This window comes from Equus przewalskii, chromosome 13 (assembly GCF_037783145.1).
Source record: "Equus przewalskii isolate Varuska chromosome 13, EquPr2, whole genome shotgun sequence".
Lineage (NCBI taxonomy): Eukaryota > Metazoa > Chordata > Mammalia > Perissodactyla > Equidae > Equus > Equus przewalskii.
Window position 1 is genome coordinate 51,524,748 of NC_091843.1, and position 71,900 is coordinate 51,596,647.

General features: G+C 36.5%; 1 protein-coding gene, 1 long non-coding RNA gene and 1 pseudogene across 2 annotated transcripts; 1 reads left to right on the top strand and 2 right to left on the bottom strand.

Annotated features, from left to right (window-relative positions):
- Nucleotides 1–31,313: 31,313 nt before the first annotated feature.
- Nucleotides 31,314–44,561, bottom strand: LOC139075118 (protein FAM170A-like). Its single transcript, XM_070569474.1, has 5 exons — nt 44,336–44,561; nt 42,461–42,595; nt 41,168–41,317; nt 36,011–36,127; nt 31,314–34,283 (listed from the first exon to the last, which is right to left on the bottom strand). The coding sequence occupies exons 1-5, from the start codon at nt 44,403–44,405 to the stop codon at nt 33,649–33,651; spliced, it is 1,107 nt and encodes a 368-aa protein (XP_070425575.1). The 5' UTR covers nt 44,406–44,561; the 3' UTR covers nt 31,314–33,648.
- Nucleotides 44,562–44,670: 109 nt separating this feature from the next.
- Nucleotides 44,671–49,900, top strand: LOC139075119 (uncharacterized). Its single transcript, XR_011525178.1, has 2 exons — nt 44,671–44,824; nt 49,721–49,900. It is a non-coding gene; the product is annotated as an uncharacterized lncRNA (long non-coding RNA).
- Nucleotides 49,901–52,429: 2,529 nt separating this feature from the next.
- LOC103568027 (serum response factor-binding protein 1 pseudogene) lies at nt 52,430–53,457 on the bottom strand (annotated as a pseudogene).
- Nucleotides 53,458–71,900: the final 18,443 nt, after the last annotated feature.

Here is a 71,900-nt window from a genome sequence, read left to right on the forward strand (position 1 = left end):
GAAAATTTTTTTAAAAGAAGAAGAAATAAAGAAAAATAATCTTGGAACTTAGAATTCAATTGACACAGCAGTGGGATTCAAAGAACTGTCTTCCCCAGGAGCAGTGGCATGGTGGTTTCCAGACTGTGGGCACCAGTAAGGAAGGGTGTTATTCCCTGCATTCAAGGCATAGGTGGGGAGATGATTGAGGAAGCAGCATAGAAGGGACAAAGGTGTGAGGAAGAAAGTTCAGAATTGAGGAGTATGACACTTCTAGATTTTTAAAGAATGCTATGAGAGATTTTACTTAGCTTTGGTGAGAGCAAATTTGCATTAGATCAATTTCACTGTTTGTTTTGTGAACTAGAATGAAAACTTAAATTTCCATTTTCAGTGTGCTTTGAAAGTGATACCCAGCCCATGGTGAAATCCTTTGGGTCAAGATTTATAATCTTGCTAAAATAGTCATTTTAACCTGATTTGCATGTGTAGAAACATTACGGGAAGAATATCTGTGATACGGCCGCTAATGCCTTAATGCTCACCTCTGGATTCCTTTCAGAGAATCCTGCACAAATTCTACCCAAATTTCCCCCAGCCTAGGATTGTACATTCAATTGCACTTTATTCATCTTATAAATTAGACATTAAACTCTTGATATTACAGATTATACCTTGAATTTTAATCATTATTGCTTACCTGGCACAGTGTCTGGCACACAGAAGGCATATCCAAAAATAATGAAATGTACTATTCATATTTTAAGGGAATATTGGCTTCCAACTATGTACTTGATGCCATTCTAAGAATGAAGGATCTGGGGCCAGCCGGGTGGCGCAGCAGTTAAGTTCGCACGTTCCACTTCGGCGGCCCAGGGTTCGTTGGTTCAGATCCCAGGTGTGGACATGCACTGCTTAGCAAGCCATGCTGTGGCAGCTGTCCCACATATAAAAAGTAGAGGAAGATGGGCGTGAATATTAGCAATCAATAAGCAAATAAACTGAAATCATTGACCTCATAGAGTTTTCATTCTAATGAGTGGACATAATTGATATGTAAATAAATGAAGATTAAAATATGTCTAGTGGCAATAATAAATAGATTTAAATAAAAGAACTTGGAAAGTTTATCACTCATATGCTTCTATACTTTCTTATTTTAAAGCCCATTTTTAAAAATAGTATTTTCGTCTTTCCAGTCTTACAACCTAGAAACTTTAGAATTCTTTCTCTCATCAAATTAATGAAAAAAGAATAAAAAATAAAAAGGGAGTAAAGAATGATTCAGTAGGTCATTGTCTTCTAATTAGAGAAGTTGATTAAACCTTCTTGAGTGAGGTGGTGGGAAGACACCTGTGGAAGTGTGGGAGCAAGTCATAAGAAATCAGGACCAGCACTGCACGTATAGTGAGTAGTCAGAGTAAAGGCTCTGAGGCTGGAGCATGAATAGTGTGTTCCAAGAAAGAAGTGTCCAGTGTGACTAGAGAACTCAAAGCAATAGAGCACTAAGGAGCAAGGAGATAAAGTGAGAGAAAACTGGCTGGGAGCCAGATTATGTAGGACTAAGTCATACTACAGATTTTTACTCTTTTCTGACTGAGATGCATGTTCTAACGATTGGGCTCTCAATCCAGGCTGCACATCATTGTTACCTGAGTAGTTTCAAAAAATATCAGTTGAGTTCAGAGGTATAGAGAGCTGGAAAGAGTATCACTTCTACTCTTATAACAAGAAAACAAGCTGGGAAAACTGAAAATAAATCACTCTTTAACTGATAGGAGAATAGAGGACATAAGGCAAACAACTAAGCTGAAATATGGGGAGACAAAGGAGGCTGAGGAAAGAAACAGGACACAAGCATTTGTGTAACTGGGGCAGTTGCCGCTGGATGGAAATAAGCTATGGAGAAGATTCAGCTAAAAACTTTAACAAATTGCTGAAGGCTGAGTGTAGGCTCACGTGAGAGCATGAAGCCCTGGGGGCCACAGATACAAGGGAGTTTGAATTCTCTTGCAGCCTTGTCCTCCACAAATCCCCTCAGGCACACACAAGGAAGATCAGGGAGAATTTTGAAAAGCTTCCTTTGTGATTACATCCTGGAGAGGGAGATAGCAGCTACTGTCAAAATTCCATCCAGACTCAACTCCCTTTTTTCCCCCAAGGAAAAAGGAAGCCTTATTCTTCAGGGGAAAAACAATGACAGTGGTTATTTGGGGGCACTAGTGGATGCTCATTGTGGCTGGAGGATGGGAATAAGAAAAAGATTTTTACCCTAGGAGAAGAGCAGGAATGCTTACTACACCTATCATTGGAGCTGGATAGGAGGCAGAGACACATAACAGTCACACTCTCAAAACCCAGGTTACCAGTGCTGAGGACTGAGGTTTAATCAGAATGTCAGAGAATGTCCTTTTTATCTCCCCTACCACCATACTAACACACTTTGATTAAGAACAACACTAAAGCATATCTGAGAGACCTGCAGGCAATGGGGTTTTTTCTGGTGAATAGCACAGGGAGAGGATCCAGGTCAAAGAGTGGAGTAAATATTGAGAGGAACCAACTGAAAAACAAGATATGACTAAAGAATTTTATATCTTTGGTGCACTGAGGATAACTATAAAAACAAAAGACTTCAATTGCATCCCAACTCCTAACTAGAATATACAAACATTCACACCAAAATCTTAACAGAGGAAAGATGTGCTCACTTACAATCCTAAAAAAATCTTTACCTCTGTATCCACTGACCTATACAATTTGTCCAGCTTTCAATAAATAACAGGCATAAGACTAGATAGGAGAACACACAGTCTGAAGAGAAAGCACCCATGAAAACTAGACAGATATGACACAAGTGTTGCAACTATCTGACAGGGAATTTAACATGTGCATGACTACTATGTTAAATGTTCTAGTGAAAAAGGTAAACAACATACAAAATCAGATAATTTCAGCAGAGAAATGGAAAGTTCAAGAAATAATCAAATGTGCTAGAAAGAAAAAGTAAAGAATGTCCTTCATGGGCTCACAGTAGACTAGAAATAGCCAAAGAAAAAATAAGTGAATTCAAAGATAGGTCAATAGAAATTACCCCAACTGAAATGCAAAGAATGCAAAGTGTGAAAAACAAGAAAGCAAACAAATGAAGCAGAGAAGACAGCATTAAAAAATGGTGTAAAATATCAGATAATTTAACATATACTTAATAGAATCCCAGAGGGAGAAGAAAAAGAGAATGAAGAAGAAGCAATATTTAATGATATAAGGGCTAAAAAGCTTACCAAATTAATTTCCAAAGTTAATGAGAATATCAAACTACAAATTCTGGAAGCTCAGAGAACATCATGCAAGAGAGAAAAACAAACAAAGAAATAAAAATCTAAGCATAATATAAGCAAAATGTGGAAAACTCTTGAAAGCAACCAGAGAGAGAAAAAGCATATAACCTACAGAGGAACAGGATACAAATTATAACAACTGTCTTGTCAGGAATTGTGTAAATATTAAGACAACAGAATGACAGCTTATTAGTGCTGGAAAAGAGGGAAAAAAACCTGTCAATCCAGAATTCTATGCTCAGTGAAAATATCCTTCACAAATAAGGACAATAGGCATATTGAAATTCTCTGTAGTATCTTAGCAACTCTTCTATGAATCTAAAATTATTCCAGATAAAAATTAATATGAAGAATGAAATACTTTCTCAAGCTAAAATTAAGGAAATGTGCTGCTACCAGACTAATCATGCAAGAAATGTTAAAGGAAATTATTCAGGCACAAAGAATTTTATTTAAGTCAGAATGAGTCTATTAAAGAAATGAACAGAACTGACAATAAAATTTTAAAAAGATAAAATAAATTCCTTTTTTTCCTCATTTGTAATTACTCTAAAAGGCTGTTATTTAAAGCAAAGTAGTAACAATGTATTTTATGCTTATAGAATATGTAAAAATATATGACAACAATAGCACAAAGGATGAGAAGGAGGAATTTGGGATATTTTGTAAGGTCCTTATAAAAATATGAAGTAGTGTAATTTTATTTGAACATAAAGTAGATTGTTTAAATATGTCTTATAAACACTGTGGAAACCACTAAAAGGTGCTTTTTCTAAAGAAGTATATAGAATAGTTCAAAATAGCAGATGAAGTAGAATATAAAACATACAAAATTAAACACATAGAAAACATGCAACATGGAAAAAAGAAATATACAATAAATAGAACAAATAGAAAAGAGCTAGAAGGGAATATTAATTCAACCATATCAACAATCACTTTAAATCCATAACCAAAAGAAAGCTGGAGTAGCTACATTAATTTCAGAAAAGTAGATACCACAACAAGGTACATTATCAGGTATAAAGAAGGAAGTAACATATGGATAGAGGGGTAAAAAAAAAAAACATTAAAACCAAGTGTATATGTACTTAGAATTGCAAAATTATGAGAGGCAAAACTGATATATACATATATTAAAGAGGAAATAGAGAAATCCACAACTGTCGTGGCATACTTGAGCACACTTCTGTCAGCGATCGACAGAATAAGAGGATAGAAATGATTAAGGATATAGATGACCTGAACAACACCATCAACCAACTTTACCTAACTGACATCGTCAACTTAAAAAGCAGATTTACCAGCTATTTTAGCCTCAAAACAAGTTTATTTGAGAACAGTCAAAAGAATTGAAATTTTCAGTGTGCATGATGTGGTGAACCATAGGAAAATCCAGAGAACGGAGGCAGGGAGCTTGCTTCTATAGAGAAAAAGGGGGACTAGGAAGGATCTGTTCTAAACAAGAGTCCACTGGGGGGAAGTGACAGTTCAGGATGGCAGTGGCTTCTCATTGGCTGAGCTGAGGCCCTTCTCATTGGCTGGGCTGTTGCCTAATGGAGAGAGAAATCTTCCTTCAGTAGTAAAGTAGTTCTACTCCCTGTCAAAGATGCAGCCTATTGTCTCTTCCTGTTTGGAGTGGTTGACAACGTATGACAAGGTGTGAGAGCTCTCCCTACAGGCCTTCCAGACTCCAATTTAGTTGAGATTTCTCTCATTCATTTCACATTTACAGACCCACACAAATATAGTCAACTCTTTTTGACAATGATTCAAAGCCATCTTCATGGAGAAATGATAGCCTTTTCGAAACATGGTATTTGAATACTTGGACATCTATATGCTAATAAATTAACCTTGACACATACTTCACACTTTAAACAAATGTTAGCTCAAAACGCACTATATGCCTAAATGTAAAATGTGAAACTATAAAACATGTAGAACAAAAGTGTATGTGACCATATGTCTGATGATGCAGTAAGAGCTGTACAAGGGAATATTTAGGACAATGGATCTGTTCTGTGTTGCCCTGTGTTGGTGGATACATGCACTTGTCAAAGCATATAGAAAGGTATATTACAAAGATAAACTTTTAATGTCTGCCCATTTAAAGATATATCAACAAAGATCTAGGTGAAATCCAAGATGGAGCATTGAGCGCAGCAAATGAATCTATTTGTCTTACAAATGTAGGTAGAATCTCACTGAAGGGGATAAGAAAGAAAGGAGTGGTCATAGGTGGAAATTAGTATATTGATAAGGAGATGTGATCGGTGGTTACCAGGGAAAAGGGGGGGGGGGAGGGCACAGAGGGGGAAGTGGTGTACCCACAACATGACTAACAAAAATGTACAACTGAAATCTCACAAGGTTGTAATCTATCATAACATTAATAAAAAAAAAAAAAAAGAAAGAAAGGAGTGGAGTGAAATAGCTTTGGAGAGAATGTCTTGTCTAGACACTGTAAAGATAAATATGTGAAGAATTATACATAAACACTGTACTCCAGTTTAAATTTGTTTTCCACAAGGGTATGGTTTAACAATCTGGAAACAACTTTACATGCATGATAGGATTGAACAAATAAGCAAATAAATTGTAGATAATGGGAACCAGGTTTCCCACTATCAGAGAAAGAATTTACAAATAATCAAAAGGAAGGCTACAGTGAAGCCTGTGGGGCTGGATTTGAGTCAAGACATAAGTATGGACTCATATTTATTTTAAAGTACTTATTTATAAATAGCTATAGCCATGTACATGTGCATGGCTCAGTACATGTTCACGTATTTCCTCGGCGAGGGCCTAGAAGCAGTGATATCCCAGTAGTAATGAGTTCAGCTAGCTGTTGGTTTATAAAGGAAACTGAGCCCTTGGAGAAATGTCTGATTAAAAGTCTGGGGCAAGAAAAATGTGAAATAAACCTGGACGATCCTGCAGTGCCACAATGCAAGAAAGGACAAAAACAAACAATAGATGGGGCATTTCAAAAGGCTAGGAGACAAACTGAAAGCGGCCCCAATAGCCAAAGATAAAATAATTTAGGGGTAAAAAATTATAACCAAAGAATGAAATAAATATCCATGAATTCATAGATATTTATACTGAAATAAGTAAATTATTGATAAATAAATGGAGAGAATTCCAAATAAAGCATGTAAAAGGAATAGGGAAATTAAAAATCACCAGTAGAACACCATAGTAAAAATTGCTGGTGAGTGCTAAAATTTGTGGGTGAAACTGTAAGGAGAAACAGAATATTTACAGTTTCAGAAAATCTCCCCCAAGATATTTATTAATTACTATGGTGGTTTTAGCTTATGTACACAATTTCTTAAATACTGTTCCCTTTTGGAGGTGGATCTTAATTCCCTATCCTTTAATATGGATAAGACATAAGCACTCCTAACCAATACAGCACAGAAAGGGAAAAACAGTAACTTCACAGAGAAGAAATTCAGCCAGCGTCACCTTAACCAAGTAAGGAAAGTTAGCATCACCAATAATAAGTCATGTTGTTATCACATACCCCATTTTGTGATGCAGTGAGAAGGGCACATCACTTCTGTGATATTCTTTCCAAAAATTTATAATCTCAATCTAATTATGGGAAAACAGACAAACCTAAATTAATGGATATTCACAAATGAATATCCATTCTAACCAGAACTCTCAAAAAAGTGTCTAACGTAGTCAAAAATGAGGAAAGACTGAGAAGCTTCACAGATTAGAGGAGGCCATGGAAACGTGAGGACTAAACGTGATATGATATCCTGGATTGCATCTTGGAAGAGAAAAAGGACATTACTGGAAAAAACCTGTGGAAGCCAAATAAAGTGTCTAGTTTAGTTAATAGTATTGAATCAGGGCTAATTTGTCAGTTTCAACAACTATAGCATAGTAATGAAAGAAGTTATATAAGCACTCGCTAGTATCTTTGCAACTCTTCTGTAAACCTAAAACCATTTCAAAATAAAATTAGCGAACTTCAGAAAAACTCAATTCCTGTCTTTACTACTAGATATTTTAAATTTAATTGATTTAAGATCAGGCCTAAGTAAGAGTGTTTTAATTTTTTAAAAAGTTGATGTTTTTAAAAATGACTATAAGCCAACTTTTAATTAAACAGTAGTAGTCATTACTCTAAATAAAACAAATAATTAGCATCAAATATTTTTGATGAGAGGAAATATTATTCCTCGTTCATGATTGAGTGTTATATCTTGTGTGACTCTCTTGAGTATGCTATTCTTTTAAAAATTGTTTCAGCCCTAGCTGCATGACAGCATATTAAAATTTCTTGAGTAGTTTTAAAAATATACTATCACTGTCTTATTTTAACTTTTAATAATCAATTCCATTGAGGTATAAATGACATAAAATAAAACACAAGCATTTAAAATGTACTGCTGAATGAATTTTGACAAATATATTAATTCATTTAACCACTGTCTTAATCAACATATAGAATATTTCCATCACAGGAGTTCCCCAGGACCTCTCTGCATTGAATTCACAAGCCAACACCCTCCCTTCCCAAACACAGGGAGCTGCTGACATGCTTTCAGTCACTATTGATTAGTTTTGCCTGTGCTAGAATTTTACATAAATGAAATAAAACAAGATGCAACATTTTGTCTCTGGCTTCTTTCACTCAGCATAAGTATATTAATGAGTATATCAGTTGTTCATGCCTTTTTATAGACTTTTAAAGTGTGTGCACTTTGGAGACATGAATAAAGCTGCTATAAATATACTATATAAATCTTTGTGTGGTCATATGTTTTCAGTACTTGTGGATAAATTAGTAGGAATTAAATTACTGGACTATATGATAAATATATGTTAACCTTTATAAGAAACTTGCAAACTCTTTGAAAACAGTTATAAAATTTTACGCTCCCTCTAGTAATTCCTGAGAGTTCAGTTGCTCTGCTTCCTTGCTAACACTTAATATTGTCAACCTTTTAACATTTAATCTTTCCAGGGAGTATGTAGTGGCACCTCATTGTGTTTTAATTTGCATTTTTCATATAACTAGTTATGCTGAGCATGTTTCATGTGTTTGTTTACCTTTCACATCTTCTTTTGTAAAATCTGTGTTTAAATCTTTTCACAATTTCAATGGACTATTTAAATTCTCCTTATTGAATTATCAACATTCTTCATGTTTTCTGGATATAAATATTTTGTCACATATATGTATTAGAAATATTTCCTCCCAGTATATGACTTGCCTTTTTGTTTCTTAACATATTCTTTCAAAAAGCACATTTTTTAATTTTGAAGAAGCCCAATTTATCACTTTTTCTTTCATGATGCTTTTAAGTCCTAAGAAATATTTGCCTAAAGTTTGAAAAAACTTTTTCCATGTTTTCTCCCACATATGTTAATTATTCTGGATACAATATTTTGTTAAATTAAAACTATTTTTCCTATGATAGAGCTACCTGATTAGAAGCACTGCCTTGTTTAAAACAACATCCTTTTGGGATTAGATTAGCGTAAACTAAGACTGCCTGTATCTGATCTACTGTCTCAGAAGTTGCATAAATAATGTATTTAGGTACTGGAAGCTTTGCTGTAAAGGATGACTCAAAATACATCTGTGGACCTCTGGAGGCTGGGCCCTCAATTTATTCATAAACCAGACAATCGTGCTGAAACAGTTATTCAAAGTCCTTGTATTTTTCCTTAAAGATTCAGTTATAACCTTCTAAAAAGGGCAGGTGACATAATTAAGTTTGTTCATAGCTCATAGGGTCCACATCCAATTAACACACAACGAACTCTATCTTCTATTATTTCTAAGTGCTTTATTGTGTTAAATTACTAGTTCTGATGAATTTAGTGTAGGCTGTCTATTTTAATCTTGCATGTTTTCTCCTGGGAAATGTTCAGAGCGTAAATAACTGAAGAGTGAATGAGACTGAAGCCTCTAACCCATGGATCACACTGTTTTCACTGGGGCGTTTGTTTGAACATTCTTCCACATCTGTTTGGGAGTCCTTAGTAAGCGCAGCTGACAGAACAGCAGAACGTTTCTGGGATGCTGTTTATTTGGCAAATAATGGTTGCAGTCAATGTCTCCCCAACCACATGTCAAAAATATTTTCATGGGAAAATGTGGTGCCCTGAATAGGATTCTTGTGAGACCACAGTGTTTCTAGGCAGAGTAATGAGTAAAATCAACTTTGTTAATGCAGTATAGGAATATCAATTATTTTTAGTATCTAACATAAATCTAATTTAAAAGCTCGTCAGATAAATTAACTTTCATTTTTATGCCATGGTTAAGTACTGAATGCTAGCTCTTCTTTATGGCTTATGGCTTATGCTTTAATTTATATGTTTCTTTTCAAGATTATACATATACCTATAGATACTTATATATGTATATTACGTAGATATATGTGTGCACACACACACAGACATGTATATAGAGAGAGAGAGAAAGAGAGAAACTTTTTAAAAAAATAGAATGGTGAATCTAGGAATGTAAACAAGCTGACAGGGTTTTCCTGATGATCACTTCCTTTCTCTATACACCTGTATTACATAGACTCTATACCATATGCGTCATTGCTTACATTGTCTAAGATTATTCACCTGGTGGACTGTTGAATTAAGTTATCTTCTCCAATATACTCTATTTATACTTTAATGGATCACTATAAACTGATCGTGACCACTTTACTCTCCTGCATTAGCCCCCTGTTCTGGGTCTCTTTCCCTCATCCCTCTCTCTGAATGAGAAAGAATGTTTTACGGGATTGTTTATTGCCACAGCTAACCTAGGGAGAACTATGAATTACTTAAAGTAAATTACGTTTCTCACAAAAGAATAGAGAACAGGGCCAGAGAAAAGTACAAGAGGCAGAGAGTTTAGGCTGAAAGAAGCACAACCACGGTCCAACTTCAGCATCAGTCTGGTTAAGAAACTGCCCAGAACAACAGAAGTCTATACTCTTGGAATCTTGAAAAATTTTACTCTTTGTGCGTCACTTCATTGCTCCTCAAAGAGGCGCGGGCCCCAGGAGGGAACATCCTACTATCTAACACTTATCAATGCCTGCATTCCTCTGCTAGGAGATGGTTGGAGAGAAGGGGTATATGGCCTCTCCGGCTTTCATCATGAGAAGAGGAAATTCCCTCCTACTAAGTCACACCAGTGGTGATTCTACCAAATGAGAAATTTCTGGATGATGGACAGGTGTTATATTACTACAGACAACATAGACTCTAAGGTGTTCCAAATATGTACAAACTTGCCCACAGTGCATTGGGCAAACTTTTGGGTCCCTGCATGTCAATGAAAGGTAGTTGAGAAGAATGGGGTACAGCTTAGCAGAACAGTCCATGAACTTCGGAGAGGTGGAGGAGGCAGCCTTCACTGCTCAGGCTTGGAGTTTGTTACAGAAGGGAAAGAACTGGTGATGAGGCACAATCTGAGTCTCCTTCAGATGTAAAGTTTGAGAGGTCAGCATATGCCCTATTTTCCTCCATTTTTACTTAAGCCATGAAATGAATACTATTTCTATATTTCTCTGAGGTCCTGAAAGTGTTTTTGTTTTGCCATAAGTATATATAAAATCTCATTTTAGATATTTTAATAAGAAACTGTATGTGAAACTTGCTAATACTGTACTTAGCACACAGTAGAAATGCATCTTCTAATGTACTCACGATATCTAACACAGTATATTAGTAGCAATTGACATTTATGATCAATCTCCTCCTCAAGACCTGAGTGTCAACACCTAGAATAGTGCCAGGTACATGGTGGGCACTTTATAATGCTCACTGAATGAATGAATATGTTTTCTTTCTCCATTCTTTTCCTTCCTTCGTTCTCTATCTTCCTTTTTATTTCTTAATTTCTTCTTTGTCTTTTCAAGTCACCTCTTATAAGATTGTTCAATAAATAGTAGCAAGACAACATATTTTGAAAGAAAAACAGATGCCAAATTACAAGAATGAACAGAGGAAAATATACTCTTATGGATTATACACACTTGAATATTTCTATCTACTGAGAGAAAAACAGATATCTTCCATTCTATAGATGAGGTAATTCAGATAAAGAATAAAAAGCACAAGTAATTCCTCATTTATTGGTCTCAATATTATCCCTTACTATAATCTTTTATCAGAATTACTAGAATATATTAAAAAACTGATATTAGTTCACTTTGAGCCTTTTATTTTTTTCCCATTCACATGTTAGCAAGATGGTGAACAATTAAAATTGTGACAAAAATTATCCATAAAATTAATCAAACACTAGAATAACCAAAGAGGACTATAATTTATTTTCCTGCCTCCATGTTAAATTTTGAAGAAAATTTATTTTCTAGATTGAATAAAGTTAATATAAAAAAACTCTTTTTAATCTGATGCAGAGATATTGAATCATAAGAGAAACAATCAGAACTTGGGGCATTATTGTTATTTTTGTAGCGGGACAAGTTCTAATGAACGAATTTTAATGAACAAATGACTAAGTTATGTGACCTATGTATGGAACTGTGTGTTGGTGTATATGTGTGTGTTGTAGGAGGGTGGTGTGTTCTTGATTTTCTGGGAAAATAAGGAGGTTGACAATGGAAAGATATGGTGAAGGATTGAATCCACTAGCACATTTTTCGTCTTTTGGTCCTAGGCAATGATAATTATATCCACATATAAGTTCACATTTTTGCCAATTAATCATTTTTCAGCATGACAAAATCAGAAGCAAATTTAATAATTAGAAGTATTAGCAACAAGCATCTCAAATTATAACTACAACGATATTTTCATGGGTCATATATCCTTTGCTCATTTCAACAGCATTACAAAAACTGGTCAATCAAAGGGACAGTGCTGCTAAGATTTTTTTTTTTTTTAAATACCATTCCATTAGCTACTTCTCAATAAGAGAGAGAAAAAACTCTTCAGCTTTGAATCCCATAGGTATTAGCAACTTCCCGTTTTCAACACTTATATATTCATAAGGGATATTCCTAAACCACATATTTCATTTGATATTTTGCATAGCTTAATTAGACCCAGAACAATTTCAAAAATTTATAAATGATATATATATCAAAAAATATATATATTATATATAAATATATAAAAATTTATATATATATGACTCTTACTGAATTTTTAAGGGGGAAAAAAATCCTCAAGATACAAGATATCCACCAAAATGTAAACTCTATAAAGGCTGGATTTATGATCTACCTTGTTAACTGCTATATCTCTAGTATCAGCAGCAGCAGAAGACATTTGAGAGTTATTGAACAAAGATATGTATAAATCTATAGATAAATAAAGATGAATTAATTCAGATAGAAGTGTGTTGAACTTTTCTCTGGCTTAAATTAGTTAACTTGGATTAGCTAAAGAAAGAATACATCTCATAATAGAACATATCTATTCTAACATAGAATATTTTAGCTTTAAAACTCATTTACAGGGGCCAGCCCAGTGGTGATGTGGTTAAGCTTGTGCAGCCTGGGGTTCGTGGGTTTGAATCCTGGGTATAGACCTACACACAGATTGGCAAGCCATGCTGTGGCTGCATCCCACATGCACAGTAGAGGAAGATTGGCACAGATGTTAGCTCAGGGAGAATCTTCCTCAAGCAAAAACAGGAAGATTGGCAACAGATGTTAGCTCAAGGCCAATCTTCCTCACCAAAAATAAAATAAAATAAACAATTTTAAAAAACTCATTTACATACATCATTTCTTCTCACAAAAGACTGGATATTAGTCATAGTTTATAAACACATCGGCTACCTTCACTTTCCTACATCACTGCCAGAGGCCACAACATGAACCCGTGTGCAGCAGTTTGACCCCTCCTTTGCAGCACTCCTGTTAACCAGGCTTAGCTAACAACTAGCAGCAATTTGTTACCGAAAAAGCTCAAGTATCCAACCAACTTTCTGAATGAACGGTGATGTCATTTTATAAGCTATGTCTCATCATCATCAAGGCAGAACCTTTCCATTTTTCTCAACCCAAATTATTTCCATGAGGACAGATTGCACACATCACTATAATCACCATTTATGTAAAACTGATAAATACTTGCTGAAAAAAACTTAAAAATCCCATTATGTCTTTTGCTTTCCTTGAGATATATAGGTAATTAACCGTGTCTGAGCTTCATGTTTCTTTATGAAGTTGTTTCTGTCCTGCTGATTTTATATGCCTGCCCTGGGAAGGACTGTTACATCAGCACTCGGAGCATCTCAGTTGTGGAACTATGCAATAGCTAATTTAAGTAAAGAGCAGGAAAAATGTGACGTCAGTGGAAAGAAGAGTAAAGACTGCTAACATGTTGGGGTAAGTTGGGTATTTTTCTTTCCTTTCTATAAATGTAGAGTTCAGAGAAGAATGGGCTATCAGATTTCTGTTCAGCAAGTCAGAGTTACAGACCAGGGGCCTAAAGTTGCTTAATCCGTACCAGATGTGACGAATAATAGGAATAAAGAAAGAGGAGTTTTGAATCATGCATTAGGTATAACTGCAAGAAAATGGAAACATTTTTCTTTTACACTGGTGCAAAATAACAAGTCACGCATCCTTAAAACTGTACAAGGGAACTTCAATTGTATCGCACTGACAATCATTCGGCTTCAATAATATTTGTGTACTCCAAAGACAGACAATTTTCATAGGGTTAGAATAAAAGATAAGACCCCTTGGAAAATAAATGTTTCTAATGATCCCAGACTATTTTTTTGCTTGCTTTAGTCTCAGGTTTTTCCATTTTTGAAAACTTTGTTTTAGATTTTTAGATGTTTAAAACCCATGGTCTTCTCGACCATCAGGTCACTCTTCGCATTTCTTTTCCATTTAAGGTGAAACTTCTTTCACAAAATGTTAGCATCCAAATATATTCCCAAATAAATTTGTATGGGAGGTATTTCTATTTGGTTCTAATGCCCTTATCAAACTCTAGCAGATCTTAAAATCTCCGGATAAGCTTTCCTATGCTTTTTTTTTTTGTCTGGATTTACTCAAAGAGATAGCAAAAAAAAAAAAAAAAAGGAAATTTGAACAAATTTTCTCCCCAAAATTCATAGAATTAATTATTAAACTCATGTTTGAGATTTATTTGTTTCTTCATATTTTCACACAATTTGCCTTTAATGTTCACACACTGTTGCCTTTGGAGTCCTCCATAGACAGCCAAGGGCCTGGCATTTACGCAACTTCTGTTTGGCTCCCTCCCTGACGGTGACCGGATTCACTATTCTTCAGTTGAGCACAAGTCTATTTTGAGTGCCTTACTCTAAAATATGAAATCAACCAATTCCTGAGCATAACACCTACCAGAGAACAGAATGTTCATCCCCAATAAATAAAACAATAATGTGACATTCGTGCAAACATTCATGTACAAAATTATTTATTTGTAAGTGTATATCAGGAAAATAAAATAAATTCCTAATACTAGAGAGTTAATTAAATATATTTTGCTTCTTTATAATATAGGCACAACAGAAGATGAAAACATGCTAATAAGAATATTTATTAACATGCAATAATATTTTCCTATATTGCTAACTAACAAATAGTAGAGGAATATGATAAACACATGAAACTAGTCTAGAAAAATTTACCTCTTGATGGGTACGTGAAAGACTTTTGTTACGTTTTTTGAGACGAGTTTTCTGCTTTGCGTTTCATCGCTACTTTTCTTCATTGAACTTATATTAATTTGGGGAATAAAATAAAGCAATTTAAAAATTGAGACTGTGGTGATTATCATAGTGGTGTCCACTGTGTTTATTCTCTGACACATCTATACGTTTCAATAATTCAAGACACAACATGAGCTACAAGTATGAGAAACCAAAGGTGTTAAGATGAGACTCTTTGACAAAACCTTCCCTGGGACAAGGCTTTTATGCTTTCTGGTGGAGCAGAAAGGACATACTAGAATTTTGACAATATATCACTAAAGTTCTGTGAGGACAGGATTACGTCCCTTCCAGACCCCATTTCAAGAAGTGCTTTCCCAGTTGCAAGGAGTCAGGAGATAACATCATATGTCAGCCCCTTCAGAGATTGCCTGGGCTCCATAGGGCAGCCTCATCCAAGGGTGTGCCTATCTGTGGAGTCTGCATCCAATGACTAACCCGTTGAGGGTACAAAGGCCATCACTCCCCATTCCCTAATGGAGAAGATCCTGATACATATATATATATATATATATATATATATACACATACACACACATGTTTAAATTATAGACATAATATGTATTTATTTATATATTAGATATATCTTTAAATAATATGTATAGTATTTATATATGTATAAAGTCTAAACGCCTGGACAGTGTGACAACTTCATTTCAAACAATCTCTCTGTGTGACTGTAAAAAAATAGGGAAACATCCTTTCTTAATGTCAGAATTAATTGAATCCATTTTTTTGTAAAGATTGGCACCTGAGCTAACAACTGTTGCCAATCTTCTTTTTTTTTAATCTCCCAAATCCTCCCAGTACATAGCTGTATATTTCAGTTGTAGGTACTTCTAGCGGTAGCATGTGGGACGCCGCCTCAGCATGGCCTGATGAGCCATGCCCTGTCTGCGCCCAGGATCCAAACCAGTGAAATCCCGGGCTGCCAAAGCAGAGCGTGTGAACTTAACTACTAGGCCACAGGGCGGCCGTGAATCCATTTTTATATAACATATTAAATAGCTATTAATATACTTTCTTCTTTCGGTATCCCTAATCCCATTTCCTTTCTTCCCACTTATATCTAGAGGATCCTCTGGTTTTTCACTCATCAGCCTTGGCCAGCCTTCTCTGTACTGAAAAACTGGCCATTGTCCCTCTAAAACATAGATGCATCTTCCTCTGTTATCTTTGTAAAGAAAGATATGCCATAATCACAATAAGTTATCTGACTTTTGAAAAAAAAAAAAGAAAAGGACAAGCCAGGACTTTTTATTCCAGTGTTTTCCAACCTTAAAATCTTAATATTGAAAAATTATGTATATATATATGACTGTGCTTACTAGAGGAGTATAGATTGGGCAAGAAGTTTGCAGAATACCTTTTCTTCTGAAAAGCAAGAAAGAAAAAAAAGTCTTGGGCATAAATAGTAGATAGTAGTAGGAAAGGAAAACTGAGACAGTCTTAGATCCACGATTGGAGAATGCATCCTCCTGGCCAGTCCCCCCCCCTCCCCCACAACTTTTCTCCCCTTCACAAGTCCCTGTGGGAACTGTCTAGCGATTTCATGGCCTGTGAGCATCTGCCTCCTCCACCCTGGCAAGTAGACAGACAGTGCTGGCATCCAAATTGTTAGATGCACTGTAGCCTGTGGCAGCGAAAATCTACCAACACTACAGGTAGACTATGTTTTAAACGGGCTTTAGAGGACTATTCTGAAACTAGAAGATATATAACTGCTCCAATGATAAATTCCAAGCTCAACAGATGGTATATAAAGAAACTTCTGATCATATAGTAAGACAGGATAACAAAATGGATATATTTTAAAGGATGCTGCTTTCATAATTGCCAGAGTTGGAAGCAACCAAGATATCATTCAGTAGGTGAATGGATAAATATTAGACAATGGAATATTGTTTAGCACTAAAAGGAAATGAGCAATTAAGACATGAAAAGACATGGAGAATGCTTAGATGCATACTACTAAGTGGAGGAAGCCAATCTGAATAGGCTATGTGCTACATTGTTCCAACTGGATGCTATTCTGGAAAATGAAAAATATGGAGAAAGTAAATGATTAATGGCAACCAGAGGTTGGGGGATCTGGCAAGGAGATGAATAGTCAGAGCACAGATAATTTTTAGCACAGTAGAAATACTCTGCATGATATTATAATGAGAGATACATGACATTATGCTTTTGTCCAAACTCATAGAATGTACAAGACCAAGAGTGAATCCTAAGGTAAACTACGGACTTTGAGTGATTCTGATGTGTCAGTGCAGGTTCTTCCTTGGTAAAAAACATACTATCTGGTGGGGGATGTTGACCACGCGGGCGGCTATGCATGGGAGAGGCAGGGCATATATGGGAAATCTCTGTACCTTCCTCTCAATGTTGCTGTACATCTAAAATTTCTCTAAAAGTTAAAGTCCTTAAAAAAGTATTTTTAAAAGATGCTGCTAAGAGTTTTGCCTGAAATTAAAGATACGACTCAAGGTAATTTGGCTTAAGAGTTGAAGTGATGTGTAAGAATAACTACTTTTACTGTTTAATGAAAGTAGAATGGTAATCCATTTGACTGCCTTTCCAGTGCCTAGAAAAGAGGTGTAGGCACTTGAGGAAGAATTATCCAACTCCGCATTCATGGGTGGCTTACTGCACTCTTCAACACTGGCCTTCTTAGGAGAAAAAATCCTTACCAATATCTGGGTGTTTTGAGGAATTGAGGCAGATAGAAGAGCTGAGGCAAGAAACTCAACAAAAAATAAGTTCCTCCGGCATAGGAGTAAAAAAACAATAACTCTATAGGTAGAGGTCCTCAACCAGGGGCAATTTTTCTCCCAAGAGGCACACTGGCGATGTCTAGAGATGTTTTTGATTGTTGCAACTGGAGGGGCGAGGGAGGTGGAGCACTACTTACATGTAGCAGTTAGATGCCAGGAATGCGGCTAAACATCCTACGAGCCACCCCACCTCCCACCCCAGCAAAGAAGTGCCTGATTCAAAATGTCAATAGTGCCCAAGTAAAAACTCTGCCATAGAGGAACGAAAACACCATCAACTGATCAGAGAAGAGCAGATGAACGTGGCAGCATGATGACAAAGTCAAAGACAGGATAATACTTCAAGTCAGGATCTGGGGTGCAATTCACAATTAACAGGAAATGAGGGAGAAAAGGTAGTAAGCAGGTGAGGTGAAAAACAAAGGAGTGACCTCATGGGGGCCCAAATAGAGATAAGAAATATTATGACCATTGTGTGTATTACAGGGTTTTTTTGAGCCCAACTCTTCAACAAAGATTATCGCAGGTTTCTTGACAAAGTCTCCAGTGGTTTAAAGGTAAAATCCTCATCACAAAACCAATAATTCCAGAAGTTACCGTAAAACTAATGGTATTAACTGTGACCAAACCCTAAATTTATCTGGGGATGGAGAAAAGAGAAGTGGGCATGCTGTCATTGGGCATTTTCTTCATCTTCAACTTTCTCGAACACTATTGTTTTATTTTTTATGAAAGAAAGTGGATCTAAACCATCTCTTTCTAACTTTACCATCTATGAATCATGAGCCATGTTAACACACGTATCACCTCAAAGAAAAGACATAGTTATTGCATTTCAACAGAGACACAGAACATAATAGAGTATTAACAGTGGATGGAGAAGCAATTTTGTCATAGACAAAATGATTTTACATGTAAAAGTCAAGAGACAGGCATAATTTCCACTCTTTTTTAGAAAGTTATACATCTCTGTTACTTTGGCAAATATCTTCCTATAGGGTCTCCATGAATTTATAAGTAAAGAAAGAAATTCAAGGTGACACGAGAAGAGAGGCCAGAGCAGTGGCTTAGGACTATATTAATGACAACACAGCAAAATGAATAACGGAGCGAAAGATGCGAGTACAGAGGGCACAGTACTTGTATGTTATACCTAAATTTTAACAAAACCTTATGTCCTGTCTCTTGATCCACTGTCTCTCTGGTGATTAAAACTAACGAATGAGCAGAAGACTGTTATTTGAGGGAAGTAGTATTTTTCAGCGCCTAAAATACACCAACAATCTGTTATGGTAATGTATAAAACCAATTCTGTGCTCATAGGTGCTCATAACAATGGCGTCAATATTTCTGGATCCCTAATGCACTGCATTATTTTCCACTGTTCTTGACCAGCCAAGAGCTTTGCCTCACTACTTACAGCCATGAATCTTGAGTTATGAAAAACAGAAGGCTTTTGACTCTGAGATAGGACTCCATCTGTGTTCCTAGTGTCTCATCCCTGGCTGAGAGTCAATTTAAAGTAAAGAATTTGTACAAAAAGAAACATTTCGGTGTCTAGTATGTTGTTATGTACACATTGGTAGCTATTGTGTCAGTTCTATTAATTTTTAATGGTTTAAGAGTAAGACCAAATATTTCTCTACAGTAAGTAATTAACAGAATTAAGATAATTTAGTAAGTAGGTGCCAAATGTAAAGATTGAAAGAATGAAAGCTACTCTTTTGGCATGTTGTTGAGGTCAGCTGAGAAATGTTGAAAATCATGAAATGTTTGATTCTCATCAGACATGCTGAAAGCTTTGTTTATTTGTAAAACATACTGTGCAGTAACGAGGCAGTGTACCGACTTGTCATCTAAGCCTGAGTCAAAACTGACCTCCCCAACAATGCTGGTAGAGAATATAACAAATATTTGAGATAAATATAAGCTTTTAGAAATGCGAGAGGCAATACAGTAAAACAGATATATTAGCTTGCTCCCCAAAACAGTGCAATATTAACTACTTAAAACAGTTTGTCAAATCCTACATTTAACTAATGTAATTTTGCCGTCTTAAGAGAGGAAGTGAAATTCACTTTAATGAAGCCTGATTTACTTAAGACACAGAAATTTCACATTGTGCAAAATATCAGAATACTCTATTCCCAAACACCAGTGAGAAAAATAAACTAGCAACAAGGAAAGGGATCACAAAAAATGTGGCAACAGTTTTAAGCCTAAATAAAATATCTGAGCAGAATTAAACTGCAATGGGTTCAACCCTCTGCAAAGGAAGACACTTAGTGGAATATTAGGGACATTAGCTTTACAGATACTGAAGCTGAAAAGGAATCCGATTGAACTGTATTGTTAAGCTCCATTTTCAGCAATATTGACCTCAAAACACATACAAACAGCCTACATTTTAGTTACTTCTCAGTAAAAAATTCTTTAAAAAATTAATGTTGAAAAATATTTTTACAATTTTACCTATGCTTCAAAGAACGTAAAGACTCTTGTGTATATGTATAGTATACATATATATATATATATATATATATATGAGAGACATAATTTGTGTTTTGCAATTTCACATTGTAGAGGTTTCTTTTCTAAAAGACTATTAACTTAATGGTACAACTAATGAACAACATGACTTCTTTCACCAGGATTAAAAAATGTTATTAAAACTAATGAAAGTTCTGAGTTTTACTCTGCTTGCAAGCTAAAAACTTAACTGTCACAGTTTCACAAATGATGGCAGAAGACACAAGACCCCTGGGACAGTGATAAGGACTTTATTTCTGATGGCTTAGAAAGGAGCAGGGTCATGATATTCATCTTTGTCTCCCTTGCTCCTCATGTACCACAGGGCTGAGGCGTAATTGCTCAGCTGGATGCCATACTTGCTTAAGGTTTGCATTAGAGCTGAGTCAGTCCCTGAATCTCATATGCTCTTATTAGTCACAGCATCAGTTTATTGATGATGATAATGATAAAACTGCTGCTGCCGATGATGACAACAACACATTGAGAGCTTCCTGTGGGTCAAGCTCTGCACTAAATGATTTTCATTTATTACCCTGTGAAGTTTTCGCAGTAACACCATCATGTGGGATCTATTGATATCCCCAGAGGAGATGATGGAACTTACACATAGGGAGCTTAATTAACCTGTAATCACTCTGCTGAAGTCCTTTCTTTCATGATGGAGTTATTTCTAATCTGGGTACTCTGAGAGACAGCTGGTCAAATTTCTCCTCAAAAGCCTTAAAACTACCCAAACAGGTAAAGCTCTCTCGATGAAATCACATAAGACTGGCAAATTTTACCATTGTGTTCCATTGTACTGAGAACTGTGTGCAAAGATAAATTTTCTATATTGCAGTGAAAGAATATGTAACATTTGCAAACTTCATATAAGGACAGTGCTTCTCAAACTGCAGTCCTTGGACCAGCAACAGCGACATGAACAGGCAACTTGTTAGAAATGCAAATTTCAGGCACCACCACCACTCAATCACGGATCTGAAAATATGTCTGTGCAAACTGTTTTAACAAGCCCTCCAGGTAATTGAGATGCATGCTAAAGTCCAAGAACCACTTCTGGGGAAAACCTTAGCTGATTCCAAATCACTGAAACCAAAAATAGTCTGAATAGGGTGGGAAAGATACATTATGCACACAGGGAAATTGATTGAAATAATTCACACAGAATTGCTACTCTTAGCTGTCTTCCAACAACACTCTGTTGGAATACTCCAAAAATACCCTTTGGCTTAAGAGTATTCTGATAAGCACACATTTTCCCAAGATGCAGATTAGAAGAGTTTTTTTACTTTTTCCTGGAGAATTTAAATAGCCCCAAAGAAAATCCCTACAAATGTGAAATTGGAAATGTCTAGTGTTCTCTCATTTACCCTAGTGAAACCCACTAGTTGACAAATCCTGCATATAGTCACAGAGGTTCCAATCAGCTTTTATGCCTCACTCTAAAACTTTGTACAAGCCAAACTTAAGTGCATGTCAGTAACAAAGGCATTTTCAGACATTGAAGGTCTCAAATGCACTCTTTCTCAGAAAACTCCTGGAGGTTTTATTCCACTAAAACAAGGGAGTAGACCAAAATAATAGGAAGATCTGGGAGCCATGGAGCAGAGCTTCCAACAAGAGCACTGGATGTTTGCGCAGAAGAGCCAGCAAGTAACTATCCCAGAATGTTTCACAAGGGTGGAGGACTATGGCTGGAATGTCTCAAAGGAAAAGTGAGACTGATAGAATATCTGTTGTATTTTAACATGTAGAAAGTGACCTTCAAAGAACTTTTATGGCACTGTTGAAAAATTGGACAAAACATCAAACTGGAAATGGGAGGGGGAAACAACTCCAGGAAAAACTACTTGTAAACAGACGAAACGTAATTTCATTAATCACACATCTTATTTTTGTTCTTTTAAAGATTTTAGTTTTTATTTTTTTTCCTTTTTCTCCCCAAAGCCCCCCAGTACATAGTTGTATATTCTTCGTTGTGGGTCTTTCTAGTTGTAGCATTTGGGACGCTGCCTCAGCGTGGTTTGATGAGCAGTGCCATGTCCGTGCCCAGGATTCAAACCAATGAAACACTGGGACTCCTGCAGTGGAGCGTGCGAACTTAACCACTTGGCGACGGGGCCAGCCCCTCATTATACATCTTTTAAGGGAAGAAAACTTATGGAACCATAATGAAATAAAGAATCCTGATTTAGATAAATTAGGCCTCCAAAAGATTAGAGGACGTAAGTTTGCAAAAATGAAATAAGGGAAACCTGTGTATTTGTGCAGGCACATATACATACAAAAGTGTTTATAAATATTGAGAGGGAGTGGTAAGAAAATAAATTCTCAGCTTCCATCATGGAAAATCACAAAGTGATCTAAAAACTAATAATCAAATTGCTGCAACAGCACTTTATCTTTTTTTTTTGAGGAAGATTAGCCCTGAGCTAACTACTGCCAATCCTAGTCTTTTTGCTGAGGAAGCCTGGCCCTGAGCTAACATCCGTGCCCATCTTCCTCTACTTTATACATGGGACGCCTACCACAGCATGGCTTGCCAAGCGGTGCCATGTCCACACCTGGGATCCGAACTGGCGAACCCTGGGCCACCGAAGCGGAACATGTGCACTTAACTGCTGCACCACCGGGCCAGCCCCAACACCACTTTATCTTACACATATGGCAGTAATTGCCAAAAAGACTAAAAGAGTTGAAAACAATTATTTTTTAATATAAAACTTGTAGCATTGTTTTCATACTTTTATAAACAATAATTATTTGAATTAGAATGATTTACTTTGATGAAAATAAAGTTGACAGCAAAAACATGGAGAAAAGGAGCCAGATTACCCACTGGCATAAACAACAAAAAAGATGGACAAAATATATGAAATAACAGCACTCAAAACATCAGGCAGTGAAAGCCAGTGATCCTTGAGAGACAGGAAACTAATGAAGTAAGCCTGACACTGCTCCCTCCTACTGCCTGGAGAAAGTTCCAAGGCCAAGGCGTGGGGAGGGAAAACCCAGGGAGAGGCTGCCTGACAACTTTAGTTGAGGAGACAGAGTGGGGAGCGCAAGGAATCCAAGGACCTAGAGTTTGTAAGGTACAGCAATGAGAAAAGAGAGCTGCCCACAGAGAGGAGTCTGGAGACCTGCAGAGGGTCCCACTCAAATTTTCAGCTGAGCACTAATTATGGAATACATGCAATGACAACAGTCAAGGCTGGGAAACAATTTAAGCCCTGAAAGGACTAGAGGGAATAGTGTCTGTAGTTCACACAGGGCTGTGAAAAATGCCTGTACCTAATAACCAGAGTGGAAAATTCATAAATCAGTGGGCACTAATTAGAGTACTAAAAATTGTCTTTCCTAAATAGAGAGAAGGGGTGATTTTAACCCTGGAACCCTAGAAGAAATGTAGCTTTTGTCCCACCAACAAAGTTTACAAGCCAGACCAAAGAATCAAAATGGAAAAGCAGCTGGTCCTACAGGATGAACTTTTGAAAAAGAGTGAAATAAAATCACAAAGAACTATTTTTAAACACGTGATGTTGATATAATCACAACTTTCAAAAAAAGAATCAATAACCTTCGCAGCTAAACACATCAGTCAATTAAAAGATATAGTTCATTTACAATATATCTAAAAATTCATTTACAATATATCTAAAACTAAACCTAACAAGAACCATAAGCCTTTAGGATATAAGTTTAAGAAAGACTCAAAGTAGATTTAACGAATGGCCGCACATTATATGCTAATGGATATAGTATCATAAAAACACCAGTTCTCCCCATGATAAAATACAAGTATAGTGTAATCCCAAGAAGAATACCAGCAAACCTTTTTGTTTTGGTTTGTTTTTTCCATTTTCCTGGACTAGAGAAGTTAACTCTAAAACTCACATGGAAAAATTAACAAGCAACAATAGCCAAGAAACTCCTGGCAAAAAGAAAAACCATGAGAGAAGTCTAAATCTATGAAATATTAAAACATTCTATAAAGCCGTTATTCAAGACAGTGTTGTGGCATTTAAAAATGACAGAGAGAGAGAAAAGAGGGAGCAAGATTTTAAAAGAATAAAATAGAAAATCTAGATTAGACCTAAGTCCACATGTAATTTAGTATACGATAAAGATGGTAAATCAATGGTGGAAAAGCGACGAAACACTGACGAAAAAGTGGACATTTAAATAAATGAAACTAGGGCAACTGAAGAACTATTAAAAAAAATTGGATCAATGCCTCAGACCATCACTTGTTTTAAAAGGAAAATACAAAAAAAAAAAATAGCCTTGAAAAAAATATAGATGCTTACTTTATAATCAAAGAGCATAGAAGTCTAACTATGAATCAAAATCCGGAAGCAATAAATAAAAATATGTATAAGGTCTCCTCTTTAAAATTGAAATACTCTGTTTACAATAATACAATCATATTCAAAGTCAACAAATAAAAGACATACTGGAAGAAAATCTCCCTTTTATACACATATAGGGTCTTACAAATTGGGACCAAATCTGAGAGAAAATTGTTAAAAGACATGGAAAGTTCACAAAAGAGGAAATGCAAATGACCCTTAAGCAGATGAACGTATATTCAGTCTCACTAAGAGTAAAGTCAATTAAAACAATAGATGCATCGTTTCTCACCTATATGATTGGCAAAAATCCAAAGTACCACAATATACTCTATTGATGAGACTGGAGAAAATAATTTATTTCAGATTACCACTGGTGGGAATGTGGAATAGTACGACCTCTAAAGAGGATAATTTTTCCATATCAAACAAAATTAAAGATGCACTTATGTGTTGATCTTCCAGGACTGTATTCCGAAAATATACATTCACACGTATGAGATAACACACACACACACTTGTTCATAAAAGCAATACTTGTAATATCAATAGATAACTGAATTGATTTTGATAATTGGCCTAAACATCTTTCTCTGCCAAAATCACGCAAAATCATATGTCCTGTTGAATGGGGCACAGAACGAATTGAGAACTAGAAAGGCTTGCCATCACTTCTTCTAAATCCCAATCCCCAAGCCTGCCTACCCTCATACAAAAGGACTAACATTTATGTTAATTCTTTCTTCCATATACTTCTGGATGATTCAATTACACACTTACACCCTTGGAAATGTGTGAGGGAAGCAGAAACCCTGGTGTCTGACCTTTTCTTTCCTTCCTGATCCTCCTCTTTCCAGTTCTATGTTCCTAGGAACTGGGAGGCCGAATCTTTCCACCTCTTCTAAAGTGTCAGGAATATTCCTTATACTACATTTTCTTTCTTCGTAAAGTGCTCATAAGTCTCTCCTGTTCTAGACGGCATTCCTGCAGCTCCTGGGTGGGAGTGAGGTGGAGATGGAGATTGACATATATTAGTTTAATATTTTCAAAATTTTACTTGCACTGCACTCATTTTGAGAAACATTATAGCAAGTAACACAGCCTTTAGCTAGTGTAAGAATGACAAGGCCAAAAGGAGAGAGAAAGCAGACAGGGCAGGGCCTACTGGTCACCTTTCCCGTCTATTTCCCAGAATGAGTACTCAATCTTTGATTGCAAAGTAATGTTCTATTACTTGGAACTATTACAAAAGTCTTCATGGTAACTTTTGCCCTGGAATAACCAAGCTGTTAGTGGAAAAACTTTGTTTCCTATAAATGAGGAGAAGGTTAAGATTTGCAGTTTCACCTAAATAGTCTTCTCTCCTATTTGTGACTTTGAAATGAATAGGGTATCAGAAATTGCGGGTTCATTCAATAACAAGCAGATATAATTTCATGATCATAATCCTCATGAGAAAAACACTCTATATTCTAGTAGAGTGAAGTTGGTACATCGTACTGTTAAAATAGATTGACAACAGAAAATCATATATTCTTGTACTTTGTGTTGAGAGCTTCTTCAAACATCTCAGATCGAATCTAACACCTACAGTCTGGTAAAGAGACTCTCCTTCCTGGTATAAAATATATGGTCAATGATGTGTGCTCAGGTGCTATTGCTATTATTCTTGGGGCTGCTGGTGAAATGCACCATCTCTTGAGCCTTATTGCAGTAAGGGTGGGGCCTGCATTGCTTACTGGATTTTATGACGCTCATATTGTTTCCCTGCAAAAAATAGATACATATTTTTAACTCTACTAATGAGGGTAACCTAGTCACTAAAAGGAAGCTAAAATAGTTTTCATGGGCTTTTTATTGAGCCAGTTGACTTGGCAACAAAATTGAAATCTTCTTACTGCTTACATTTTCAGTAAGTTGATGACGCAGCAAGATATCCAACAAGGGCTCCTTTTGTTGCTGTGAAAGTACATTATCGATGTGCCTGAGGGTGCATACGTGTTCCTACAAGTTCTTCATACAAGAAAGATTGACCTATCCTTCAAAAGTCTGTGATGTTTTCAAATAATTTCCACAATACACTTTTCTGCAAGCGCCAGACACCAGTTCAGATGAAGTATCCCTAAATAGGTCTAACCATAATCTGGGAAAAGTAAGTAAACACATTATTTTCATTATGTTTCTTGCACTCTTGGATACTTTAATACATTTCTGTATTTTTTTCAGATTAAAAATTGGATGTTTTATTTCTGGCTGAAGAGGAATTTTGCTTTCTGATTTCATATTTATGGTTTCATTTTATTATGATCACTGAATGTTTGCAACACTATTACTTAAAAGACAGAGACTTAAAGCCTAGAAACATAAGAAAAATGGAGTTTAAAAAGAAGTTGGGGGGCCAGCCCGGTGGTGCAGCGGGGAATTTGCACGTTCCACTTCTTGGTGGCCAGGAGTTCGCCAGTTCGGATCCCAGGTGCGGACATGGCACCGCTTGGCAAAAGCCATGCTGCAGTAGGCATCCCACATATAAAGTAGAGGAAGATGGGTATGGATGTCAGCTCAGGGCCAGGCTTCCTCAGCAAACAGAGGAGGATTGGCAGTAGTTAGCTCAGGGCTAATCTTCCTCAAAAAAAGAAATAAATAAAAAATAAAAAGAAGTTGGTTCTCAACTTTTTGGACCCCAAGTACAAGTTAGGACTCATACATGAAAATCTTCCCTCTAAATGCTAAGCTTATTCATTTACAGATATCAACACCTACCTCTGAGAATAACTGCAAGAATCTCTTAAAGAACTCAGAGCCACTGGGGTCATTTATCATCTATCCATCTATCTGTCTATCTATCTTTCTGTCTATACCTACCTACGCATCTATCTATCATCAATTTTTCATCTATGTATCTACCTATCCACCTATATTCAGAATAAACACATCTGTATTTAATCTCTTATGTTTTTCCCGTTTGAAAACGCAAAAGAAATGCAAATAAACATGGCCATGCCCGAATGGAATTACTTTTATGTACGTTATGTCCTCAAGTCCAACTCTTAGTGGGAGCGCAACACTATTGATATGAATATGTTTTCTTAGAAACAAGAAAGAGCTAGTATTTTAAATTCTTGCTTATTAATAATGTGTTACAAATTCAAAAACTGTTTATTGCGCAAAGAGTATTAAACTTTAGGACATATAGTTTGATTTCATTTATTATCACATGTGATGTTGATGAGCTTTTATATATTTTTTAACAAAGACTTTAATTTTTTAGAACCATTTTAGATTAGCAACAGAACTGAGAGGAAAGTACAAAGATTTCCCATATGTTCCCTGCCCATGCATTAAGGTTCCTCCATGTCTTTTCATGGTTTAACTCATTTCCTTTTAGTGTTGATGAGTTTCCTGAATTTTCAATTTTCAAAATGGAAACATATAAAACTCTTTCTAAGTCATTCTATCTGTAATGGAAAATATTTTAAAAACTACTATGCCATGAACAAGGAGAATTTATACAACATAAAAAATAGTATGAATTTAAAACAAAGGCACAACACTGTAATGTCAGAAAGTGTCACATGTAGAACTCAATTTCCAACATGTAAAAAACTAAAGAGCTATCCCTACTACACTTAACAGGTAATTTTCCATACTTAATTCCCTCTATAGTAGCCACTGTAGAAAGTAGTAGAATTTTTAAAGATTTATTTTATACTCGACCTAACATTAGGTATACTGGAACTGAGGACAAAAATGAATGCAAGCACAGGGAAGATTTTGAATCTCAGAAGGATATATACATATGCTTTTATGGGAAAATGGGAAAATGGGAAAAATCAAGTTAATGTAATCCATATAGATTTTAGAATTATTAGCCATCATTTAGAAAATAAGAATAAATAGTAAATGCCAAAAATGGATTTGGTAGTTCATAGGAAATCTTATTCTTTGGCTATTTCACAAAATCCACTGTGGAACTGTAATATATGTCACTTTGCAGAATAACGCCATGTTCCAATTTCTGCACAAACATACTGGATAGTGCAGAGATAAGATAAATATAAATGGCTTGCTTTTTAACAATTAATAAACCTTCAAAATCCAAAATTTCCATATGATTCAACTTCAAACAAGCTGCACTTAAAATTGAAAATGAATGAAAATGATATTTTGAGTGTCCACTTTGGGCCAAGTCCCTGACTAACCCGTGTGATGCGTTTGCAGGATGGACCCGAAGAAGCACAGTAAAGGCTTTGAAAACTGAACTAACGATCAAGCCATCACACACCTAAAATGATACAGAATTTGCACTCTGAACTTAGCCAGATTGAATGCGTGCAAAAACATAAAATAAACATTTGCCATAGGATTTTAACACCTCTCAGAATCTTTCATTTTAATATCGAAAATGTATCAGATACAATTCTAATTACCCAATAAACAAAAAACTAGAAAATATAATCAACTCTTAAGGAAACACAGTCAACAGAAAACTGATCTCAAGATGACACAGATGTTTTAATTTTCAGAAAAAGGCTTTAACGCTGCTATTAGAGCTGTGGTCTATGAAGTCACTAGAAACACTCTAGAAATGAGTGGAGAACAGAAACAGAGAGAGTTACACAACAATAAGAAGAATCAACAGGAAACTTCAGAATTGGATATTATAATATCTTAAAGTTAAAAAATCACAGATTGGGCCAAAGAGCGGAATCGTGATGACAAAGGGAAGATTCAGTGAATCTGAAAGTAGATAAGTAGAAATTCTAGCCGAAGGAGAGAGAGAAAAAAAATTGAAAAAAAAGAATGAACAGAGCCTCTGAGAACTGTGGGAAAATATCAGTAGTTCTAATATTCATGCCACTGGTGTCCCAGAGGAAAGGAGAAGAGGTTAGAGCAGGAAATATCTAAAGAAATAATGGCCAAAGATTTTTCAAATTTGGTGAAAGACAAATTTACAGATTCAAGAAGCTCAGTGTATAAATTTTACAAAACATGTGCAGGATCAGGATAATGAAAAGTACGAATACTAACAAAAAAATCAAAGACCTAAATAAATGGAGAAACATATAATGTTCATTGGTTTGGAAGGCCAAGTATATTAAAGATGTTAGTTCTTGATAAAATGATCTGTAAATTCAATGTAAACCCTACTAAAATCCCAAAAAGATTTTTCTATATTTATATTGGCAAGCTTCTCTTAAAATGTATGTGGAAACACAAATGAATTAGAATGGCTAAAATAATATCGAAAAAGAAGCATTGAGTTGGAGGAATCATACTACCCATTTTTAAGACTTCATGAATATCTACAGCAATCAATAAAGCTTAGAACACCAGAGGGATAGACACATAGATCGGTGGAGCAGAATGGGGAACCCAGAAATAGACCCACGCAATGTGACTAGCTGAGTTTTGACCAAGGTTTCAAAAGCAGTTCAGCAGAAGAAGAATAGCCTTTTTATAAAATGGTGCTGAGACGATCGGACCTCAGTGAAAAAAATTATTCATCTAAACCTTACACCTTGTGCAAAAATTCACTCAAATGGATCATATATAGATCTAAATGTAAAAAGTAGAGCCATAAAACTTTTAGAAGAGAACAGAGGAGAAAACCTTTGGGACCTAGAGTTAGGTGACAAGTTCTTAGACAGGACACCAAAGGCACTATCCATGAAAGAAAATAGCTCATAGATTTGGCTGTATAAAAATTCAAACTTTTGCTCTGCCTAAGACTTTGTTAAGAGGAAGAAAAGACAAGCCACTGACTCAGAGAAACTATTCGCAAATTGCGTATCCAATAAATCCATATCGTATCCAGAACATACGCAGGACTCTCTAAATAATAAGAAAACTATCCAATTTAAAAATGGGAAAAGACTTACACAGACAATTCATAAAAGATGTGCATATGATAAATAAGTACACGAAAAGAGGCGCAGCACCACTAATCATTGGGGAAACGCAAATTAAAACTACAAGATACTACTGCCTATCTAGTAAAATGGCTTAAAAATACTTATACTATCAAATAATGGTGAGGAGGCAGGGAAACTGGATTTCTCATCCATTAGTGGGAATATGAAAATAAGATGGCCACTATGGAAAAAAGTCCACAATTTTTAAGGAAGATAGACACTTACCATGTGTACCACGTGACGAAAGAATAACTCTGTTAGGCATTCATACTCGAAAGATGACAACTTAGGCTCACACAAAAACCTGTACATTAATGTCATAGAAATTTTATGAATAATCACCAATAACTTAAAGCCACCCAAAGACCACTGAATTTGTGACGCGTTAAATTGTTCTACATCATGCAATGGAACACTGCCAGCCCAGGGTTTCGCTGGTTCCCATCCGGGGCGCAGACATGGCATGGCTCATCGGGCCACGCTGACGCGGCATCCCATGTGCCACAAGTAGAAGGACCCGCAACTAAAAGATACAACTATGTACTAGGGGGATTTGGGGAGAAAAAGCAGCAAGAAAGAAAAAAAGAAGATTGGCAACAGTTGTTAGCTCAGGTGCCAATCTTTATTTTTTTATTTTTATTTTTTTTTGAGGAAGATTAGCCCTGAGCTAACTACTGCCAGTCCTCCTCTTTTTGCTGAGGAAGCCTGGCCCTGCGCTAGCATCATGCCCATCTTCCTCTACTTTCTATGTGGGACGCCTGCCACAGACAGGCGGTGCCATGTCCGCGAACCGGCGAACCCCGGGGCGCCGAGAAGCGGAACGAGTGAACTTAACCGTTGTGCCACCAGGCTGTCCCCTCAGGTGCCAATCTTTAAAATAAAATTTTTTAAAAATGAGCGTATGCAAAAATAGTGAAATCTGAGTAAAGTCTGTCGTCTGGTTCACTGTATTGTTCCAATCAATTTTCTTGTTGTGATAATACACCATGATTATGTTGGGGGAGGCTGGGTAATGGGCACATGGGACCTCTCTGGACTGTTTTTCCAACTTTTTGTGAGTTTACAATTATTTCAAAATTAAAAAGTTCTAAAAGCTTAGCACATCTCAAACAACATAAACCAAAAACAAAGGTCAATTATACCCAGACAAATCATAATCAAACTGCTGATAATCAGAGGTAAAGAAAACAAATCTCAAAATTAAAAATGAAAAAATATTTTGAGTAACTGTTCATGCCAGACACTGCTTTAGGTCCTTTACTTGTGTCTTATTACTCCGACAATTCCTATTATTTAGGAGTTATGCTCTCCATTTTCAAGATGAGAGCACTGACTCAGAAAGAACACACATCTGCTAAGCGGCAGTAAGGGATTTAGGCCCAGGTCCACTGTATTGAGCGAAGTCCAATCATTTCGTATATGCGCCCAAACATTTTGCACACACCTTCCTAACTAAGCAAGGACAGAGTGTACATACTGAGCATGAGCATATTCCTTACTGTTTTAGTATAAAGTCAGAGGAATATAATGTGTTTCTCCTTTCTAGGCTACGTCATTTCAACTATTAAAATAGAAAAAATTATAATGTTCAAGACAATTTGTACCAAATTAAGGTACGTTAGGTTACAAACAACAGTAAATGACTCTGGATAATTGGAGAAAGCAAGCATTTATTTAAGGGTTAGGAGGGAAGCTCAGCGAATTAAAGTAATAGTCAAAACAGCCAGTTCTTTCCAAAAAGAGGAATTGAAGCAAGTCCGGTGGTAGAGGCTCCTAGACGTAAATGTGAGTTGCAGACAATGGAAAACTCACTACTAACCCCCACAAGCTCTATGTCTTCTGTTTTAATTTTCCAAGCGATCAGTACAGATTGGTCCAACACTCATCGATGTTTACCCCTAGGGTCAGTCATGGAAGTCAAGCAGTGAAGCAATGACTTTGCTTGGCTAGTCTGACTTACTTGCCCACATATTTGGCCAGAAGGTAGAGTCTCTTATCAAAAGAAGAAGGAAAAAGTGCAAGGCAGATGAAAGCAAAAGCAACTGTAATTCGCCTCTTGGTGTCTATGAACTTGTGCACACTCAGGTGCACATACACTTCTTATGCATACATATCTATGAGGAAGGATGGAACACAGAACAGTTTCAAGATAATCAAATATGTATATAAACAGGTGTCCCAAATGCCATAGTGCAGTTTTAAGCTTTAATAATTTCAGAAGGGTAAAAGCTACAAATTATAGAGATCCTCATTTGAGACTTGAATTGTTTTAATTTCCCTTCTGTAGAGCTTTGAGAATTGTTATAAGACTTTTTCAATTTTCATTGATTGTTTCTGTCCCTCTGATTGAAGATGTCAGAGTGACAAACAAAAATTGAAATTTATCTTTGAAAATACAGCGCAAATGACACGCAGATTATATTTTTCAGAAGTTAATAGCTTTTACACATCCAAAGTGATTAAGCTTGAAAGGCCATGGAAAGGAAGTAGTCTCATGAATTTGTCATCAACCAAGTATTCCACCTCCAAATAGATATCCTTCTCAAGGAAATTCTTCGGCACAGTTATGGAACGTGGGAGGCAGCTCTCGGACCCACCATTTCTCAGAACCCTGAATCCCAAGTATTCTTGAGGTGCTCTCTTACGTCTGGGGCTCTCACCTCTTGTGCAGTCTGGCCCACAGCAGTTTCCTCTTGAAATGAGTCTCCTTTCCTCAGTTGTGGTGCTGGAGATGATAAACTGGTGTTCACTGTTCTTTAGTTTATGTGAGGAAATCGTGCTCTTCTGCGTGGTATGATCAGCCTTCTTCTCCCTCCTTCTCAGGACAGCAGTAGATAGTGTTAAAAGTGAGTCTCTGCTCCTACTAGGGGTGTGGTGGTAGTGGTGGGGGTGGAGATATGCATAAACAAAGGCAGGTACTATGCCTGGATGGCAAAGGTGAAGCCCTCTCAGTAGAGTCTGGCCTGCTTTACTTCCTCCCTTTTCGGGGCTGGGGGAAAAAAAAAAATCTGTTTACTTGCACAACGTGGTTTTCGTGCTAAAATATTTTTCTTACTGGAATGTAGATGTTGTCTTCTTGATCTTCTTCTTCTTCTTTTTCTTGTTCTTCTTGCTCTGTAGGAAAGCCATGGCAAGATGGAAAGCATGGCAGCTAAAGCCCTGCTCAATCCCGTGCTCCACATGCTTCTGAAGGACCTCTAAGCTGGGGAAGATCCGGCAGCAGCCCATGCACTTGAAGTCATTGTCCACGGCCACCGGGGGTTCAGGCACGTTGGCACTAGAACATTCCCCCGGAGCTGTAGGCTCTGCTGAAGTGCCAGCATCCTCCTCTTTCTCTTGAGCTTCGCCAGCAAAATTGGTCTCACTCTCAGTTGGGAGTTCCTTCGTAACCAAAGCAGAGAGGCTGACTGGTGTGTGGATCTCTTCAGGAAAGCTCATCTCTTCTTTTCTCTTCTTCTTTCTTGGGGGGTCCAACCTTTCCTCTGTATCTAAGACAGCTGTACTCCTTTTTCTTGGGACAGCAATGTAGCAAATTTTTGTGATCGTTTCCTCTGTTACACGCACTGGGGGCTTATTATTATTATCCAAAGGAGGTGGAAAGGGAGATTCCCATTGCTCCCTGTTCTGGGATAGAGATACCAAAGGGTATCCAAGAGAAGAAACACTTTTCTGTACTTGACTGACTCCTAGGAAAGAAAATTTCAAACATAAGAATACCAGAATAAGTGTGTGAAATCTGTAGGAATTAAGGTGGCCATGAGAATATTCCTATGTGAGAGCATGTGGAGTGGATGTACATATATATATGTGATACTTCAGAATTTTGTGTGTGCTGTGTTTCATTTGAGGTGTGTAAATGGTATAACTATGTGGGAATGAGGGTGTGGTATGTCTCGTGGAGTTGTATGTATGTTCTCGGACATATCTGGTGAGTGTTTTAGATGTTCATAAAAGGAGCTGGTGAATGTGTGTGTGTGTGTGTGATACGTGGTGTGACAGTACATGTGAACAAGTGCAGGAGTGGTAGCTGCTCTTACGGTGAGACAGTAAGACCTCGGGTGTTAGAGGAAGTGTATGTGAGCACTAAGAATGTGCAGCTCTAGGATGGGCCAAAGGCTTTCTGGGTGAAGTGCCACATGGATTAGAAAGATTGCATACGAAAGTGCATTCCCTTCAAGGCATATGAGTTTTCTAGAGTTTGACCTAGCGTGAGGGAGTTAAAAGACGTTATCGGTTTGAAGAGATGTGAATTATTTATGGGATTAGTGTGGAAATGCGTAAGGCTGAGGATGATTGTGTGAAGGAATGAAGGTGTAAGTGTGTACCTACGTAACACTACTAGAGAACAGAAAAGATAGGTAGGAAAGGAAGGCATGTGTATTTGAGAGAAAAAAATGAAAGGAAGAAGAAATGGAACCGTACCTGCTATGAAGGAGTATAGATGTATAAGTGTGCGTTAGGCTATGAGTTCGTGCTGATCTGAGGGGGAAGGTTCTGATTAAATTCCCATATGCATATCAGCACTGCCCACTCTCTCTCCCACAGCTGTCCCATATAACAGAAGTTTGTACTGAAGACATTTGTCCTATCTTTGAAGGCACACTCCCTATTTGTCCCTCTACAGAGGTTTTAGTCCTAGTCCCTCCGCCTTGAAGCCCTTTCCTGTTTTGAGGATAAAGTAAAATAAGTAGGGATTGGGCTGAGAGGCACACTGTACCTCCTGTCCAAGCTCAGATCCTACCCTTATATCTTCCTTACCACCTTCATTAGCAGCAAGAAGTTTGCCTGCAGAGGTGGCACAGGAAAAATATTCAGGATTATATTTGTGGAGGTTTAAGATTCCTAGAAAATGGAATAAAAGTCATAAAAACAGCATGTCCCATTTTCCTGCGCTGTTCTGCACAACCTATTCCACTCAGCACCGGCCCCATGGACATACTTATTTTGTTCTGAACACTTATCTTTAGCTTCGGCAGACAATTGGCATATTTCAGTATTCTGTGCTGCTATCTGGATGTCGCCATCAAGGTTGCTCATGCTTACACACCTTGGTGAAGATTTTTGGTACCATTTGCCTTGCTCTACATCTTTGACACTTTATCCCCTGTATCCCACCTCTGAGATTCACAATCTCTGATTCAGAGGAAACAATTGGAAAATTTTTATTTTTGAAGAAATAAACTATTGCTTATAATTATGTCACTGTCCCTGTCTCAAGGTTAACCCGGCTTATTGCTCATTATTTTACTGTTTACAATTATTGTCATCTCTCACGAATGCTTCCGGTAGATGTATTATGCACATTTGTAGCAAAGGAGCTCAGTTCTAACTCTAGGCGTTGCCCCACCACCCCACCTGATTCCTCCTCAGCCCCTCCTCTCCCACACACCCATACCACTGTGAACGAACGTGCCTGAGGAAGACACAGAGGTCACGTCGTCTGAGTCTGAATCCTTTGCCCTCGGAAGGGTTCTTTGGGGCAACCCAGAGGGTCCAGGCTGCTCATCGTCTTCAACTGAGTCTAAGACTTCTGGGAAAGACAAGGAAAATCAGATATATGATATCTTTTGCCTTCACCAAACATTCAAGGAATACCACATACAATAACACACACGGCATCTATCCTCAGGAAGATCACGGTCTAGATTCTGTTCAAAGCTCCAACATCCAGGTATACAAAAATATTGTTGGAAAGGTGTTTCTGATTACGTATGAGGAGCCTATGTTGTCTTCCACAGTGTATCAGAGCCTCAAAGTCTGGCCTGGTACATGGTAAGGTGCCAGTATAGTTTGTTATTACTACACGATTGACTAGAGGAATAAATTTGGAGTATGTATGCAGGTCAAGTAGCTCAGTTCGTCAGCTGTGCACGATCATTTGAATGTCCTGCTGCTTCCTGGGAGAGTTAGATTTTACTGGAAAGAGTGCAATGATTTCCATTTCTGGTCCCCTGCCTCCTCTTCAAGACGCCTGCTATTGTGGACCCTCACACTAAGGCCTCTGTTGCCAGAGCTCCACAGGACCAGGACTTTAGTGGAACTGCCGGGTTCTGACCCTGAGTAGGACACCCCAATACAATCCCAAAGGTTGACTCCAGACTATCCCTCCTGACATTGGCCACAGCTTCCCTCTCAGGAGCTTACTTACTCTTACATGGCACAGCAATCCCTTGGGCTAATCAGTGTGTCACCTTTCCCAGTGTCCCCTTCCCACACAGGGCTCTCAGTTTTTCATCTATAATGTCTACCCCCATAAACGATCTCGAAACTCTCCCAGTTTACAGGTAAATTCTATGTTATTGGTTTTTTTCTGACTAGAATGTGTGTATTTCTTGAATCAGCTCTATCTCTACCATGGATTTAAAGATATCATGAAAATCCCCAGTTAGCTTTTCTTCCTTCCTCATAACTGACATTTACAATGGAAAAGACTCTGCCTTTACATTGCCAAGTTTCAGTAAATAAACAAGTAAATTCTTATTCCTGATAAAATAACTCAAACACATTAAGTCCTCTTGTCTGTTTAAAAACCTCAGGTAAGTCTGAAACCAAATTCCGATTCCTCCAAATACATCCACTTTGTCTCTTAGATCTTTGGTGCACGGCTGGTGGGTCATATTTGTGTGGGGATGGTGAAATTAAGTGTTTGCGGTATATTTTTCAGAGTTAGTGTACATGTCATGTTTGGTGAGTGTAGACTGATGTGTGAACGTCCGTCATGCTCCCTCAGCAATCTCATGCAGTGAGTGTGGCGGTGAGATGGCCATTGTACATGTGAGTGTGATGTATTGGGTGACATTGCAGCATAATTTTCTATATGTATAGGCAATACATCTTCCACGTATGATGAGTGATCTGTGTGCCACATACGATTGATGTTCAGGTAGTTATGTAACACCTGTTTGGTTTAGATGAGAGGCTGTGTGGATCTGAGCAATTTTGTGAGGTCTGTTGAGGCCACGAAAGTGTTCCAGACTGACTATGTGAAGGATAGATAGAATAGAGATCATGTGAACTCCAAGATTGTGGAGTTATGCGAAGGGACTAAGGGAGTGGGAACAGAGAAGAGTTCTAGAAGATGTTATATGATTCTGATGGCTTCACACATTGTTTAATGAAATATGGAGTCTGACAAGAGTCGGATTATTTGTGCAAATTAGAGATTGCGGTATTGAAAAAACTGAGCTTATAGGAAGCAAATTGGAGGAATGCATATGCTGCAAAATAAGGGCATGGAGGTTTAATATGTGAGAATACGAGCTTATGCGTGTGTCTGAGAGTATAAGGAAATGGGAGCAGGGAATGGAGAATGAAGGGATGAGTCTTTATGGAGGGAAAAGTATGAGCATATGATGCTGAGTCTAGTTGTGGGTGTGATGGAGTAAATATCCACCTGTCTTTATGAGGGTAGAAGGTTGTGGGAGGCAGGAAGTTAAGAAATCTCTTTCAAATCTCTGTCCCTTCTTTACCCATGAGAGAACATACACTAAGGTACTTTGTTCTCCTCTTGAACACAAAAGTGGAATCTACTAGGTCCTCCTTAGATGCTTTACACTAGATCTTTCTGGTCCATTTCAAACTGGTGTCAGAGATTTGCCCACACTGTGACCAACACATTTCATCACCTCAGGTACAGATTGAGTTAGTCTTCCCATTTCTCTGACAAGTCTGCCATTTCATTAGTCCTCCACCTTCTCAAACATTGCCCTGTTCTGTTGTTCCTGCACTTTTAGACTGTTGTCCTTTCTGAGATCTCTCTTGACTCTTAAAGTTTTCTTTTATACAGATGCAATGAATACCTCCTAGGGGAAAAGGTGACCTTGTCTTCTTGGTGTAGTCTGGACATGGCTTTGTCCCGGCTTCTATCTCCTATCTATCAGCTTGTGGACAGGAAATCTCAGCCAGCTCTCTCAGCTATGCTTAATACTACACTTCCCACCCCACCTCCAATTGAGATGTCTCCGCTTACGAGTATTCTTGTTGGCAAAGAAGAGGCTGTATAAATATTGTAAGATAGATAATTTTTTCTCCCCCGGCTGGGGAATAAGAGCAGGCTGTGGAGTCTCCTTTTGTTTCTTCAAGATTTTTGTTAAATCGAATGAAAACTAATGAGATAATTACAATTTTTCATCCATTCAGTATATTTTGATTGCTCGATCTGTGCTAGATACGCATGGAAACTGCAGTCTCTTTTCCAGCAAAACCTCTAAAATATAAGCATTCAGTAATTTTTAATTTTTCCCAAGTGGGGATGGCCAGGTGAATATGTGTATGTTGTCTTTATGGAGCTGCTTGCAGCGTGTCTTGGAACTGTGCTGTCACAAAAAGCGCAGTCAATATAAGATAGTTTAATATTTGTTTACCTGACTATACATATGTCATTATGTTTAACACATTCATTTTCGCTGCTCTAGGCTGAACATGGCCTTCCTGAAGATGGCCATAGCTTATCCCCAGAACCTGTGAATATTACCTTATAAGGTCAAAGGCACTTTGTAAATGTGATTAAATTGAGAATCCTGAGACAGGGAGATTATTTCGGATTATATGGGTGGGTCCTAAATGTGATCCCAAGGATATTTACAAGAGGAAGGCAACCAAAGCCAAAAGAAGCAATAATAGATGTGACAATGGAAGCAAGAATTTGGAATGAGAAGGTAAAGAGGCTGCCAACCAAGAAGTGCAGGAGGCCCCTAGAAGCTAGCAGAGTCCCGGGGTCGATTCTCCACTGGAGTCTCCACCAGGAACCCGACTTACCAGTACAGAACCTTGACTTTAGCCCCCGCCCCACCATATGGCATACTTTGGACTTCTGACCTCCAGAGCTATAACGGAATAAATGTGTGTTTTCTTAAGTCACTAAGTTTATGGTAATTTCTTACAGCATTTTATAGCTAATAAGGAAATATACTAACCTTAGACTAAGGATCTCCATATATTTGGAATTAAATGGGGCTTTCCAAATGAGGAGGCTCTATTCACCCTATTTCCCTTCTTTCCTGAGTGCAGAGCTGCTTGTTTCAGTCAGTGATGCCACCCACTCTTTGTGCAAAATAAGGAACTTGGAACATTTGAACTCTCAGTCACTCTCTTACACATTATTGTCATGCAACACTTTAGTCACACCTGTTTTGTTGGTCAGTTCCAATTTAGTGATTGTGATTCTTGGCGTTTAATCAGCAAAGCCTAGTTATACTCAATCACAGCATTACCAATTTCTTAGGTTACCTTTTGTTTCTGACTATCATATTTCCTCTCTGTTCTATTTCATTTTTCTAAATAGATTCTTTCTGGGTGTGTTTTTTACATTTTAGTTTTTCTGGGTTTTCTCCAAAAAATTTCTCTGTTTCACCCTATTCTCATAGGATGGTGACTGTTCTTTATCTTCAGCATACTATTTCAAATTGACATTAGGTTTCTACAACTGCTATTGAGAAGTTTACTGTCTGACAAATCATCATTCCTGTGAAAGTATTCTGTGTTTCTCTCTAGTTCCTTTAAGGTCTTTATTATTGGAGTTCTGAATTTGGGGATTAGTGTACCTATGTGTGGATTTATTTTTATCTACTCCATAATGCACTTCCTAAGAATGTTTCCTGATTCTAAGGATTCACGTCTCCCATCACTTCTGAAAAATTCTTAGCCATTATCTCTTTGATTATCTGCCTTATTTTCTTTGTTTTTATCTTATTAAACCTCAAGTTGGCATGTATTATATTTTGAAATTTTAGCCTCATTTATCTTAATCCCTGTTTCATGTTTCCCATGTATTTCTCTCTCTGATTTATATTGCAGCTAATTCTTTAACTCTATCTTCCAGTTCATGGCTTTTCTTTTCATCTATGTCTAATTTGCTATTTAACCATCCACATTTATATAATTTCTAAGACAATATTTTTCACATCTCAAACTACTTTTCGGTTCTTAATCTATTCTTTTCTTGCCAGTGTTTTCTGTTTTTACATCTTTAACTATTTTAAAAACTATTTACCTTCTCTACAACATTATTCAATTAAATCATCTTCTTCAGAGTTAAAACTGGTTGTTTGTTGTGTTTGCAGAATCTAACTTATAGTTATGTGTTGTAGTTTTACATTGTGCGCTCGTTTTGCCAACTCGTTATCCATATGACTCTTCATCATGATTGACCGACAGTCCCATGTTCTTTTACATTTTCTGCTGTCAGACCTTACTGGATTACAACTAGCTATGTTTTAATTTTACATTAATTCTTCACTGTTAAGTTTAACTGACAACACAGCAATTATGAACAAGGTGCCTACAAATTCTACCTCTTCCCCAATAAATGCATTTTTCCAAAATGTATGCACAGAGCTCCTCCCTAAAACCCAAAAAGCTGAAAAACATTTGTAATGAGTTCCTGTTGATGGTACAGAAACGGAGACCTCAACGCCCAAATAAGAAGAGAGAAGAGAAGATTACGACTGGGCCCAAGGTACACTTTTCTACCAGTGGCTAAGCAGAGATGCTGAGCTGCATTTCCACAGGTGTGCTCAGATCCCACTGCCCTGATCTGCCTAGACTTTGGCTGCTTTTTCTTTATCCTTACCAGTGTTAGAGACATTGTAAAAATTTGAGAAACTAGAGTAGCATGAGAAGTATTCTGATTCAGAGGATCTGTCTCTTGCCTCACGGACCATGTTGTTGTTCTCCAAAGAGTACCCAAATTGAGGATTATATTGGTTAAAGTTTGAGATTCCTAGAAAATGGAATAAAAGTCACAAAAAACAGCTCATTCCACTCTCACACACTCTTCTCCCCAACCTACTCCACTCTGCCCCGCCCCATGGAAAGACTTATTTTGTTCTGAACACTTATCTTTAGCTTTGGCAGACAATTGGCATATTTCAGTATTCTGTGCTGCTATTTGGATCCTGCCATCACGCTTGCTCATACATACACACCTTGGTGAAGATTTTTGGTACCATTTGCCTTCCTCTACATCTTTCACACTTTCATCCCCTATATCCCACCTCTCAGAGATTCACAATCTCCAAGGAAACAATTGGTAAATTTTCATTTTTGAAGAAATACACTATTGATTATAAGTATGCCACTGTCCCTGTCTCAAGGTTAACCAGGCTCGTAGCTCATTATTTAACTGTTTAAGATTATTGTCATCTCTCATGAATGCTTCTGGTAGATGTATTATGCACATTTGCAGAAAAATGGTATAGTGAATGTGATGTGCTTCACATGTGTAAACTCATAACATGTTGGTTAAAACTAGGTTAGGGTTAATGTGTGATTCTTTTGGTTTGGAAATCTGAATATGGAGTGAGTTGTGTTTGAATGAGGATGCTATGTGTTCTTTGTGTCTGTGTATTAGTTCAGCACATACCTATGTGTCTAGATTACATGTCTTATATTTATAGATTTGTGTGTTTTACATATTTTAATGTGGTTTAGATGTGCAATGTTATTATTGTAAATACTCGCTTTGAGACTAGTCAAATTAGTTTGTTTGTGAAGTATAAGGGAATAATGAGAGAACACAAAGATGTGAAAAATCAAAGGATGTAAGACAAAGAATACATGAGCTTTCAGAATACGGAACTTTGCGAAGAGCCAAATAAATGAAGAATGTGTATGGCCAAGTGTATAGTAACATACAAGTAGAAAACTGCATCAGATGAAACAAGTATGAATGATTGAGTTCTGAAGGGGTCAAGAGATAGAATATTGACACTAAGGCCTCACGACTTAACTGTTAGGCATTCACCAAATTGTTTCGGTACTGGGCAGCCTTGTATTGACTACTGGGCAGAATCACTCAGCTCTTCTCTGGGTTCTGCCTACATCCCAACTTCCCTCTGCATTCTATTAAGTCGTCCCTCCTTACCAGCACCAGCCAGCTTGTCTACAGAAGAGACGCCGGGGAAGTATTCTGAAGAAGAATCCTTTGCTTCCTGGTCTTGAGTTGGGACCACTCTATCGTGTCTAGGCTGCAGAGCATATTCTTGTAAACTCAACGTTTCTAAAAAGTTAAATAAAAATAAAAGAGATGTGATCTATGTTGGGTGTTTGTGTATTTATCCATCCATTAAACAAACAATAAGAATCTACTATGTGACATGTTCAGTGAATACACATGGCCTCCATCTCCATGGATAGCATAAGATGATTCCTATGAAAATTATAAATAGACAGTAATATTTATTCTGTCAATATATATCATGAATGACTGGGTTTGCACAAGGTGTGTTCTTTGTAAATGGAGCAGAGACTGCTAGCTGCCTCCTTTCTACCTGGACATACAACTAGATTATATTAGTTCCCATGTAGGTAGTTCTAACCATGTGATTAAGTTTTCAACAATGGAAAATAAGTGGAAAGCACATGAGCCACTTCCAAGCATAACTGTACAGACCTCTGTGCCCCTCAATGCTCTTTTCTTTTCTAGCTGACTGGGGTGTTGATATCTATTTGAAAGCTGCATGTTAATGATAAGAAAGTTTTCATCAGTCCAAGCCCATGAAGTAAGTCATGGAGGAGACTTGCCCTATTGGCCTGCACCTAGACTCTGATTTGTTACATAAACAATAAATAGATTCATTTGCGTATGAGTTACTAAGCCTAATCTAACTACTGAAGTAGGGATGTAATGTGTTTTTGAGAGGCAAATAATTGGACCTACTACATAGCTAGTGTGCAGTTATGTTAGATATTAATATCTCTGTTCCCCTGGCTTATTTATGTTCTATATATGTGTATATGTGAATAGGTGTGAGTGTATGTTTTACTTGTCTTACAGTTTACACTCAAATACATCTCTGAACATGTAGTAACTCTATTGAAGGTGAAATGAAGACAGATTCCCTCTGCAGGCCTCTCTCCAAGGACCCACTGGAGTATGCAGAAATCTCAAACGTTGGAAATATCAAGTTCTCTTCAGGAGTATGAGCCATCACTTGGAACTTTGGGGTTGGCTCCAATCTGTCTCCCTCCCACCACTGAACAATGATTCTTCCTCATAGGAGTTACTTGTTGACTTTTAATCTCCACAGCAACCAGAACTATTTCAGCTTCCCATTTTCCAGAAAGAGCCAAACTTTCTCTTCAATTTTACCATCCTGGTTAAATAGTGTGTGTGTGTCTGTGTGTGTATCCTGTTTTTTTTTCTTACATTTCACATAGGAGTCTTACATTTACATCCTCATAGTCTGAGGCAAAGCAACTTCTTTTTACTCCTGAGTAAATAAATTCTTTATGACTTTATACCTTCATCCCTGAACAACCAGATTTAAGTATTTAAACATTTTTCCCAATTTTTCGGTCATCTTTACGAGCCACGCTTTCTTCTTCACTAATGGGAGGAAGCACTATTGGAAAACTTATAACAGCATCATTTGATTAACCAATGCCTTTAGGCAAAAATCAAATGAAAGGAGATACCTTTTATAAGAAAAATTATATTAATCAACCACTATGTCTGTGACACAGTAACTCAGACATGGTGTAGGTAATACAGATGCTAAGCCACAGAGACAAGGATCTGTTTAGTTGAACTTCCTCTTTAGTCTCAGATTGCCTGGGCCCTCAAAAAACTAGCATACATCTCCCGTCCTCATTGTCCCCCTTCCCCATTCTCGCCCCCTCTTTGGTTTTCTCCCTCCCTTCCTTCCCTCCCCCACCACAACTAGGAATCTTCTCTCCCTTTTTCTTTACCAGGCAATGCCTGGTTACCCTGAGCTCATAGAATACGCTTAACACATACTTTTTGTCTTGTTCGCACTTTGGGGGATGTATGCATCTTCCAGGTGTTTCCTTTTTTGTTTCCGCTTCATGATTCAACTCTTTGGAGAGTGACTCAAATCAGTTACCTTTCTCTCTGAAACTCTGCTCTCCGAAAGTCATTGATGATACAGAATCAAATTAATACAGTCAAGAACAACAAACCATTTGAGATGCTATCTCCTCACTAAATCATTGTCCTGACCAGTGCTCAGTACACCATCAGGGCTATTATGATGCAAGCCCTCTTTAAGGCCTCAGCAGTATACTATGACCTATGGATTACATCAGTGCACTCCAGGGACCCAGCTGGTATTCAAGGACTGCAGGGCTGACAATCCATTGACTAGGATGATGCCTTTTATCCAATGGAAATGATCATTAACTTAAATTTTTACACCTTATACTTGATATCAAAACCAGAGGACAGGTGACTTACATTAAACAAAGGAAATTACTTTATGTGTCTAAGGTAACCACATTACTAAATCTTCTCAGTGGTGAGGATAAGGCAGTACTTGAGAGAACTTGGCTTAGAATCATGCCTGTCTCATAGAAAACAGTAAAAGTTGTATCTTATTAATAGTGCTGTTTAACTTATGTACAAATGTAAGTTATATGTGAGGTGTATATTGGTAAATAGGTATGGATTTGAGAAGATCTCATAATTCCATACAACTCTAACATTTATTGAATTTCCCCCACTATTGAGAACAGTCTTATGTATTTTTAAAACAAGCCATTGTCTCTCTTGCCACCCTTTCCCTTGTCATTTCTCAAGCAATTTGGGAAAAGAGGAAGCCCCTGGCTTTCCAGCCCCAGCCCTCATCATGAATCCTGTCTTGGTCAAGCCTAAAGGTCTCATTCTTTATGCTTCTGGTCCAGGCCCCAGTCTAAATCTTCTGGAAACAGCTGGGCTCTGTATGGGGTTTGAACTCTGAGGTTAGCTTTGTTCTACCTCCTAAATACCACTGAATACACCTCCACCCTTAGGAGCAATATGTATTTACTTCCAACCTTAGCAGTTACATTAGAACCAGGCCATGATCTAGTCTCCTTCAGTTTCCTTTACCCCCAACAGCCCCTGTCTTTGAGTGTTCCCCCCAATACCATGGGCTCAGTCTCTCACAACCACTAAATGATAGGCACATTTATCAAGAAATTCTCAGCCTTATTAGCTATCAGAAAAAGTAAAAACAAGGATTAGATACTATTTCACGTCTCTCAAATGATAAAATTAGATCAAATCTTACAAACGGTTAGAAGGATATGTGAAAAAAGGACTTAAATGATCTAATAAAGACCATGATGTAAAATGAAGTATTGCTCTATGTAGCCATGTTGAAGATCAATTAGCCTACATTTTGCAAAATTAAATAAGCATATAGCCTATGTCCACAGAACCCCACACCATAAGAGGGTCTTTACAAGGATGACAGTCATAGCATCATTATACTAACAGGGAGTTGGAATTTTAGTTTAGTTTCCAACCCAAGAAGAATGGATAAGCAAAATGTAGTAGGTGCATGCTATAGAATTAATTTCCAAGGATAGAAGTCAAGTTCATTAAAATATATGCCTACAGGGAGGAGCATCAGGAAGGCACGGGTGATCTGAGATAAAAAGAAAATATAATTCAATGAAATAAACATAAGCGATTCCTTGACCAGGCTAATGAATAAGAATTATTAACTCAATACTCCGTAACTAAAAAAAACACCTCTCCCAAAAATAAAATGGCTCAAATTAGGTCTAAATGTAAGAGAAAGGATTATTCTAAAGATCCCTTATTGTGTTAGTTTCCTCTTGCTGCTATAGCAAATTACCACAAATTTAGTTGCTTAAAATATAAATTTATTATCTTATAGTTCTGCAGGTCAGAATTCCATTATGGGTCTTAATGGCCTAAAATCAAGGTGTCCTCAGGATTGGTTCTGCCTGGCGGCTCGAGGCGAAAATCCATTCTAGAGGCTAACTACAATCCTTGACTCTTGCTCCTTCCTTCATCTTCAAAACTCCTCACTTCAACTTCTGCTTCCATAGTCATATCTCTGCTCTATTACTCTTCTCCCTCCCTCCCACAAAGATTCTTGTGATTCCATCAGCCCCACACAGGCAATCCAGGAGTATCTTCCCATTTCAAAATCCTTAACTTAATCCCATCTGCAATGGCTCTGTTGACACTTTGACACTTATGGTAACATTCACAGAATCTGGGGATGAGGAGGTTGACACCTTTTTTGAGGGGGGTGGGGAAAAGTGAATTTTTCAGCTCCCACACCAAGACAAAAACAGAGAGTGGCAGAGTAAACTCACCTATAGTAAAATATAGTAGGCTGAGAAGAGAAATCCAAATTAAACAGGAGCAGCAAGAAAAAAAGGGCACAGCAACTATGTAAACATATTGAGTACAACAAAGGAGAATGAAATAAAGAAACAAAAGATATAGTTTGAAATTAAACATAAGAAATAGAAGAGCAACTACATGAGAATTCTTCATGGTACAGAATTTAGGCAACTAGGTTCAATAAAACAAGAGCTCCAAGACAAAACGACGAGTCAAGGCAAAGAAATAAAAATGGAGAATTTAGAGCTGAGAAAAAAAAAATAAGACTCTGAACAACATCAAAATGGACTAAATAAACAAATTAGAACCAGAAGAAAACATAAAACTTCAAACTGAAACACTGATATATAGATTTGAGATGAGTGTAAAGGGAAGAGATAAATACGTAACTAATTAGAAGACACTAGATCAAAAAAAAAGAAAGGACAAATGGTGTAACACAATAATAAAGAGGTTAACAAATAAACCAGACAATTATTCAAGATAAACACAGTGAAATATTCCTTGGATGCAGGAAGAACTGAAACCATAAATGAAAATGGGACATATTTTTTCAAGAAAAAAAAGACAGAGGACAACTTATGGAAATTCACAACGCCCACTTACACTTTTTTATCTTAAAGGATAAAAAAAACAAATGAAATTCTTCAGATATCCTAAGAGAAGAAGAAAGTCTCTTATAAGTACTGAACATTAAACTAGCTTTACCCTTTTATAAAGCAACATCTACTGTTTGAAAACAGAGTAGTAGCTGCAGATATTGATAAAAAGAAGGTGTGATACCACAATAGGATTAGCGGCCAAGTTGTTTTCAAGTGTTAAAGCAAGTGGCAGACTGTCAAATGTGTGCCAAAAATTTTTCAGGGAATATGTGTGCTATAAGAGCCATTCTTGAAAAAGTCACAACTCTGTAATAGAGCCAACTCAAAAAAGAATGAAAATGCCATGAAATGACAAATTTAACACTCCACGCCAAAAGACAGTAAAATACTGGCAGCAAACAGCAGGGCCCTGAGGATAGAGGTGGGAGTGGGGTGGAAACTGACTGACCCAATATATTATACCATTTCCTATGAAGAAATTTGGGTTCCAGGCCTCTAAGCACTGGTGTAGGTCTACAGCTCCAGACCTGCTGTCATCCTATTCTGTCTCACCAGGCCCTCCAGCACTATTTAAATTCCGGTGGTACCTCTGTGTGATGTTTCTTCTCTCTGTTCTTGATCAATCTGCTCCTCCTGTCTTGAAAACTCATACAACATCTCGGGCTTAATTGTGACTGCACTTAGTACAGTAAAGTTTTCCAGGTCAGGAATTTCGAAACATGCATCTCTGTATACTCAGTCTAGCACAGTAGTGAGCGCTCAGTATCCTCTCTGAAGTAAAAAAAGCCAGACATAGGTAATCATAAAAATTTAAGAGCAAACAGAATTCTCGATAGTATGGCATCCATGAACCTTACCCGAAAATGCATCCAAAAAATTAACTTGACAATGAAATCCAGCCAACCAAGAGATGATTAAAAAAAAAAAAAATCCCTCATATACCATGAATATGGTAAAATGTCCAGGGAAGAGCACTGAATCCATTTAAATGCAAAAATAAAACAAAAGTGCAGAGATTATGATTATAAAAGAGAATGCAGGTTTTAAACACTTTTAGAAAGCAGAAATTGCTACAAAAACTAGGAGATAGGTAGAGAGAAAGTGGGTAAAAAGGTGTTAATTTCATCATTAATGGCAGAATTGAACTGATACTACTTAAAAATGAAACTTAAAATTATACCCCCTCACTATTTTTCTTATCTTTATTCTTAACCATAAGGGGTATTTTAAGTATTAATAAACTAATGTTTATGAAACATTTAAAGTTCAACAACATTCTTAGATTCATTCCTGTTCCATTTTTTCTGATAAATTCAAGTATAATTAAATTTAATATTTTAATCAAATAATTATGGTATGATTCAGTTTCTGTAAAATATGTTTTGTTTCTCTTTCTACCTATCCACTCATTTATTCATCCGTCCATCATCCATCCCCCCATCCATTTATCCCTCTATTTGTACATAGGCATAGATATGTATATTCAACTACAATGATATCCAGCTAATGTTGAAAATGGTTACAATTAAGTAATTTGGAGTAATTTTTAAGCTTAAAATTTTTAAGAACTTTTGAGTTTCCATTTTAATATATATTACTTAATGACACTAAATTTGTGCTAATTTTTTTATAAAGATTTTATTTTTTTCCTTTTTCTCCCCAAAGCCCCCCAGTACATAGTTGTATATTCTTTGTTGTGGGTCCTTCTAGTTGTGGCATGTGGGATGCTGCCTCAGCGTGGTTTGATGAGCACTGCCATGTCCGCGCCCAGGATTCGAACCAACGAAACACTGGACCGCCTGCAGTGGAGCGCGCAAACTTAACCACTCGGCCACGGGGCCAGCCCCAATTTGTGCTAAATTGTAAAGAAAATAACATAAATCTGGGGAAAACATTTTGAAAAGTTTGGATAATTAGTTCTGCATTCCTTTCTCTGAGTACCTCTTCTTTTTAAAGTACTTTTACTTAATAATGTCATCACATCCTTGAAAGTTTCTGAATCTTGAAGGAGTATAAGAGTCTTGATAAACACTTTTATGTAATTGTCCTCTTACAAATACAAGGTGGAATTTATGTGCTAACCAATTAGATTATAATTATGTAAAATATCATCCAAAAATGATCAACGAAAGAAAAGAAACACATTCAACAACAGTAGTGACCTACTCAGTCTGGTAAACTTCCAATGATAGTGAAATGCACATGAATACAATTATATAACTTATGACTGCTTTATGAGGTACCCTGTCTTAAAGACATCCTCACAGGTCAAGGTGTTTTATTTTATTTTTTTTAACATACACCCTGTAACATTTAATAGCAACTCAGGCTATGGCATAAACTCTTCTAAATGGACAGCTACAATTATACATAGAGTTGGGATGAGTCAATGATAAGTTGTCTCTTACTAAATTTTTAGGGGCGAAAAAAATCCTCAAGATACAAGATATCCACCAAAATGTAAACTCTATAAAGGCTGGATTTATGATCTACCTTGTTAACTGCTATATCTCTAGTATCAGAAGCTGCAGAAGACATTTGAGAGTTATTGAACAAAGATATGTATAAATCTATAGATAAATAAAGATGAATTAATTCAGATAGAAGTGTGCTGAACTTTTCTCTGGTTTAAATTAGTTAACTTGGATTAGCTAAAGAAACAATACATCTCATAATAGAACATATCTATTCTAACACAGAATATTTTAGCTTTAAAACTCATTTACAGGGGCCAGCCCAGTGGTGATGTGGTTAAGCTTATGCAGCCTGGGGTTCGTGGGTTTGAATCCTGGGTATAGACCTACACACAGATTGGCAAGCCATGCTGTGGCTGCATCCCACATGCACAGTAGAGGAAGATTGGCACAGATGTTAGCTCAAGGCCAATCTTCCTCACCAAAAATAAAATAAACAATTTTTTAAAACTCATTTACATACATCCTTTGTTCTCACAAAAGAGTGGATATTAGTCATAATTTATAAAGAGGAAAGGTTAAAGTCTCAGACAGTTAACCAATCTTCTTGGTCTTGTGACTAGTGAGTATGCAGAGTCTCTCTACTAAATTAACATGAAATAAAACAAAATTGATTTTTCCTTGACCCAAGAGAAGCTGTATTCTGTTTTGAACGCTGCTTTTAATAATACAGTGTATAAGCTTATTAGAGTCATTACTTATCAGGTTAATCTATCAGTGGAAATTCTGACTTCACAAACCAGCTATGGGATTTTTAATAATGCCTAGCTTTTTAACACTTCCAAACAGCAGATTTTGTAGAGGTCAGAGATACTGACTAGAATAGCACCTGCTTGATGCCAGCTCTCAAGAGAAAGCTTAAATAACAGACTTCACATCCTCCTGTAACATCCAATCTGTAACAAGTCCCTGCTGAAGCAAAGCTGTCCAAAGAGAAGTGTGAGGTTGAGCACAAAGAAGAAAAGCAGAATGCAAAAAGAAAGCCATGAGTTAGACTTCTCAATTTTTGTCTACTTGGCTTTTGCTTCTGACAACTGATGGAAGGTGGAATAGAGGTCAGAAGATTGAGTAAGCGAGGAAAATATAAGAGAGGGCTAATATCCCAAACCTGTCCTCCAATCTTCTCTTTTAAATTCTGCCATAATTCCTTATTGAATGTGTAGCTTGAAAGGAAAGATACAAGTGAGGTTAGTTCCTATAATGACCTGGCTTGAGTCAGATTTATGAATGTAAGGCAGAGTAATTGAAGAGCATGGTCTTGGAAGAAAGCTCTGAGTTTGAATCCCAAATCTCTCACTTAGTACCTATTGGAAGTTAGGCAAGCAAGTTGAACTTTCTATGCATCAATCTCTTCATTGTAAAATGGTGGCAATCCTATGGAGTTGAAGATTAAGTGATAAAAGTCTTAACACACTTCCTGGGTGACTGTTAACACTCAATAAATATATATCGAGAGTTGATTGTATGCTGAATGTTTTCACACAAGAGGGGTAAAAAAAATTACAAAACTCCTAAGTCAAAATGTCAGGGTTTAGCGCTGAAAATTTGGTAAAATCATATTGAATGCATTTGAAATAGTTAATTTATGTTCAGCACTTATTCTAAATATTTTCACATCCTGCTTAATTTTAATGACAGAAGTCATTTTAGTCAATTTCCTTGTTGTTCTCCTTTATTAGTCCAAAATGGCAATTCTCATTTGCCTTTGACAATCTTATGAAAGAACTGCTTCTCTAAAATTCTCTTAAAAATTGGCATTGTGCTACTTTGCTGAATATTTTTCCACTTTCTTCATTTAAATGCACTTTAAAATGAGTGTTCTGGTAGATTAGATGCAAAAAGTTCTATCTGTTTTCTAGCAATGGCTGTCTTTTACTACCTGTGGTGATAAAAACATCTCTTCCTATGGTGATAAAAGGATATTTAATGTTTCATTGTGTCAAATTACCTGTAGTTAAGTTTCTTTATGGGAGTTTGCATAATAGCAAAACATAATGTTCCACAAGTTTTTAATAAACTAACTCAAGCACCATAGGAGAAAGTAGTTACTAACCAACAGACGGTTTACAAATATAAATCTTTTAAAAGAGAAATCCATGCTAAATGCCTAGTGCTAATATTTGAGATTTCTTGGGGATCTATTTTATTTTTTAAACTATAATAAAACTTTAATTTTGATTTGTATAATTTATTATCTGTATACCCATAATAAAAGTTTCTTAGTTTTGCTAATAAGTTTAACAGAAGTGATCTATTTTAAATAGCTACAGTTTCCTCATAATTTTCTATTGTAACTTTAAATATATCATGACATTTGTTTTCAAGGCAAAAACAGAGCTGAACCAGTGAAATACATTTCATGATGAGCATAAATGAGAAATATGAGACACTTATAATCCCAAAATTATTTCATAGAGGAAGGATTCTGAAGTATATTATTAAAAATCAATTTGAGTATGCACTTGATTTGTGAAAGGCTCATGTAAACATAACTTGAAGACATTTAGGAAAGAAAAACAAAGACAAGAACAAACTTATTTCTACAACCTCTCCTGAGACTTAGTCAAATACATGTTTAAATAATAGGCTAGTTAAAAAAAAAAAGGAAGTAAAAGAATTTTTAGATGGAAATGTTCGCAGAAAAAGTTTACTAATCAGTCATTGAATGTAAATTTTTCCCCTAAAACAACAATTTTAGATTGCTATTTTTTTCATCTCTTGCTTGCTTCCATGAAGGAAGAAGGGGCAGCTGCAATTGGGGTTTTGTATTTTTAAAGAAACTGATTCTTGATCTGTGGTTCCTTTTGCTGCAAACCTGGAGTTCTGCCTTTCAGAGCCTGCTGTTCTCTGCAATTTCTTATAGAGCTTTTAGATCCAGATGAAGAATGGAAAAGCACTGATTGAAACTCCCTGGCTTCTGTACTTAACTTGTTTTTGTCCTTTCTTATATGATGATAGATTTCAAGTATATCTTTTTCGGATAACACTTTTAGGGGTTTCTTTTTGTTCCTTAACTGAAGAATGGCAACTATTTTCCTTCTTTCAGAAGGAAGAATGACTTTCCCAATGAAGAAGTCATCACCACTATCACTACCCTAAGACATAGAAGACCGTTCGTAAAACCTTTCTTCCTCATGTGATTCTTGCCCATCACTCTTACCACCAAGAGGGCTATTGGACCCTTGCTTTTTTTTGTTTGACTTAACGTTTTCATTTTCGGGTCACCAGATGTCTTCTGGGGCTCAGGGAAAACTACAAATTCCTTTTCTGAAGGCTTTGATGAATTTGGAAAGTCCACTACTTTGGGTCTGTGTTGCATCTTAGCTATTTTTTTCTTTTGAATTGCTTATTGGTTTCTTTGTCAATATTTTGGCTTCTTTCCCTCTTTGTTCACTAATAATAGTTACTTCATGCTGTAACTTGCTTGCACCATCATTTGAACACACAGTGTGTCTTTGGAGTGATTTTCTTTTGAAGCATTCTTTAATGACTTAACTTTAGCAACATTTTGTCTTGCATCTTTTAAAACTTTGACAGCAGCTTTTAGCATTCTTTTCATTTTTGAAAAAAAACATTGAATCCAGATGAAGACAAAGAAGAAACTTGATTTTGTGATTCACAGACTTTTTAGACAGATAATAACTTGAGGATATCAATTTATTTGCCTTTATTTAACAGATGAACAAAGTAAATTACTTTCAGAGTGCAAGAGATGATTATTGTTAGAGTAGGAGGAGATTCCAAATCACTTAATTTCCAATGCTCTTTCCACTGTATCCTACTGCTTCTTAAGGATTTCATTATATTAGGTCTAGGTATTCATAAAGTTAATCATTTAACTGAAAAAAAAAAAAGAAGAAAAGAAAAAGAAAAGAAAGACTTTTTTACTTTATTGCTTTCCCTCTGCTACGATTTCTTAATTTTCCTAAAATTTCTAATATGTCTAAAGGTTCCAGCCCAAACTCTCTACTCTTCTCTCTTTGTAAGCGCTCCTGAAAATTCTCAACTCTGTTGGTATATTTATTAGGCTTATGTTACATTTATGTTAACTCATGGATAACTGACATTTTTTTATCTTAAATCTGCATATCCAAAAACATTGAGTATTTTCATTTTTTCAAGCCTCCTTCCGGTTTCTTCAGAAACATTTTAATTTTCCTATCACTTTTACATATTTCTTGTTTAGTATGTTCATAATATTTTATTTTACTTTGCTGTTTATGGAGTGTACTCTTCAGTATATTGTTCAGCTAGATGCTTTCATATGTGAAGATTATTGATTTATATGTTAACCATGTTTAGCTTAATCCACAATTCTTGTTTCACTAACATATTTATCTTGTCTAATCGTGTTAGCTAATATTTTAAATAAAATGTTAAACAGCAATGGTGTAGTAGACATTTTTCTATTTTTCCTGATTATAGAGGGGATGTCTCCAGTTTTTCTCCACTAAGTAAACTGTTGTATTTTAAGTCAAGACAAACATTTTATCATGTTAAGGAAATATTCATCTATTTTAATTTTAATTAATCATTTGAAAATCAAGAATGGATGTGAAATTTTGTGATATGCTTTTTCAGCACCTATGGAGATTCGTCATATGGGTTTACCTTTGGATATAATATTGTAAGTTTTACTGCTATATTGCTTATTATTGAACAATACTTCTGTTTTTGAAATAAATCCCACCTGGTCATGATATACTGTCTTGGCTTTGGGAGAGTTAACTTTTCCTTTTCTCTTAGTTCACACATTTGCTCTTCAGCTGTATCCATTCTGCAGCTCAGCTTATTAGTTGAATTGTTTTTCACCAGCGATATTATTTTTCAGACTCAATATTTTCAGTCAATACTTTAGTGTCTTATTTTTCTTGAGTCATGTTCCCAATATTATCCCCTATATTTCTTCTGCCTGGTCCTATAAATCTACTTTAACTTGTCCAGATTGTCCATTTTTTTGTCTTTCTTCTAGAGTGGTTGCTGTGCTAAAACACCTTTTTATTTTTCTCTCTGAGATGACTCTTTCCTGGAGATAGTGGTTTGTTAGCCTAGTAATTTGAATCTGTGTGGAAAGACCAATGTTCTAGTCCTAGCCTCCAAGTTTTGAGGATGGAGATGGGTTTATTTCCAGGGCAAAGAGCCCTGATCCTTCTTTTTCCATGTGGTAATCACTATCCCTTGTTGTGCTGTGTTGTCATGCACTGCGCACCTCAGCTGGGGTGTCCTAGAGTAGTTCTGATGTTACCCTACTACTCCTAGTCAGCCCAGTGCTGGATGGGATTTTTTTCTAATTTACAGATCAAATACTGAGGAAGACCAGGGCATACTTACCAATCTCTCCCTCACCCATACTCACATATACAATTGCCCTATTCCACTCTTGGATGCTGTTTCAACAGACACACTGTCACCCAGCCAACTTGTATTTCTCATCCTTGATGTTTCTCATTTTTTACTATAGTTTAACCAACCCATCAGCCTCCATAGGCCTTTTGCACTCTGTCCATGATGGGGATTGTGCGAGGAAGAATGTGGGTCTATGCTCATTTACTATATTTTGAGAAATCAGAAGTCTCAATGCATTTCTATTAAGAATTTGTCTCTCTGGTGATTAGACTGATCCAAAGTAATTAAGAACTGAAAATTGATTGAGGTAACTTGGTGATACTCCTAGCACTTGAGTTTAAGCATCAATGCTGTGTTTGAAGTAAAAGACTTTGGCTTATTTTAGTGTAATACTTCACAAGGTTTGATAAGATACCAAGGCCAGGATTGTTCAACCCCAGAATGCCTAACCATACTCAATAAGAGCCATAATTGAACTCAGTTGGCTCTCAAAGCCAATGACTATGGCAATGACTATCTCTCCTGGAAACCTAAGGAAAAAGGATATAGTTGTCCTTCCTTATCTGTGGTTTCACTTTTTGCAGTTTCAGTTACCCATGGTCAACCACAGTCTGAAAATATTAAACGGAAAATTCCAGAAATAAACAATTCATGAGTTTTAAATTGCACACCATTCTGAGTAGCATGATGAAATCTCCTGCCATCCTACTCCGTCCTGCCCAAGACGTAACTTATTCCTTTGCCCAAGCTGTGTACACTCCCCACCCATTAGTCACTTAGTAGCCATCTTAATTATCAGATTGACTCTCACAGTATTACAGTGCTTGTGTTCAAGTAACCCTTTTTTTACTTAATAATAGCCTTCAAATGCATGAGTAATGATTCTGACACTTTGGATATGCCATAGAGAAGCCATAAAGTGCTTCTTTTAAGGAAAAGGTGAAAATTCTTGACTTAGCAAGGAAAGAAAAAAAGTCATATGCTGAGGTTGCTATGATCCACAGTAACTTGTATTACAATATATTTCTATAATTGTCCTATTTTATTATTAGTTGTCATTAGTCTCTTACTGTGCCTAATTTATAAATTAAACTTTATCATAAGTATGTATGTGTGGGAAAAAAACATAGTATATATAGGGTTCAGTACTATCCGTGGTTTCAGGCATCTCACTGGGGGTCTTGGAACGTATCCCCTGTGGATAAGGGAAGACTACTGTACGAGATTGGTTCATATTGCTACTTTTGCATCTGCTAAAACTTTCTGATGAAAGTACTTTTCCTCCCCAAAGAGTGAGATCCAGTTTCTGCGGTAACTCACAGGCTTTTAGAATACCACCCCCCACTTTTTCTACTTTCATAGTTGTTCTGCCTTCCCTGAATGTTGAGAATCTCTAATCCTATAGACCTCTACTTAACCAGGGACTGCCTGCCTCCTTCTTTCTCTTATCAATGAGGGAGCATTAAACTTATCCAAACCATAATTTATAAAGCTTTGTCTCGCCAGGTCCATTCATTTAAGGTGGAAAATTCCTATTTCTAGTTCCACTTCTACAATTAGTTAATTTATAATCAGACTAGTAGACAGCTTGTTGGGAATCTGCGTTTCCCTGACCCAGAGTTTGATAGGTAGGTGTTACCAACAGATCTCAGCTGGCACCACATTCTGGTTAACACAAATTCTGCTCTCCCTACTGAAATTCAAATGTCCTGTACTGAGGTTCTTCCTACTCACTGCTCGTGAGATGTGAGGTGGTATTGTCTTCTTCCAATTTAGAGTAGATCTCTTAAGATAAAGCCTCTGTCCAAGAAAATCATCCCAATCATTCAAATCCTTCTCTCATCCTCTTCCACCAGCAACAATTTCTAGGTCAAACAGAAACACAAAGAATAACACTCATCAATAGTAATTCACAAGTCTAGTTTGCCTGCTTCACTCGGACCTCTTAATGTGCCTGTCTCTTCTGGTTCCACATTTGTGTGTTCTCATTCCTTTTCCTTTCAGTGCTTGTTATTCTTGGTTGAATACTGTAACACCTTGGGAGCTTTTAAAAATACTGGTGCTTTGTCCCACCCTGCCCCACTATCCCCATCTGTCCTCACCTCCATCAAGACTCCTTTTAATTGGTCTGGAATATGACCTGGGCATTGTAATTTTTAAAAAGTTCCCCAGATGATTCTAATATGTGTTCAGGGTAGCTAGTGCCTCATTTAGGGATTTTTCTTCCAACTTGCATCTAATCCCTCTTGTGAGACCAGATGTGGGTTCTTTCCCAGAGATCAGGACTGGCTATATAAATTGTGACACACTGTACAAAATGAAAATACAGAGCCCTTTGTTTAAAAATTGTTAATTTCAAGAATGTGACAGCAGAGTATTAAATCAAGCATGAGGCCCTTCTAAATGTGGGGCCCTATGCACAAGTGTCATGCCCATCAAACTAGCCCTGCCTGAGATCCAATGGAAACAGTTAAGGGTTTTTCCTCTTGTGGGTTAATTTCTCTGCCATATTTTTCCATCTCCCCACTCAGTCTCGTTAGTCCACTCATCTATTCTTAAGATTGCATTATCCTGCACTCACACCCTAATCCTGCTTTGGTGGTGAAGGTAGTATTAAAAGCAACCTGAGGGGCTGGCCCCATGGCCAAGTGGTTAAGTTTGTGTGCACGCTCTGCTTTGTTGGCCCAGGGTTTTGCCAGTTCAAATCCTGGGCACGGACATGGCACCACTCATCAAGCCATGCTGAGGCGGCCTTCCACATGCCACAACTAGAAGGACCTGCAACTAAAAATATACAACTATGTACCAGGGGCCTTTGGGAGAAAAAGGAAAAATAAAATCTTAAAAAACAAGCAACCTGAGACGTGGTAGAATCTTCCATCTCTTTCCTTGGCCACTCCTCTTTGAACTGGTATCGTTTTCTTTTCCTTATTTGGTTGTTTCTGGGAAATTTTAGTGACTATTTTTGAAAAGTATATTTTAACTTTTATTTTGATAGGTTTTAAGGAAAGAAGATAGTTAGATATAGCTTTACCACACCATTTTTACCCAGAAGATATTTTGCAATTTTTGATTTTCTCTATTTTAATGTAACTTGTTATTTTCAAGCAATGAAATCACTGTTTTTCAAATGAAAATTAACCAGGACAAGCAGAGTGAGAAAATGATCCTAAAGGCATCCTTATACAAGCAATGAATATTCTTAAAATAAATCTCCCATCTTGCACTACAGAAAAATGAAGCATAATGTAACTACTAGATACATAACAAATATATATATAATTCTGTGTCACTTTCTGGACTTATTTTCTTCCTGCCACTCCTGCCCATTTTCAATTATAGCTCCTTCTCCCTCTCAGCACTTCCAAAAACTTTAAGAAGGGACAACACAAGATTCATGTCTGGAAAGAGATTTAACAATCATAGAAACATAGTCCATAATAATCATCACATCCTTCAGATGAAAGCATTTTTGACTCTTGGGCCAGGATTGCAACCAAATTTCAGGACCCAGCATTCCCTTTCCCTCAGAAAGATGGAGCTGTCAGCACTTCTGACAGGACCCTGCATCTAATACTCAGCTGACCTTGTAGCGTGCAGTGGATTTACAGCACACAGTGAGTGGGGAAGGAGCCAACATCGCTATGATAGAGTGCTATGTCAAATAAAGCGGGAGAAATGCTGCTCAGTCAGGATCTCAGGAAGACTTTAATCCTCGCTAGACCGCTAGACCAGAGCTGAAGTTTATATGACAAGCAGATGTGAAATCTCCTCTGGAAATTTAGCTGCCAAGGGCTCCACAAGAACACACTGAAAAATAAAAGTAAAGGCCCACTCGCATGAGATATGTACTAGAGAGGCTAACAGGTTAATGCGATTCTAGTTGGTCTAGGGCAATCCCCTCGCTGACATGATTTGCTGAAATATTTCCTTCCTCTCTTTTAACCATGTTCTTCCAATTCTTCAAAGTTAAGCTCAAGTCCAAATGTCTAAGTGAAGTTTTCCCCGATGACATCAATACTACTCTTTGTTTTTCTGAATTTTTCTTCGAATTATTGATCCCACAATTTAAAAAAACACATATTTTATTGTATTTTATTCTGCTGGTAAGACACTCATTTTGTATGTTAGAAAAACAATACAAAATGCACATGAATGGTTTAATTTATAAACGTTTCATCACACCAACTAGAATGCCTGATCCTATGGGCAGCACAGCTGCTCAAGCCTGCGTAAGTCATTTTGATCTTCATCATGCTGCATGCTGCATTCTTAATGCTGTGAAGCTACCATCCAACATCCAGTAACACTGAGTATTGTTGGATTTACTGAAAGCAGAAGTACTGTGTCAATCCTGAAAGAAGTATTTTTTTAAGTAAATACAATCCTCGTGAATTTAGAATAAATGTAGTGGGGTTGAGGTTTTTTTTTTTTTTTTTTTTTTACCAGATTTGAAGATTTAACTATGCAAAAAGGGTGAAAAGTAGAGGGAAAGAAGGAAATAGAAATTAAACACAGAAAAGCGTGGCATTTTGTGAGGTAAATGAAAACATCATCTTCAGCTTCTGTACCAACAATGTGTGGTCCAAATCTCAGAGGCTACTGTTTCTCCTAAGGTGGTAGACATGTTTTAAATGCATATCTAAACACACAATCCCATAGAACAATGTTTCCTTGTAAAAAGAAGGCAGATCTTGGGGTGGGAATTTAATACAAACCAACGAGCTGTACAATAAAAATACCGTTACTATATACCACAATCTACTTTTTAGTAAAAGTTTATTCCCAAGGAGAAAGTCAAAACCAGGAGATAATCCAATTCTGTTCCTAGTTTTAGCACAATAACAAATTTAGTGGCCTGAGTTCTAATTTTAAAAAAGAAAATACACTACTTTGGGACAAAGAAACTATGAGTCAATTCCAGGTTTTTTTCTTCTATCATAATTTGTGTATCCTTTGAATCAGCTCTACCGCTTCCGTGGATTGAAATATAACAGGAACATCCTTAGTTAGCTTTTCTTACTTTCGTAAATTTATGCAGGCTATGACTTTCTTTCTCCTTAATTCATTCCTAGGCCTCTGGCTTCCAGTTATCCCCAGAAGCAAGCACATATTAACTATTACTTTTCCATTGAAATATGCCTTGTGTCATCTCTCATCTCTTCTGTACCTCCATCCTTAACTTAATTCTCAAGCACAGTCCAAGAAATCCAGTTCTCCTCCTCCATCTATCCCACACGCGAGAAAAAGCCTTACAATTACCTGCTCTTCTTTATTCAACAACTACTATTACTTTATAATTCAAGTTAACCTCTGGAAAGCTATTCCAATCAATTTCTTCACATTTTATCAATTTTGTTGAATTTTCATAGCAGTATTCCATTTTAGCTGCCCTGATACTTCTATAGGACTGGAATGGTAGAGTAACAAATGAAGGACCATGGCTATCTGCAAATGAAAAAGAAAAAAAATCAGAATCTGTGGCAGTGCAATTGAATTGAGATGGGTCAAGGATTCCGCCACATGGCTCAAGGAAAATGAGGTTCTCTCAGCTATTGACCTACTTAATGTACACATCCTCAGGATAGATGACTATGTATGACTAAACTCAGGATACCTCTATACATTCAGTTTATGTCCCTAGGGTCTTCCAAAAACAAAGTGTACCAAATCCTAAATACTACTATGACCCTTTGATTCACTCCTGTAGTTACCATAATTGCTTTGTTTTGTTTTGTTTGGATGATTCTCTAGTCACCTGACTCATCTCTTCCATTACATTAATAATCCTTGGGAACCAGGAGCTTATTTCAAGAACACAACATACATTTACATACTTTAAAAACTAGTCTGAACCTAGAAAATCAAAAAATAATAATGGAAAAATTACAATGTGTAATTAATTAATTGATCATTTTAGCTTTACATCAGTAAGCAGTAATCATCAATAATATCTTACACTCAATGAAATGAACTGCTTAAATTAAATTGACTGGTTACTTTGGTAGCGTGGTGGGAAACTAAATTAAAAATAGTCTTAAAATGATATCGGAAGAAAATAATTTCTAAATTTGAATTCTTTGAAAATGTGATGTTAGAAAATAAAGAACATATTCTGTTACCACGAGATTAATTAGGAAATGGAGTGCTCTGACAGTTTCAACAAATACAGGAAAGGCATATTTAAACATATGACTTTTTAAGAGACAGTTAACAAACTCTGAAAATGCACAGGAAACAAGGAAAATATAAATGTAAAATAACCAGTTTTCTTGTAATTCACAAATTTCAAGGTCGTAGATCAAAGGATTTTATGTCTATCTAGAACAAAAATAAAATAATGATTTCATGTTGAATATTTTCAGTGAAAAAAGGAAATACAATTATTTAGCTTCTGAGTTTTCATCATCACTTCCTTAGGCTAAAATATGACATGTTCATAAGCAAAAAACTTCTTGTTAGTGATCTATCCATAATATTAAATAAACTCCTCTGAACAGTATTAAATATATTCAAAATACCTTCTAGGATAATATGAATTAATAGTAAAACACACTCTAAAATTTAACATTTACAGTCTAGAATTATCCTCTTCAATTAAAAAATATAATTCCTTTTTAAAATGTCAATTAAAAAATACCATTATTATGCAGATTTAAAGCCATTTACCAAAAATTATATTTTTATTAGCACTCTATTCACTTTGGGTACTAAACTGTAACAATTTGGATTCTTGACCTTTTAAATTGAGTTCAGAATATAAACTCAAGACTCAAAATCCTCAGCTAAGAAGACATTCAAAATGCACGTTATGCACATCGTTTTGGGACTCAACCAGTAATTTTATTTAAGAAAAAAAAAATGACTTCAATAACTCACTCCAAGGAGATTACTTCATTATAGCAACAGAAAGTGACTTTTAGAAAATATTTGCTGCATTTATTTTGATTTAAAATGTTCTCCTAACACTTACTTGATCCTCCCCATTGAGTTTTCCTTAAGGCTCTCCATATAATAATGTGATCACTTATACTGGTTCACCAGAAGGAAAAAAATAAAAGTAAGACTTTACAATATGTTTTATGACCAAAAGCTCCAAGACTCTTTGAAACACTGCTCCAGGGAAGCATAACCATTTTTGTTTTTGTGGTAAAATGGAAGCACGTGTTGTTTTTCCCCACACATAGCAATGAAATCCATGGTCCTTATTTCCTTTTTCTGAGTTATTTCAATTCACTCTCAAAAATCCCTCCACCGGTTATCTGGAACACACAAAAGAATTTCACGAGTGTCCTAGGATCAATTCATAATTTCATTCTCTGTCAGGATTAAGGGTTTGTTATTTAATTTAGAATGTTACTTAAAAAAAAATACGTACAGCAAAGAACTTATTGAAGTTCTAGCAAAAAACAGCTTTTAGCTCCATCTATGCTGTATTTGAGTGGTTTGTACTTCATTTATCCTAACAATGGACAATAAACATTGGAATTAAATGGTAAACCTGTGCTGATGGCAAAATGACAGAGTCACACTATTCTTGAACTAAAGTTGGGTTAAATCAATGAGAGGTTTGCTCAGAGATATTTAGGTTTTATACCTATACATATATAACTATAAAAAATACCTTCATTATTGAATTTTTTTCAAGAGGGAGAAATAAAGCCTTTATTATCATGAGTTGTGGACTCTGTGTCTCTTAATAATTCTTTTCATAGGAAAAAGTATAAATCATGGCACCTTAGAAATACAATGATTAGATAGATTATTAGATGAACAATATCTAGCAAAGGGCTCACCAAGTAGAAAGCTAAATAAATGTCTCTTTCTTTCCACTCTTTCTCTCTAAGGTATACAGTATACAAATAGGACAAAGAATAAAACTCAGCGAGGGAAATAGGAATACGAATTTGAGCAGGCATTTGAATAAAAATGGGAAATATGGAGCATCGGTAGAAGTCTGGATAAAGCTCTGTGATTAAATGTGAAAGATTAGGAGATTTCTTACATAGTGAGATATTTCTGAAGGAGCCCTAGGTTGTATGGTAATCTACATTACATAACCAGGAGAATTTTATCTGAACTATATATTATATTTACATCGAGTTAATTCTCACAATTTAAATATTTTATGTCCAAAATATTCTGACTAAAATAGAATCGATACCAAATGATAATATGATAATACTGTAGGATGTTTCTTCTCCAGAGCTAAAATTGCCTTACAGACATAAACTGTTGGTCATTCTCTCAATATACTGTCAGGGAAGAAATCAATAAAGAAAGAGAGGGCTGAGACTATGGTGAGGAGAGAGGCTCCTAGGTCACAAAATCCAGGAAGATGCTTAATTTCAGGGTCTTGCAAGTGCAAGTCTCCTTATTTGTGTGTCTGAGATGCCTCACCATAGTCCTAGCTATGAAAGAGAGGTTTGGAGACAAAAGTTTGTTCCATATGTGGTGAAACCAGAAAAGTAACCAAAAGATTAAAAAAATTAAATCATCCACCTTAATTCAGGGCACTTACATTAAAATGACACCTGCCAAATATGCTCCCATTTAATTGTAAATTAAGATAATTTCTAGGAACTATGATTGACCTCAGATTTTGATACTAGGCATTCTAACCTATCTAGCCTAATGACAAATAAATTAAAACGAAGTAAAGAAGATATAAGTGGAAATGCAAACTTTCTAATTCCATTAAACTAGCTGTGAAAGAAACATTACAAACACTAACTGGTAGCACCTGCATGCTGGCACTGGGATCACAGTCTCCACACGCTTACAAGTCCCTGTGACTGCCTAAATGTGGATGAAAGTTCATTTCTAAGAGCAAAGCTCAGCAATAAAACAGACCAAAGCACTAACGGAAAATCCGTCAATATATTATGTGTAACCTTTAGCAAAATCTCATATTCTCTGGGCATCAGCTTCTTTATCTCTAATTAAAGAGTTGAGCAAATAATCTCTGAAGTTTATTATGACTTGAAAGTTCTTTGAAATCTTGGCTATTCCATTTGATTTTGGTCATGTGACTGATAAAACCACTTTTCCTCAAACTCTCTGTTGGGGAAATCACTGTTTGTCCTATCCTCATCCAAGATGTAACTATGGGGGTTAGCTATGGGCCGTCCAAAAGCATGGCTATAATAATATCTCATAGTCCCAGCAATTTAATTCAAATATATATCATTTATACAATAATCTTTAGAAAAGCAAACCAGGGACATTCTAGTATTTCATTCTACTGCTTTATTACCTCTTTCTCCCCAAGATAGAGTTACTAAATAAAATGCAGTTTGCACCAATTTTTTAATCACTGTATATTGTCTTCCTGCTCGTAATTTATAATATCCAAGCGGCCATTAATTGGAATAAACAGCAAAGATATTGCTTAGCGCACAGAGCAAAGTGCTCTCTTGCAGAACAGCTTTTCCGAACATGCAGCCCCACTTTAAAAATAGTGTGGTTTCAGCACCACTTAACCTCCGCCCCGACTGCTACAGTAAATTTTCCTTCAATTAGAAAGATGTCCTACACAACTGAAAACAAAATATCTAGTTCGGCAACTTTCCACGTTAGGCCGCCTCAATTTTGTGGTTTTAGCTGAGTCACTGACCCATTAAGAAGTGTTCATTACTGCCAATGAAACAAACTGTCTTCATGCAGAAATGTCCTTAAGCTTCATGGCCTTCAATAAAGTGCTAAATTTTCGGGACTTTTAAAGAGTTTATAAGAGGGAAAAATACTGGTAAAAGAGAGATGGAATATCTACCTTGCAATAAGATCTAACATTAAATAATCTTGTTGGATGTAGAATCCTAAGAGATAAGATTGAGTATAGACACATGAACTATTCCATAGTCATTAGTAATGAAGGTTCACTTATGTCTAGATGATAGCTTGGACACTCAGCTCAATAAATGACATGAATTCTTTATGGCCCACTATTATAGATAACCTATTTTATAGTTTTCAATAAACTATGTAGAAGCATCTAACACAAGGGTAGGCAAACTGTGGCTTGTGGGACAAACCTAGCTCACTGCCTATTTTTGTAAACAAAGTTTTATTGGAACATGCCCATTTGTTTACTGTTGCCTACGGCTGCTTTCCTACTACAGTGGCAGGGTTGAATGGTTGCAACGGAGACCATATAACCTGCAAAGTTGAAAATAGGTATTACGCTACCCTTTAAGAAAAGTTTGCCAACACTGATATAACACATTAATTCATGCTACTTTAGTTGTGGTCCATGTAAATTGCAAAGAGTTATTTGAACTGTCAGAGTTTTGTAAAGCATCCCTTCTAAGCCAACAGAAATAATACATTTCTATTCTATAGTTTACAGATTATTTTGCTTTTAAAATTAGGATTCTGTATATTTTAATTACACATAGCATGATTATGAACTTAATAAAAAGAAAAAAAGTCGTTTAAACAAATAGCATAGTATTTATTTGTTTCCAGGTACCCAGCTAAGTAAACAGTGAGAGATACATATCCCCCTAAACCACAGGGACTTGAACTTATATTTATAGATCATATTAAAGTACACTCATTTTCTCTTCACAGTGCCAAGAGGTAGACTGAATAAATCCCCTCTTTAGAAGACTAAAGAAGGTTAGATAGGTTTCAAAGACTTGAAAGCATATGATGAAACTGTCACATCAGATATCACATATTCTATCTCTTACTCAACGGTTTATCCATTTAAAATTCTCTGTTAGTGACATGAAATTGTGTGCTTTGAACGATCTGTATACTCTCAGAGATGTTCTCTTCATCAAACTGCCCCGTTGGTAAAATCCCGCCTTCCCGAGTGTCTGAGTGACTTATGTGGGGAATGAACAATATTGTCCTTAACCAGACCAATCTTCATCTCTGTTAACGCACACTGAGGAAAGCACTGCTTCAATAATACTTTCTAGACCTACTACACCAACTAGAAAGACTGACAACAAATTCTAAACCTAGAGGAAGTATCCCAAATTTCTTTCTCCAGCAGTGTAGGGACTAGGCTGACACAGTGAGCCATCTTGGCTGCAAAATTCAAGGATATGCCAAAAAAGTTTGGCAACCAAGATAAATAATGTTTAATGTGGTATTTTTTAAAACCATAACTGATGCAAAAAATCATGGGAAACAAAATATCAAGATTTTCCATAGCAACAGGATTAGTAACTGAGTCTCACAGAGAGATATTAGACCCTGGGTCAGAAGAAAAATCAGTAATATGCGTCCTGTTTTGAATTAATTTTAATTATTTGATGTCCCTTTAAATTTTGCACCCAGAGGCAGATGTGTCTCTCACCTCATCCTAGTCCCACCCCAATCTTGTCTCAGTCAATTAAAAGTTCATCAAATGGTAGCTAAATTGAAAAGCCCCTTTGTGAGCAGTTGACTTTCGACAGAGTGAGAGAATCTTTGGCAATGTACCAACAATACCACCTATAGCTAATATTGATGATGCCAATCCAAGAGACAACATTCCCTCTTACTGTTTTTCCTTCCTTTCCCACTTCCCCCCCTCTCTTTACATACCTTTAATATTTTTTCCTTAAAACATAGCTACACAAACCTGATCTTGCCCCTTATATTCAAAGATACATAAAGGGCTGACCTCTGCTTTTAGAACTGGGTGCTTCATCCCATGCTGTCATTTATATAGGAAGAAAAAATTGGATAATTGGCCTAAGGACAGTGAGATCCCAAGGGACACAGAGTTTATTATTAAACATAGACCTCATTTCTTTACCCCTTTAGTTAACAAGCAGCAAAAGAATTTGGGAGTACAAATTTAAATGTCACCACTTATTGCATTATGCAGCATGTCCCAGGTCCTCTAGGACATAGCTGGGCCAATGTATAGAATATTTTATGTCAGCTTTACCATAAATGAAGGAAAAGATAAAGGAATTGTGGTGATTTCTTTTTTAGAGGGTACCCGAAGCAATGACGACCAAACAGTTGGCCAGAACAGCCTTAACATTCCCTTCACTTTGACCGAACTTTAGACGAGTTTATTCCTGACTCCAGTCCCTGACCTCCCTTTTCTTAGAACATTACTAGAAAACTTGCAATTGTAATTCTCTACCTCTTTGAGATATAAATCTTCTCCCAGTCTCTTGCCAGATTTACAAGTGAGAAATGTTTTTCTCAAGGACTTGGGAGCCATCTCTTTGAATGTACACATCAAGGAAGATAGTGTTTGCTATGGACTGAATTGTGTCCGCCCAAAATTTATACGTTGAAGCCTACCCCCTCATGTGACTATACTGGAGATAGGGCCTTTAAGGAGGTGATTAAGGTTAAATGAGATCATAAGGATGAAGCTTTGATCCAAAAGAACTTATGTCCTTATAAAAGAGAAAGACACACCAGAGATGCCCCCGCCCTCTGCTTTGTGAGGAAGGAGCGAGAAGGCTGTCATCTGCAAACCAGGATGAGAGCCTTCACTAGAATCCCACCCTGCTGAAAACTTGATCTTGGGCTTCCTAGCATCCAAAACTGTGAGAAAATAAATTTCTGTGGTTTAAGCTACCCAGCTTGTGGTATTTTGTTATGGCAGCCCAAGGAGACTGAGACAGCGTCCCTATCTGCTAGCCTCTGTGAAGAGTAGGAGCCTAAATTAGAGATGTGCCAAATAGCAAACACAGATGGCCTAGTCCAACGTTGACGAACCTCCCTCCTAACTTCTTCCACTAATTTTCCACTAGCTCACCATAGGGCTCAAAAATCCTCCTACCTTTCATTTGAGCCAAGTTGAGTCACTCTCTCTCACTTATTGCAATAGTGTCAAATAGTCTTCCTTGCCTGCTTAACTCAGTCCAGTACAATTTTTCTTTGATAAGGTTAATTGCCGACTGGTAATCTGTTTATTCTCTGCAATCTGTTTGTCATGCTCTTTTGTTGTTCTTTTGTTTTGTTTTATCAAAAGCATGACTGTTTTAAATACATGAGAAATTTTGTTAATAAATATTGAGCCAATACAGTGGGTTTTGCCTATAATTCTTTGCAATATTTCCATTAAGAGAATTCTCTTCCTAAGCACAATACCGATTTCTGATAAATTTGTTGAATTCATCTCACGTGAACATTTCTCTTTCTTTAATATTCGGGTTGCTTTGTGCTACATGATGATTAGAGGTAAACACATTCACTTAAGTATTCAATGAAACAGAAAGCTTTCTGTTTTCCAGCAAAATTTTTTTAAGTAAAAGAGTTATTTTTTTCCAAAATCTTTACAGTAGGTTGACCAAAAGACTCAGTTTTCCCTGGACTATCCCTGTTTAAGAAATAAAATTCCAGTTTCTCAGGAAGCTTCAGTCCAAGGTAAGCTGGTTTAATAGATTTGTCTTCTTCTTTTAGTTTTCTCTAAGATTAGCTAGCCACTAGGCCATAAAATATATACCACTGCGAGTGATCAGTATGCGCTCTATTGAGCTGATGAACTGCAATAGACAAGGACAGCGAAGGGGAGAGAGAGCAAAAAAAAGAAGGTGAAATAGGGAGAAAGAAGAATGGTGATAAAGATAGGGCACTTCCCTATGCCTACTATCACATAAGAGAAACTATGAGTCTTAACATATTTACAGTTATTAAGTACATTTACACAGATATTTCTTCTGTTTTTATGTACGTATAAAAATGGCTACATTAAAATATATTTTCACATTCACTTATCCCCAGTAAATGCAAAGATACACCAGTATTATGTGAGCCTTACCAATGTATTTTAGAACAAAGATAAATGCTTCAAAGCAAAAACAACTCAGCATATTCACTCCTCATGAAAGAAAAATGAAAGACAAGTTTAATAGCAGACCCAATCACTGAATAATCCTACACAAGTGAAAAATGTTTGGAGTTATTACATCTGTGAGTACCCCTAACATTTTTATTAACTCCCAAATACATAATAATGACATTTCAGGAAAATTACCATACTTAGAGACAGATTTTTAAGAGGAAAGTTATTCCCTGAGCCCAGCTCTACAGCTATCATGATGATAAAAGTTTCCTGCCCGTGGCAGCATTTAGCTGGCTCAACATTCTTATGCCTTCAACTCGACAGACCCAAGGACACCGACACGCACACACTGAAACTTGAAATTCCTTGGTTGGTGTTGCAGTAAAAGTGTGCACATTTTTATTTACGTATCACACAGTCTTCTCCTTTATCATTCTAGTCACTTCATTCTATTCACTGAGGAAAATCTTTTCAGACTTATGAGTTAAACAGTGGTTAATATAATTTATTCAGGTGTATATTACTCTTTGGGGGAAATATCATATTTGCTGTTTCACATATATACTATTTTATATAGAGCTTACTTAGCTGTAGAATATACATACTTTTCTAATCTTACGTTTTCTTCAAATTATTAATAACCACTGGCACTGGCCTCACTTTTACGGTTTTCCTTCATCTAAGAAATTTATAAAAGCAATGGATAATATTGTTAAGAATTAAATATACAGAAATGTTTTCCCTTCCTCATGTCTCTTCATGCCCAAAGTTCCAACTCTAAATTCAGCTTGTCCTTTTATCCAGTTTACTAGTTCTCCTAAATTTGTGTATAACAGAAACATCTAGAAGGATTGCTAAACATGCAGATGTCTTGGTCCATTCCCTGGAAATTCTTATTCAATAAAGCCCAGGTATCCTTGTTGACTCTCAGCAAAGCCATTTTAATTAAACAGTTCCTGATAGGTCTGGGTAACTTTATAAATGACATAAAACAACATTTTTTCTCCTACTTAGAAAAAGTAAGACAAATTCTATGAAGAAGTCTTTTAGATATGAAAAGCACAAAAGAAAGCATATCACTCATCTTTTCACCATAGATCTCTCTAACTCATTGGTCTGTTTTTTCACTTATAGCCTTTCCTGGAATCTCACAGGCTTCTGACTTTGGAAGGTGAAAATTAACTGTATGAGAAAGATGAGGTGACAGGCAATGACTCAGTCCTCCCTGTGTTGTAACAACTAGGTGGTACTAAATAATATATGAAAATTATACCAAACAACACCAGCTCCTGAGGATCAATTAGGAGTCAGGCCCTGTGCTGGGCATGGAGGTTAAAAAACATAAATGGGATCTCCACGGAGCATGAAATCCATTATTAAGAAATCTGCATATACCACTCAAATCATACACTGCTTATAAACTCTCTTCCTCTCAAGGCTATCTTTGATGTTTTTATGCACATAATTTTCCTGTCTTTTAAAAATTTATTTTTTATTGGAGGGTGAATTGGAAAGTTGGTATAGGGTAGTGAAAAACTTTCCATAATCTGGCTCCCTCCATCAGTACAGTCACACACCTGCATGACCCTAGGGAAGATGCTGCCTTCACTGGCAAAAATTGTTGATAAACAGAGGGAAGAGTCTCCAGTTAACCCAGAAAAATCTCTCTGTACTTTCATTTTCTTTAGTAACAATCTTCCCTTCTCCTCACTCTGGAAGCTTCCTCATTTGTAGCATTTGAATTATATTTGCATCTGAAAAAAGATTTGTTAGAGAAAGAAAAGCCACTGAACAATATATATGAAATTTATTACACTGAGCATGGATAAGTTGTAACAGCTATCACGTCTTTTTTCTGTGTCCCTCTGAGCCTTTAAACTTTCAATTTCTGTTAGGCCACTTGGGTAGATTTGTAATGTTAGTGGAAAATCACTTCTTTTTAAGGAGAACAGAGAAAGTTTGCTGCTTCACGATAGTGAAGGCTAAGAAAAAAAATGACTATTACAAAGCCAAAAGTAGCAAGACCATAAGAACAAAAGTGACTACAAATTAAACAGACAGGACTTACTCAAATCACATCCCTTGAACCACATCACAGGAGCAAACATTCAAGAATGTTCCATAACTTTTTGTGCCAATAATAAGTTTGTGAGTCCTATAACCCACTGGGATTGATTGAAAATTCTAAAATGTACAATCATTTTATAATTATTCAGCTTTTTTTTCACATTTTAGTGAAAAGTTTCATTTATGATTAGAGTTATTTAGATGAACACTTAGCTTGCAAACCCTTAAAGAAAAAGTAGGATTGCTAGGATCCCCATTTTCATCTCTATCATTGAATTTGAGGAATTTTTCCCTAACTTTGAAGAGTAGAATGCATCACCAGGAGAACTACTGTCATGACCAAAATGAAAATTTATAATTTATAAATTAAGAATTTTGATGTAAAAACATTCTAAATGTGAAAGTGTCTTATCCAACATGGAGAATCTAATTAGGCACCTCATAGACATTTAATGAAAATGAATTATGATTACATATGCATATTAATTCTTAGTCTAACATTTTTAGGGACTTTCTTGATGGAATTCATTATATGCTTAAAAATAGGCAAGAAAAAATCTCCCAAGTGAGTTTTCCTACCTATAAAGAAAAGCTATACTTTGGTAAATTACATCATAAAGGAAGTTCATTTTAAGTAAAACTGAATCCCTCCTTCCCCACGCCCGGCCACTAGCTTCCATCATACCACTGAAAGTATCTACTCTTGAAGAAGATTCTTTTTGCTCTAAAAGAAACAAAGTCTTAAAGTGAAGAAATCATTTTATACTACATTCAATTGGCAAATAAAATTTTGAGAGAAAAAATGCTAAAATATTATATTTCTTTACTACAATTCTAATTATTGAACAAATCTAAAAGAGAACAGTCTTTAATGTTTTAGCAAGGATTCTCATTTTCCTTAGCTAGCTATCATCTAAAATCTCAGATGATAACATTTTGTTGTTTTTGCAAGCTCCTTTTTA

Bases quoted from the DNA above. Each gene is read 5' to 3' on its own strand.
- LOC139075118 (XM_070569474.1), bottom strand. From the start codon at position 44,405: ATGAAGCGGAAACAAAAAAGGAAACACCTGGAAGATGCATACATCCCC. The intron at 42,596-44,335 runs GTATGTGTTAAG...TTAACTTTTTAG, and splicing joins AAGTGCGAACAAGACAAAAA to AAACGTTGAGTTTACAAGAA. The intron at 41,318-42,460 runs GTAAGGAGGGAC...TCCATTTTCTAG, and splicing joins AGACAAGCTGGCTGGTGCTG to GAATCTCAAACTTTAACCAA.